The sequence below is a fragment of the Stegostoma tigrinum genome, chromosome 6, assembly GCF_030684315.1.
Source record: "Stegostoma tigrinum isolate sSteTig4 chromosome 6, sSteTig4.hap1, whole genome shotgun sequence".
Lineage (NCBI taxonomy): Eukaryota > Metazoa > Chordata > Chondrichthyes > Orectolobiformes > Stegostomatidae > Stegostoma > Stegostoma tigrinum.
In genome coordinates, this window is record NC_081359.1 from 28574167 (window position 1) to 28646255 (window position 72089).

General features: G+C 39.8%; 1 protein-coding gene across 1 annotated transcript; it reads right to left on the minus strand.

Moving 5' to 3' along the window:
- Positions 1-4109: 4109 nt before the first annotated feature.
- Positions 4110-36793, minus strand: LOC125453266 (endothelin receptor type B-like). Its single transcript, XM_048532591.2, has 7 exons — positions 36013-36793; positions 19444-19556; positions 19120-19324; positions 13825-13974; positions 11386-11519; positions 9110-9218; positions 4110-4395 (listed from the first exon to the last, which is right to left on the minus strand). Exons 1-7 carry the CDS (start codon positions 36409-36411, stop codon positions 4243-4245), a joined length of 1263 nt encoding a protein of 420 aa, XP_048388548.1. The 5' UTR covers positions 36412-36793; the 3' UTR covers positions 4110-4242.
- Positions 36794-72089: the final 35296 nt, after the last annotated feature.

The following is a 72089-nucleotide window of genomic DNA, read 5'->3' on the forward strand; positions in this document are numbered from 1 at the left end:
CATGGGGAGGCAGGGTATTACAAGTCATACAATCACAGGATCCCTAAAGTGTGGAAATAAGCCACTTGACCCATCGAGGATCCCACCCAAACCCAGGGCCCCCACACTGTCCCCATAAGCCTATGTTACCATAGATAATCCATACAGCCCGCACATGCCTGGACACTATGAGATAATTTGGCACCACCAATCCATCCAACCTGCATGCCTTTGGACGTGGAAAGAAACCAGAGCAGCTGGTGGAAACACACACAGGTACAGCAGATTCCATACAGCCACCCAAGGCAAGAATTCAACCAGAGTTCCTGGCGCTATGACGCAGCACTGCAAAACACCGAGCCACAGTACTGCCCAGTGCATCCCACCAATCATTTCGTTCATCAAGAATCTATCCATCCCTGCTTGAAAATTTTTCAATTACCCAGCCTTCCCATGACATGGGAAAGAAAGTGTTAAGGAATCATACCCATCTGTGACAAAGAAACCTTTGTTGCCCCTTTATAAATAGGAGAACGCTTAGATTTACATTGCTTGTTCTAGTCTCTCTCAACAGATATGATCTTTACTTGTACCGTCCATACCCCTTACAATAAACAACATTCCATTTGCCTTCCAAATCACTTGCTGTACCTGTATATGAACAAATAGCATTTAAAGAAAACTGGGGAATTAGAATTAATGACGACAGAGGTATATAATATGATGTTTATAACTGAGGTGTTTTGGTTTTGACAGAACTAGAAGATTAATCTTATCTTGATATGATGTTTTCAGGAGGGGTAGAAACAGGAAAACATTACTTTTGGGAATATAACTAATAATTAAAAGATTATATCATGCTGCTATAAAGTAACATTTTAGGATAGCAAATCCTTATGGGTACATTTATGCATCAGGATGAAATATGGAAGAGATGAAGGAAAGGGAAGCATGTACATACAGTTTAGGAAAAATGCGATATGACCAGTTATGGGTGACTTAAACCATTACAAGTCAGTGCAGGACTAAGTTGAATAAAATGATGAAAATGTAAAATATTCTTTTGAATGTCCTAAATTGGAATGCTTTTGGTTTAACAAAGGGAATAGCTTGATTTCCTTTCTGGAAAGCACAGTGGGCTAGAATAAAATCATCAAAATCTTAGTGGACCATAAGCTGTTTTCACATTGGAGAGAGTTAACTGATGGTGGTCTAACCTCAGGATCAGCATGCCTCAGGTTAAGGAAGAGGTTGATAAAATAGTCCTTCATGGTAACCTCAGAAATTGAATCCACTCTGTTTGCATTACTCTATACTGCAAACTAACCATGCAGCCAACTAAGCTAATTGAGGCCCTGAAGTGGAATTAATGATTAATAAACATGACAATTGCAAAAAGCTACAACAAAACTGTTGAAATTCATGTGAAAATTATAAAGATAACAAATAGTGGTTGGTGAAAACACAACTCAGTGAAATAAGGTGTGATCCATGCAGCATTAACCAGAATGAAATGTAAAAAGCATAAGATATCAGCTGTAGACCATCTTGAATTAGAAAATGTATAAAATAAGGTATTGGTGAGAGCAAGAACTGCAGATGCTGGAGTCAGACAATACAGTGTGGAGTTGGAGGAGCACAGCAGATCAGGCTGCATCAGAGGAACACAAAGTAGCCATTTCGGGTCAGGACCCTTCATCTGGGCTTGGGAGGAGGAAGGGAGCTGGGAACTAAATAGAGGGAGAAGGGGTGGGGCTGGGGGAAGGTGGGTGGGATGGCAATATGTGGATGCAGGTCGGGAGTAGTGGGGATCGGTCAGTGGGAAGATTGGGGCAGATAGGTTGGAGAGAAGATGAACAGGTTGTGTCAGGTCAAGGAGGTGGGGATGAGAGAGAGGGTTGGACATGAAATGAGGCCAATTTCAAAATCTTCTCACCCCTGCCCACTCTAATATTCTGAAATCCACAATATAACTATGAGTATTTTCTTTAAAGAAGATGGAAAAGAGCTGACAGGTGGCCAAAAAAAGTACCGTCTTCTCAAAAATATAAAAAAAGTAGTTGGAGATGTTATAAACAATCATGCTTGATGAGAAAGGTTGATGTAGTAGGGATACTAAACAACTTATTTCGTGTTAGATTTTTACAAATGGTAGTGCGATTCTATTCGAGGAGGACATGGAACAATCCTTCAAAATAATTCTGGAAAGGTATTATTACTGACAGTGGGGCAGTTACAGTCTGATAGCTTTCACCAGTGATGCAGAAGGAAGTCCAAAAGAAAGCAATAGAATCTTTTGCTGTAATTTTCTAATGTTCCTTAGTTTTAAAAATTATGCTGACAGAAGCGACTCTTATTATCTGCTCACATAATGCTAATAAACCTGCTGCGTGTTACTAGCATTTTGCATTTCCGGTTCTTAAATTATTAATGATAATCATTCACATTGCAGTTTTGAAATTTATTTCCAATGTAGTTTTAAGTTTTTGTAGCAGTTTATATGGTGGACAATCAAATAAAAATTGATACTTTGTTGTTGGTTAAATCTTCTCACTGAAGAAATTAGTTTCAAATTTAAGGCAAAAATAATAAATCACAATTTATTTTGTATGAAACATTCACATTTGTATTGTATTAAAGGCATTAGGAAGAAAACACAATGCTTTACAATAAAATGAATATACGAAATACACAGAAGAGAAAAATAAGCATAAAATGTCACTTTCAGAATGATAACGCTATTGTCACATTTTCACATGTGGGACGATTATTCGCTTCAATTACATTTCTGGCATATAAGAGTAGCAGAAATAATTGCTGGAATAAGGAAACTGTAGTCAGGACAATTTATATTTAGAAATGCACTAGATCTAACTTAATTCAAGAAAGTTGGTGTCATATAAACAATATATACAAGAAATTCAGAAAGAACTTAATTCTCATCAATGATGTAATAACGCTGAATCCAGCTATGCATTAATTAAATGTTAAATAATTGTGTACTTTGAAATGATTCTTTAAAAATATACATTTGCTATTTTAACAAAATAATACTGAAAACCTTGCTGTCAAATGCATTTTTAAAAATGGACAGGAAAGATGTGACTTAATTTGCTGAAAATCTGGTGTATTTGATGAAAATGAAGCTTTAAGCACTTATGTTTAGAGCCATGATGGTAAAAGATAAGTCCTAATAGTTGTAAGTCCGAACATAACCAGGTAATTTTTGCTGTATGGAATTGACAGAAGGCAGATAGTGGGGTCGGGGGTGGGTGGTATGGTGGGTAGACAAGTTTCCTTGATGCTAGTTGTAGTGAAATTTTAAACATCTTTTCTGTTGCTGCATTCACAATTTTCCTCCAAAGAGCAAAGCAAGAAGAAATTTCCATCCTAGCTCTTCATTCAATGAGAGAATATTCATTGAGGAACAGCAATGCAAATTGTATCAGTTTAACAAGGTCAACTTCAGCACATCAAAACCCTCGTGACAGAATGTTGCAGAGGATCAATGTTTTTGTTATGGGGTTCGAAGCATGTGTGACTATTCACAGCTCAGTTGTATTTTTTAAATAATGTGACTTAAGTGCTTTACTTATGCAAGTAATTGCTGTGTGTCTACAGGTATCACATGCCATTATGATGTTGATGCAACATCCAATGATAGTGTAATAGAATATCTTTACCATGTATGCAGCTATATGAGTAAAATGCCATTATGAATAAAATGCAATTAAAGTGAAAAGGGCAATGGGTCCGGCCCAAAATCCATTTTATGACCATTGCTCATGAAAGGTTAAGAGACTATGTCCTATTTAACTTACCGATACCCACATATTATCAAATAATATATGATACTTGAAAGCTGGTTATCTTATCTTGCTACTCAGGCTCATTAATCTGTAATAAATTTTGCAAATGATTAAGAGTTCGGGATGATATGGTGACCCAAAAGTGCAGAGTTAGGCCATTCAAGTGCCTTAACAATGGTTTTCCCTATCAGCTGGTCTGTCTTCATTTCCTTCCATCCTTTACTCTTTAGGCTACAAAGAATGCTTAATGGCTGTGTGAGTTTTTAAGATGGGTGTTTCGTTACATGATGTATTTATCTCAAATAGACTGTAGTGTCTGCCCTTTCTTTGGGAAAGCTCTATGATTTTCAGTTTGGATTTTTGTCATTTGTGATAACAATCAGATCTTTTTGCACAGTATTTGGCACTACCAGCATTCTTTCTGGAAATGGATGTGTGGAACACGGCCTCTGTTTTAGGATGAACTGTATTTATTACTGGAACGTGAATTACTGTGGTCTAGCCCCTGGTCGATACCATTTGACTTCCATTTGATGCAGGACTGCTTTTCATCCAAGGGCAACACGTGCATCATTGTCTTCCTCTGGAACCAGCAGCAAAGGCAGGACTGTATATAACAAAGAAAGCTTTATAACTCCCATTCTGGTAAGCAAAAGAGAAAGTCTAGAACAGCTTAGTTAACATCAGTTCACTAATGTTCTTCAAAGATGGACACAATGAAACAAACCCACAAGAAACTATATGCAAACCACTTTGAGACAATTGGAGAAACATCACAAATTTACGATGGGGGCACTTTATATTTTTTTTCAGTTACCTATTACTTTTCTCTCTTTCTGTTATTTTTGTGTGTATTGCCTCGGTCCTAGGCTGTACCTGGAAAGCAGGCAGCAATATGTGTGAGACAACAAAGTGTGGAGCTGGATGAACACAGCACGCCAAGCAGCATCTTAGGAGCACAAAAGCAGACATTTAGAGTTATCTGTGTGGCTTTTTCTAAGGCTATTCCTTCATATGTAAATATCACAGCTTTCTAGGGTATACCGCCACTTATTTCCTTCTGTAACTCACTGGGAAAGCCTAGCTGTACATCCTGTGCCTCTGTCCTCTCACCCAGGCCTATCAGTGACTTCAATTAGTTTGCTATGTCAGAAATGTTGCGCATTAATCTATGTGTGTAAATGGACTATAAAATACTCTGTTGATCAAAAGTAATAATGTTGCAAACTCAGGTCAGCAACTACACCTATAATACTTCAATTGGCTGTCAATTTTCATTGTTAAGTCACATAAGTGAATCATTAATGCACAGGAAGCCATTTGAACAATTGGGCCTATGTCAACATTTTGATAATCATTCTACTTCCTTGCTTTCCCCCCACCCCAACACCCTGCAAGAGCAGTTATTGTTCTTAAAATTTCAGTTAAATTTCATTCTTATAATTCTGTTTAAGTCCCCAGACAGAGTTTATCATTATTGACACATTTGATTAATGTGGTTAAGTTGACTACTGGATGAGACACAAAAGCATCTATTTAAGTCTCTATAATTAACTGTATACTATTTTAATATTAAATATAGTTAATGCTAATGAAATTATTCGGAGCTAAGGCAATAGAATTATGACACACAATTTTCATTTTCTTTATGAGAAGCATTTTATTCTCAATTTGTCATAAGTATTTTTACTTTGTGGAAATAAGTTACAAATCTATTGCAGCATAAGATTGGAACTCAAGCAGGTTAAATAAATTAGTCAAGTCACCATATATTTCAGCACCAGTGTTCCAGAAAATACAGACTCCCTGCAGTATGTAACTAAAAGCATGCATGCACAGTTATGAATGTTGCATTTAGGTCTGCGGCTCGCTGAAGACTCAAGTTTGACATTTTAATCACTTTTAAGTTATTTAAAATCTGCTATTGTTTCAAAAGGAAATGAGTAGAATCCTTTTTTTTAAACAGAAGTCCACATTATGTTTGCCTGAAAGTAAGTCGCTTGCTTCGATGGAAATATAAGGCACTGTCAAGTTTCTATGTACCTTGAAGGACTAGTAATGCCCTCCATAAATGTTTGCAGCTTATTTATTCTGTTTAGGGGCACTAATATTGTGACCAAGTTCTGTGCTATCCTTGCTCACTGTTCCACACATGGCTACTCTAGGAACCATGATTTATTGAGGTATAGTCGAAGCAAATTATTGCAGAAGCTGGAATCTGTGCTGAAAACAACAAATGCTGGAAATCACAACTGGTCAGGCAACATCTTTGGAGAGAGAACAAGTGAATGTTTCAAGTCTAGATGATTCTTCATCAAAGTGGTTATTGAGGTGGATGATCAGGGTGGCTGAGATTGTAAACTGGAACTTTATCCTGGTCTTTTGTTTCTGAGCATTTTACCATACAATACATAAAAAAATGTTATATAAAATGTTTTGAGTATGCTTTACTAATTTAATTTAAAAAATAAAAATGCTGTATTACAATACTGCTATTTATTTTCAGGCTGCATCATTTACATTACTGGCATTGAAAACTTCAGAGTGATCATTAAGCAATTTGTACATTATACACTGAGGTGTGACTTTCTAAATAATGATATCTAATGAGATGATTCAGGTAGAACGTTTCTCATCAGCTTAGTGAAAAATACACATTGTCAGACCACGTGACATGGATTATTTTCCCTGAAGTGGGTTATTGAAATAAAAAAAACAACTGTAATGAGTAATTACATTTAGTATCATTAACTTGCAATGAAATGTTTGCTAGTAAAGCAATAAGAAGTGCTTTACAGACCCACCTAATAAGATGGAACTTAGTCTAACATTGGCAACACAAAACCTATACATGAGATTGTACCGTCATTTGTTTAGAGCAAAAACTATTTGTGAATTAGCTGAAAGAGTCCACATTGCATTGTTCTGCCTGCTGGGCAGATTTGTCAATAAAACCCTTCTTCCTTCACCGTCTCTTATTCTCTTTTGGACATTATCTGCCATAAGAGCAAGTTACTAAAGTTCAGCCTTTACCGGCATTTGAAATTGTAACTCATTGCTCAAAAAAAAAGTGACTGCTTTTACTTTGGAAAACAGCTCAACCATTAGAAATGATGGTAGCATCCAGACTCTTAAAGTCTTGGAATTATTATAGTTGTGATCATTGTGCGTTGGCACCAGACCCACCAATAGGAAAACTGTATGTTACATTTGCAATAATGCATAAATGGGTTCCTTTGTAACACAGAGAAACTAAGTCTGCAGGAATCAATTTATAATAGCCTCAAAAACTTTTTGTCAAGCAGGGGCACTGGACAAAATTTTAGTCTCCCACACAACATGCATGCAGGCATTGTGTTAGATTGTCAAATGAAGCAACAGCCATGAATGCCAAATTGTTACTTCATTCTATCCCTCTGCGGCTTCTAGCCAGTAGTCCATTTGGACTTTTGAAAGTTCCATCCAAATCAAGTTGTTTTCTTAAGATATTCAAAGAGGAGGCAGGAGAAAAAGGTGATCTTCCATTATGCATGCGATGGTTGCACTGGATTCTGTGTACTTTAGGAAACCTCTTGATTTTCCATGCTTTAGCAGCTATAGCTAAGTTATTCTCTACATTTTCCTGTATTTCTGTATTTTTCTCTATTTAAATCCTCATTTTTATGTTCGACTCCCTTCACACATCTGCAAGCCCCTCTATCCCGACTGTTCTCCTGGATGTCCATACTCATTCAAATCTGGCCTCTTGAACACTCCAAAGCTCCAACTTGTGATGGCTGTTTCCTAAGCTGTCTCCTCTGTAATTTCTGACCCAACCTCTTGGCTCCCATCTTTGATCAAATTTTAGGTTTTTGTTATCGTGGGTAACCAATTCAATTAAGTACACAGGCCCTTTCAAATGTTTTTTTTGTTGCAGTAACTCATGGATGGTAACTTAAAGAGTTGGTTTGTGTTTGGCTTGTGTGGCTGGGCAGCTTACAGAGGACAATGATCATCAGTCCCCATATCACTCATCCAGATGCCCAGCGTCAAGTTCTGTTTGATATTACTTCAGAAATTTTACTGTATTAACAGCACTGGATACATGCAGATTGTTGTTGATGAATGGCCCTCTTTCCAGAGGAGACTGTGCCAACCATTATGCTGTGAGGATCTTTGGAAATAGCAAAACATATCATGTTAAGCTTCATGTGATCCTGCACTAGAGAAACACTAGTGATTAAGGGAGAGTGTTGCTGACTAAGTCTCAGTACAGGTGCTGGCATATCTTGTTGCCAATGGCTGCAATATTATGGCCATCCAGACTCTTGACTATGGTACGTCCAGATACAGATTCCTTTTCTGTAAGCATATCTGCAGCTATGATCCAGTTGACATCTTGAACTTGCAGGGATAGTAAGAGTCAGCTCGTCCTAAAATTTGGTTGCCTCTTTTGGTGGTCATGTTTCAATACTGCTTACAAGTGTGGAACCTGAAGTGGCAGAGAGGGCCAACCTCCTCATAAGCATTTCATCTGCAATCACTTCTAACTTCAAATGATATGAATTAGTGGCTTCACTTGTTGTTCAACTGCCTACAGATCTGGTTGAATTTCAGTTCCTTTTTCTTAGCTTTTCCCTGTTGCAGCTTGCACTCATATTTACAGCTTTGACAGATGCCCATGATGCTTTGCAATGTTTAACAGGTGGCTCTCTGAAAACCTGTTGAAATTATGTCCACTTCTCATTTTGTGGCATTGCCCTACTATTGTCACGTCGTTTTGCACGTCACTGACACAATATCTCTCTCTCTCTCTCTGTCTCTCCCTCTGTCTCTCTCTCTGCATTCCTTTCAGCCCTAGACTTATATGAATCAGTGTCTGGTGTTGTGAATAAATTATTTTAGTGACTTTAGCCCAGTGAATGGAATGCTCCTTGCACATGGTCTTTCAGATGGAATCTGCGCCAGCTCTGCATTGAGATTTGGAGATTGATATAAGCCCTTTGATGGATTATGGCACAAAAGACAGCCATTCAGCATGTCAAGACAATGCTGAGTCTCTGCGCATTTGTCACAACTGCCATAAAAAGTCCAGACATCCTTATATGATGTATAATTTATTATTTGAATTATTAATTTTAAAATATATGGTTATTTAAAAATATATGAATCATAAGTATATTTTTGATTAGATAATAGTCAGATAAATCCAAAAACGATTAACACTTAAAGTTCTTTCATTAAATGTATACTTTTATCATGAAGCTTCAACTTTAGGAGCAGCTCTGAATCAAACAATAAATGTTTTAGGATGAAGATCTTCAAAACAATTATGCTGCTACCTGAAAGCAGTTCTTGAATCTCTTGCTGACAAAGTAGAGTGCGATCGGATTGATGCAGGAATTGAGGGAAGCCATATTAATGCCAATGTAGTTCATCACTAGGAGAAAACTGGATGCCAAAACAAGAACATTAGAAGTGGCTATTTAGGGATTTAAAGTATTGTGTTACATATGTAAGTATACATTAAAGAATTTCTAAGGTTAATCTTTCCAGCTACTTGGATGAGTGCACCTATAACAACATGCAAGAAGCTTAGCACCATCCAGGTTAAAGTAATGTCTTCAGCAACGCCCTATCCATGGCTTTAAAGAATGATTCCCTCCACCTCGGACAGTGGCAACAGCATGTACCATCTCTAACATGCATTGTAGCTAATTCTGAAGTCCCTCAGTAGCACCTTCCTTGACTTTACACAAATAGAAGGACAAGAACGACAATTGCTAGTTTTCCTTCCAAACTTGGAATAATATAATGGCTCTTTCACTGTTGCTAGGTCAAAATCCTGGAACTCTCTTTCTAATTGCTAGCTAGGGACTATCAGATGGACTGTAATGGGTCAAGAAGGAAGTTTAGCACCACCTTTTAGAACAAATGAGCTAGGAAAAGGAGTAAGCAATTCAGCTTTTCGAGCCTGCGCCAACCCCAATAAATGCAATCATGACTGAGCTCTACTTGACTTCAGCTATATTTCCCAGCCCCCTCTCCATAACCCTTCAACCCATTACTAATTAAAACTTTGTAATCTCCTCCTCTAATTGACTCAATTTCGCAGCAGCGCCTGCAGCCCGGATAATGAATTCCACAGATTTGCACCCCTTTGAGAGCAGTAATTTGTCCTCACCTTCATTTCCAATCTGCTACCACTTAGCCTAAAACTATGAGCCGATGTTATCAACACCCTTTATCATCTTATATACATCAATTAGTTCTCCTGTCATTCTTCTAGACTCTAGACAGCATAGGCCTAAATTGCTCATAACACAAACCCCTCATCCCTGGGATCAATCTCATGAACCTCCTTTGAATTGCCTCCAATCCCTCTTCAAATAAAGGGCCCAAAACAGAATGGAATACTCTAGGTGCAATATCAGCAATGCTTTGTGCTGTTGCAGATACACTTCCCTCCTTTTACACTCTATTCCTTTAGCAACAAATGCCAAACTTCCAAGTGCCTTCCTCATTACCGATTGAACCTGCATACTAGTTTCCTGAGGCTCATGCATGAAGATACCCAGATCCCTCTGCACCAAAGCACTCTGAAGTTTCTCTCCATTTAGATTATAAGTTACCTTTCTATTCTAGTCAAAATGTGCAATGTCATACTTAGCCATGTTAAACTCTATCTGCTAAATTTTGACCTATTTACCCAGCCATCTCCATTTCATTTGTAAATTTCTTATTTCTTTGTTGCAACTTACTTTCCCACCCACTTTACTGTCGTCTGCAAATCTGCCTAAAGTACATTCTGTTCCAAGATCTAACTCATTGATAACAATTATAAATAGATGGCGCCCAAGGACTGAACCCTGTGGCACCTCTTAAGTCACATCTTGCCAGCACGCGAAAGATATTTCTCTCCCAACTCTCAGTTTTCAGTTGCTCCTTCATCAAATCATCTGTTGAAGATAAAACATTACCCCAACCAGGGGTAAATTCAACTGCAATTAGGGATGGGCAAGAAATACTGACTGTGTCAGTGACACACAAATCCATGAAAGAATTTTTAAAAAGTTTTACGTGTTACAAGTGCTTTTGTGATTGAAAACATGCAATTTTTAAAACTTCTAATGTTTTCATTTCTGGCAATGTTGATCTTCAACATGAAAACAAAATTTAATTCATTCCTTTGTCATAATGAGAATTGATATTACAACATGTAAGACATTTATACATTGGTTATTGTTATTTATCCAATCTGAAAAATAGATATAATAATTCGTAATTATAAAACGTTAGATATAGCTCATAAATCTTTGGCAAAAAAAACTACATAGCAAGCCAAATTATTCTTTATAAAATTTGCAACTGGATCCAACATAGTCATGCCTTTTTTTCTGCATATAACATTTGATGTGTTTTAAGTTGTCATTTGCAAATGAAATGAAGCCTAAAATGCTAAATTTTCATATAGGTTAAAAATATAAAATCTCACACTATCCTCATTCTCAATCAGAAAACAAGCTTTAACAGGAGTTGGTAGCTTTCTCTCTGGTATATGTTACGCTTACTGCCCTCTTATGGTAATCTGACATCCTCACTTTCCATTAATTCTTACCTCAGTAGCTCGCATCTGTTGGGATCATTTTCATCATAGAATATCTTCATTAAAATTCTACTGAGATGAAGTGGAAGCCAACAGAGAGCAAAAACAAGCACCAGGCAGAATACAGTCTTTGCTACCTCACGACGCTGCAAGTGAACAATCAGACTGTTAATTATACTATTGAGCCTTTGTTTAAAAGAGCTTCAAGATCACAACCAACAAAACTCTGAGGGCACTATACTATTCTAATGATAAACCTTGTTTGAATGCAGTTCAATAAACCATTTCTGCTACAGGAATACAGTGAGGCACATTCAATAATTTAGCATATCACTCTGAGTACTATGATTGATTGCATACAACCCATCAAAACTGTAGCTGCACCACAGAATTGATTTTAGCAGTTTCTGTTTTCATGTAAATATTGTTTTCACTACCTTCAACAATGAGTTTATGCAATGGTAAAGATGGAAGGAGGCATCTTTAAAATTTTTTATCATAACTTCATATTTGGCAAAATGGACAGATAGATGGCAATACAATTCAATGCATTAAACTGTGACATGTTATAGTCTAGGAGGAAAGGAATTATGAAAGGATTATGCTCTAAATAGTAACATTTTAATTTGGGTGGGTAAAAGTGGAAACGCTGATATTAATAAAAACATAAGATGCATGGAATTCTGGAACAAACAGTTAAGGACCATAAATAAAAATCATATAAATGTTGATTTTTATGCAAATTCTCACTGTCTGCATTTTCTATAAAGTTCTGGGTACCTGTTAGCAGAGGTTTCTAACAGCTAGTTTAAGGAAACATCAAAAATATGGTAAGAAATAATGAGTTCTACATTTGTGGAAAGGCTCAAAACAGTGCAATGAGTTTCACTGTAACAAATAGGTAGAGATAAAATTAAAATTTTCAAAATGGCAGAAGATTTTTGAGATGGTTATTCAATAAAGATTGTTGGCAACGGTTAATGAATTAGCAATGATGAGACACAACAGAAGACAGGAAGAACAAAAAGGAAAATTTAAAGAATTGTTTTCAAAATGGAATTAGTAAACATGTCCTTTAGTCATATTGAGTCAATTAAAACGCAATTGCAAAGAAAGGATAGAAAAACAGGTGGAGAAAGAATAGGGAAATGGAATTACAAAAGATAACTCCAGTTAAAGATCTGATGTAAGAATGACAAGATGAACTATACACTTCTGTTGAGATCCAAACTTATGCAAGATCAGGTATGGCAGGTGTAAGTTTGTGAAGCAATTGTATTTTGCTTATTCAAAACTGCATGTACATTGTTGAATGATTATCAGCTAAATCTTGATTTGGAGATTAATTTACTAACTCTTAATTAACTTCAATTCACCTGGAACATTATTTTGTGAACAAGTTGTATTTTGCCATCATTTTGCAATATTGAGATAGTCATTTTTTTTAGCTGAATAAAACAAAATTATATTTACACCTTCTAAATGAACAATCAGTTTATGTCTGTACCGTGAAGCAACAATCAGAAAACATTGTAAACTTGTCCTGGATATCTAACCACGAACGACGGAATTGAACTGTAACTGAAAGATTAAGTGCAATCTAAAAGTTGATCTTTTAAGGTAAAGCACGTGATTTTATTAATTCACTATTTATTGTTGTATTACTACAAGTACATAGATTAGAATATCAGTACAGACGATTGCTCCAGGAAACAGTTTTACATTAAAGCAAGTGTAAATTATTATTTTCATAATTTTCAAGAATAAATTGATGGGAGTAGATTCTCATTACAGCTTCAGGATCTTGCCAGTGGGAGCAAATAGAGAGGCTGAGTCAGCACTTACAGGCAGGGTGTACAACAGATTGATTTTCATGGAGGCGGCCTTCGCATTCAACATTCTATTAAGTATGCTTGACAGGTCTTTAGTCAGGACGTGCCTTTAATCAGAGGGTCAACTGAGAGAAATGCATGTGGCTGTTGCAGCTCAGAAAATGTAAGGGTATTTGGCTGAGTTCTGAATAAGCCTTCTGTAACTATCAAGTTGTAGAGTGTGGCTCGAACTCTAAAGTCTGGCTCAGGGGCAGGGATACTACCCATTGCAACAGAAGACCTCCCGTTGAGAGGAACTGAAGGAAATAAAATGAAATTAAATTAAATGCTGATAGACATTCTTTTGAAAATGGACGTCCCGAAATTCTGAGAGAGTTTTGCTGAAATCCCAAAGTGACTCCAGCTCAATCCCAGTGAAGGCTCAAATTAATTTAAAAGTAGTACTAACCATATAAGTGGGGAAAAGGCTTAAGTCAACCTAAGAATATAAAGCAATAATATTTAGTCGGCAACATGTTATTGAAGCTGACCATTGGTTCGGTTTAAGCTATTTACATATGAAAATAAATTGTTCTGTTGAATATTTTTTAAAAATGAAAATTAATATTAAGATACTTACTTGTTTCAGATGGTCATTCAGAGCGATCTGCATCCCACTTTTCTTTCTTAGCATCTCACAAGTCATTAAAGAGTAAAACAGAGCTGTGCATGCGAGAGGCATACAGAAATAAAAAGCAAACAGCCACCAGTCTTTTGCTATCTTGTAGAACTGAAAATAGTCATATAAAAAAAACACATTAAAGCAATGAAAGACAATCTCATTAAAAGAATCATTACTGCCACAGTCCTGATTCAATCCTATCAACACAAAATATTTTACACACAGCACAATGAACATTTGAACAATACAAATGATTGCACCAAACAATCCAGAAATCTAGATTTGCCTAGGGCTGCCAACTTTCGACATTATACAGTGGGAATCCTCCATTTTGACTACAAAATATGGGAAACCCTTCACTGGAGCAACACAGCATAGCATCGCTGCTATTGCTGAAAAATAAGAGCCTTTTAAACAAGGAAAATAATGATATTGAATAAACATAGCATCAAAATTAATATAACCAGGAAGATACAACTTCAGAAATGGCACAAATAAATCACAGAATTGGACATCTTAAAGTATCATCCTTAAGATACATAACATTTTCTAAACTAGATATTAAATCAGAAGCTGAATAAATAAATACACTTTTATGTAGAATTAGAATACAGTTGTTGTTGTTATTCCTTGCCAAGTGATTAGAGAAGCAACACATACATTTGAAGAAATATAAAATCTTTGGTAATTACTTTAATCACAGAACAAATAAAAAATCTTGAAAAAACAATATAGCACAAAAGAGTTAAGCATTTGGGGAATCAACAGATGATTTAATTAAAGAAAGTAACAGATTCGCTGTGAAATGTGACCACAGTGACTTAAAGTCAGAATTCATAACAGACAGAATTATTGTAGGAACTGATACGACTTCATCAGATTTATTATAGTTAAAGAGAAAGTTAGTGAATGAAGGGCAACTTCAGAAGGAACACAGATCAAACATGGGAGAAATTCTGTCTTAACCGAGAATGCCAACAGAGTCTTTTCTTAAGTCATAAAACCATGATGGAAATATATGAGAAATAATGCTGTGATTTTGACAGACATAGCACGGTAAAAGATTGTTATCAGCACTGTGGAGCAGCGACGTTTCAAAGGCACAGATACAGGCCATCAGGCCACAGTTAGCTCAAACAGATCCAGTGGGGGAGGGGGATGTAGAGTGGAAACTAGGAATGACACATAAGCCATTGTATCGTATCAAATAATGGATGAACCATAAGTTCAGTGGGTTGGACATGAAAACATCTTGAACACCAACAGGTCCTTGCAATTATGGAAAACATACTGGTGTATGATGAATAATTATTCATTCTGGCTTCACTTCAGAAACGTGCTCTCGGGAAGCTGTACCAAGAACATTGTACAATTATGCACAAAAACAATGCCCTTATAGAGTTAGAGACAGGGGCTTGGGCAGTTTGGTAGAACGGATAGACCTCAAGATTCAGGTAAGTAATTCTTTGAAGTTTACATTATATACAGATAGGGTGGTTAGAAGGGATTTCCCATGCCTGCTTTCCTTGCATAAACCTTTGAGTATAGGAGTTAGGATGTTATGTTGAGCTTGTGCAGGATGTTGCTGAAGACTTTTCAGGGGTATTGTATCCAGTCTGGTCGCTCTGTACAGGAAGAATATTACTTAGCTGGAGAGGATTCAGAAAAGATTTACCAGGATGTTGCTGGGAATGGAGGCTTTGAGTTAAAAGGAGAGGCTGGGGATTTCAAGAAAAGGGGGAATATTTATCAGTTGAGAGGAAATTGATTTAAAAAAGACATGAGGAGCAATTTTTGGTTTGAGAATGGTTCCTGTGAGGAATGAACTTCCAGAGGAGATGGTGGATGTGGGTGCAGTTAGAATGTTTAAAAAACATTTAGATAAGTACATGAATAATAAATATTTGGAGGGATATGGGCCAAGCCCAGGCATGGGGGACTAGTTCAGTTTGGGGTTATGGTTGGCATGGACTGGTTGGACTGAGGGGTCTGTTTCTGTGTTATATGGCTCTATGACTCTATGGCATTTGGATATCAGGATATAGTCAATGGCTTAGTCAATGGTTTGATAGCCTTGGATCTCGAAGGACTTTGAAGGTATCATAGCTGATTGTGAAAGCCTGATTAAACTGGTTTGGCAGAAATGTTACCGTCACTTTCAACACTGAAGACAACTCAGACTGCAAGAATCAGCTAAGTTCGTTGTGAAGCATAAGTAACAAAATAGGCATTTTCTGAAGAAGGGTCCGGACCCGAAACATCAGCTTTCCCGCTCCTCTGATGCTGTCTGGCCTGCTGTGTTCATCCAGCTCTACACCTTGTTATCTCAAACTCCAGCATCGGCAGTTCCTACTATCTCGAAATAGCCAATAAGTAGTACACTTCTATTGATGCAATCAACAAAGTAAGAGCTGAAGTGTGCAATACAGGTGAATGAGTAACTGCGGCAGGTTCAAGTCTGATATTAGATGTTGAGAGGACTTAGAAGAGACAAGTTCAAACGGAATGTTGGGCTTCCTTATTTTCCCAGGAACTGTGCCCCGGGAACAGAGATAGAGGTCATTGCAAGCAAGGAGCAATTCTCAAATAACAGAAATTTGGAAGCGAACATGTTCGTTTTATTCATAATGTAATCACTGAGAATGAATGAGAGTCTAAACCAATCAACACATTCAAGTAAAGAGTCTACATTGTTCAACACAAAACTACAGGCAGCTAAGAATTAAAATCTGTTGATAAAGATTGAAGATGTGGTATGTACAATTCTATGGAAGCCACAACTCAGAAAGGATAACCAATGGCTAATGATTCAAAATACTGCAAAAAAGAAATCTCCTGTTTTATCAATGATGATGTTCCCAATTAAGGAAACCCAAATTAAAGGTCCTCCTTGGTTAAAGTGGCCTGTTGATATCAGACTGTCAGGAAAAGGATCAAAGACAACAGTCTTCCACCTAGCAAATTACCAGCCCACCAGTCTATAGAGAATATAATCAAGAAAAATCATGAAACTCACAGATCACTTGAATTTGTGAAGTCAGACTTGGGGAGGAGATTGGATAGTAATGAATGAAGCATAGACATGAATACATCAATGCGCTTGAGTGGAGATATTGTATACAAGCCTCAAAGGATTAATACAGACCAGTACCATTTGCATAACACACCATGATGATATCATATGGACTTGACGGCAGAACAGCTTAGGATCTTGGTGGAGTATAACCTGGTTTCCAGACACCCCTTCAAAGTGTCTGTAATAATGTCTATCATATCAACATAACCTGTAATTATTTGCTGACATGGAATAAAGTAGATTTTGTCAACTTCCAGGGCCTCTTCTAGTTAGACCTCAGTGTGATTTTCCTCTACTGCAATAAACTATGCAGACCCTGTAGATCCTTATGCTTAAAGATGATGGTAGCAGCAGATCTATCACACTGTGGGGTGCAGACTTAATTTAGCTGCACATACAAGTCAAATGACCTTCATCTGTGTTGAACCATTCTGTGTCACTGTGATTCAATGAGAAACACAACTATTTAAAAGAAAATGAAGAACATTGTAATTGTCTGTGGGCTGGAATTTATACTCACCCACCAATGGGTTGAAAAGTGACTGGGGCAAATTTTCACTGTCATTTGCCCACTCATGAATTTTCCGCAATTTAATGGGAACACTTGACAGCCAGCAAGGGCCTTATTCTGCTGTCACCAATATCTGTACTGCGGCTCCAAGCAGGAGGGCCAGCAGCTTTAGTTCTGTGTTAATGGGGTGGGGATCAGCTACCTCCTTTGAGAACCCCATGGACCAACTGGAGGATGTACCACATCCCCATCTCTCCAAGTTGAACCCCCACATTTAGACCTCCACTCTACCTTTTGAACACAGCCTCCCCAGTCCTGTCTCCAGGGCAGGCCCCCAGTGAGATACCAGAGGTACCTGGGCTACTTAGTTCCTTGATGTCCTGGCAGTAGCAGTAGCTAGCTTTCACTAGTGCCAGTGAAATTACAGAACTACAGCTAAGTGGCTTGGTCAGCAGCAATCTAAGATAGCAATTCTTCCTCAGATAAGGCAGATGTATCAGCTTAAAGCTATTAATACTGCTCCCAGTATTAAATTGCTGCAGGGTAGTCATTCAGATGGTGGGACGGTTCCCCTCTTTTTTTTAGCGGGAGGTTGGTTGGACTGGTAGTGGGATCAGGGCCATTGTAGCCTTTTAGAATCAGCCCTATCCATTGTCTTGCTGCACTCTGTAAATTTATCCCTGGAGATCCAGGTCAACCGTGGAAAATTGCCAATTCTACCATCCATACTGTAAACATGCTGGCTGTATTTGTTAAATTTGCTGGGACTGCAGGAGTGCCTTTTGTTACTCTTGAAAAAATGTTAGCAATGGAGAGAGAGCAACCCTCTTGAACATCCCTGCAATCAATGAACATTTCTAATGCGTGAATTTCTAACGAGTGAATTCCATTTTTGGTAATACATGATCTGACAGAACTGGGAAAAATATTCACTTTTCGGAGTCTGCAGTCAACATGAAACATTCTTAGGTTAATTATTGCATAAAATAAAAGCAGACAACTTACAATGCAGAACAGAGTTGGTATTTTTCACCACAAATTTTCTAACTATCTTATTTCAAATTGTAGTAGTTGTGCACAAATCTTTTCGAACTTTGGCTGCATTCATACTATGGGGTCATGGTAACAAAGAATGACTCTTCATTGTACAAATCAGTTCTATATTCAAACTAAAGTGAAAAAGGTGTTAATAATAGACCTTATCTCAGTGTACCCTCTGATTGTGAATTATGTTTGACGGGGGAATGCAATTCTGCAGAGAATGCGTCATCATCTTAGAAATATTTCTGAACATTGATAGTACTTTAAATATACAGAGAGGAAATGAAGCTCCAAATGCTGATACATGTGGTGAGTATATAAGCATGTGAATGATAAAAAGAATTTTGAGAGATCTTTCTCTCGAGTGCAATTCTATCTTAAACAGTCAGTTCTACTCAAACACCGAATCCAAGAAACTGTTGTCTATTAAAATTCTGTGATTTTATTAAAGCATTTAATGTAATATTCTGTTTGGTTAATTTTATGAATTAGTTAATTTGCAGTAATTTACTCTGGTATTGTCACTTTGCTACATGGTTGTAGACTAAACTAGTTGTACTCTGTCCAAATCTGATCAGAAAAGTGTATTGCTTAATACATAAATAAAAATGATGGATCCACATACCTGCATAAATGGACTTTTTTGAACAGGATGGAGCAAGCAGACACTGAATTTCTTTCCTCTGTAGTCTGTATTTACCAGATCAAAGGCTATAGTCTCAGGAACTGCCAGAATAATTGACACAACCCAAATGAGAATAATTTCAATCACAGTCCACATAGGAACTCTGATTCCTTGAATACGGCTCCAGGATGCCACAGCTCGATACCTGAGATTGGGTTAATGCATTAGAGAAAAAAAGACATTATGCATTGAAATGCCTTTCAATAAAAAGCAGCGAGAGAGGTAGGACAGAGAAAAATATGTTTGATTGCTGTGTTAAATTACCTGTCTATACTGAGTGCACAGAGACTCAGAACAGTGATTCCAACAGATGCCTTTTGCATAAACGGCATTAGTTTGCATATTTCCACCCCAAACGGCCAGTCTTCAGCATGGAGCTGAAAAGAAAAGGATTAACTACAAATTAGTTTCCGAGATGAACACTTTTTAAAAAGTGACTTCATCAATACAGTCCCGAAATGCTGAAAGTGCAGTGGTACCAATTTCCCAGACTTCTGCGTCTGCGGGAGGCTATCCACTTTTGTTTCTTCTTTAACTTTTCTACTTTTTCTATTCCAATAGCATCATTAAAAGGTACTGGATCTGCACACCAGGCTCTTGGACTATGATCCAAACAAATGAATTCAAATCTGGTCAAATGAATAATTTTGGAAGACAAAGCTATCAATAGTAGTGACTATGTAACTATTCGATTGTAAAGCAAAACCATCTGATTGATTAACGTCCTTTAAAGAAGGACAATTTCCATCCTTGAGAGATAGTAGGAACTGCCGATGCAGTTTTTCTGAAGAAGGGTCCAGACACAAAACATCAGCTTTCCTGCTCCCCTGATGCTGTTTGGCCTGCTGTGTTCATCCAGCTCTACAACTTGTTATCTCAATTTCCATCCTTACCTGACATATATGTGACTTCAGCAATATGACTAAATCAATTCTCTCTATGAACATCTAATAAATTACCCAGTGGTACTTAAGAAGACAGTACCTTACTCCTGTCTCAAGGACTAACAGACCTCAGCAATAATTGCTGGATTAGCCGGTAATGAACATATATGACAAATGAATAAAAGTTATTCTCGAAATTTGCAATTCTTTCTTTTTTCTTTAGTGATGACTCTAACTTATACTTTGTAAATACTGTTTGCCCTTTAGTCTGTCAATTCAGAAGCTGCTCTCTGTACAAGACCAGATGTTGCGGGTCAACAGCTGACACTGACTGGAGGACTTAGAACAAAATAATCCAATCACATTCTAACTGCATTCCAGGGATGTGGGCATAGCTGGTTGGGCTATCATATGTTGCCCATCGTTAATTGCCCTGAAAAACGTGATGATGAGCTTCCTTCTTAAGTAGTTGAAGTCTTTGAGTGTTGGTTCTCCTGCAGTCTATATGAAAAGGATTTTCAGCATTCTGTCCCAGTTATAGTGAGGGAATGGTCGTGTAATTTCAAATCAAGATGGTGCATGGATTAGGAGGGAACTTGCAAGTGTTGGTGTTCTCATAAGCATCTATTGCCATTGGCTGTCTGGGTGGCAAAGAGAGACATTGAACAGTGCTTTCAGAGGATGATTTACATCTTCTAGATGGTACTTGTTGTTGCCATTGTGCTTCACTGATGAAAGGAGTGAATGTTGAAGGTGGGGGAAAGAGTACCAGTCAGGTGGGATGCTCTTGTTCTGGATGATGTCAAGCTTCTTAAGTGTTGCAATAGCTGCAAGCATCCAGGTAAGTGGGAACATTCCTAACATGAACCTTGTCGACAGTGGACAGGTTTTTGGAAGAACAGGGGATGAGATACTCACCATAGAATTCCTTACCTAGGGCCTGTTTTTGTGCCATTGTATTCACATGGCTACTCCAATTCAGTTCCTATTCAATGTTGACCCCAAGGATGTTGATTGTGAGGGGTTCAACAAATGGTACTGCTGTTGAATAATAAGGAGCAATGCTTGGATTCTGATTGTCCTAGATTCTAAGACTGCTAGTGAACAAGTAATGGAAAGTTGGAAAGATCGTTGAATCCTACTCTTGGGACAACAGCCAAACTTGGCGGTTTTACAATAGGTACTAATTGAAAACACAGTGTAGCTTAGTTTAACTCCATCTTTAGCTTAGTGGCATAATGTCTATGAATAGACAGGCATCCCATACAATTCTATACTTTGCTACATTCTTTAGGAATATACCAACTTTAATAGTGTAACAGCAGTGCAATAGTGTTCAAAACTGTCACCAAGTTATCCCCAAAGCTGTCCCTGGGCTGAAGAAGAGCTAAAAATCAGCACTTCAAATTGTTCTGACCACCACCAGTAGCAGACCTATAATTATCAACGCTTCACACTAATATTACACAACTCAAAGTGCATTCTTAAGGAAACACTCAAATTTGCTTCGAAATGCAGCTGCATATACAACAATGTATAAAGTTTCCCCTTCCGTAAATTAAAGCCTGTTTAGTGCCTTAAGTTAGTGCCTTGTATAAAGAGAAATTTCATGGGAATGCATAAGTATGATTGAAGTCATACTGTTATGATTCCACCCCCAACTCTGTAAATGCATGGCTGGATGGTTTTAATTTTTTACAATTCAAGTAGGCATAGTATGGCAAATTCAGTAAGGCACTGCACCTGGCTCAAAAAGCTCAAATAATCAATCTGACGCCTTCAACACCCACCCACTGCCATCTGGCAACATTCTCCCACTGGAGTTGACACAATATTAAATTTCACATACAATGTCATGTTATTTCAGCAAATTCATGGAAATGATCCTTCAACTTATTTTCATCTGTAAGTGACGCACTATCCCTAACCCATTCCCATGAAGAAAGGCAACTTAATCTAGCACTGCTCCTTTGGGAATTAAAACAGAAGTTGCTGGAAAAGCTCAGCAGGTCTGACAACATATGTGAAGGGATAAACAGAGTTAACATTTCGGGACTGGTGACCTTCCTCAGAACTTCTCCTTCGGGATTTGTTTAATTTCTGCAAAATAATTCTTTACATAAAGGGTGAAAGCTGTTTCAGGCGTTTGTGTGCAATTGGTGAGTGATTAAGGAGCTTGTCTACTTTGACCTGAACAAAATAGCAAAGCTGAATCAATGGATGTGGAGCAGGAGCCTCTTAACAGTAAATAGTAAGATGCAGTTGGATTCCGCTAGGGGGAGGCAATAGTGTGTTGGTAACCGCAGGCTCATATTCTGGGAATGTGGATTCAAATTCCACCTGGGCATCCCATTGATTGTCATAAAAAACCATCTGGTTCACTATTGTCTTTTAGTAAAGGAAATCCTTAACAGGTCTGGCTTACATGTGACTCCAGACTCTTAACTGCCAGGTGGGGAATAAATGCTGGCCTAATCAGCAAGACCTAATTAAATAAGGGAGGATAAGCAGTTTTTAAAAGTATTCATGTGATCTGAGAACTACATATAATAATCACAGTGCTGAGACCTCCAGCCACCAGAGAAACATGGAGGAAGGGATAATGTAGTTAGATTCAGGAAAGATATGACAATAACAGGGTTATTGGTGGTGGGTGGCTTTAATTTGCTCCATATTGATGCGGACTCTCTTAGTGTTGGAGATTTAGATGGGAAACAATTTGTTAGGTGCATTCAGGACAGTAATTTGAAACAGTATCTGGATAGTCCAACAAGGGAGGGGGGGTGTCATACTGCATCTGGCATTGGGAAATGAGTTCAGCCAGGTGATCAGAGCTTAAGTGATGAAGCATTTTGTGAATGGTGACCTAATCCGTAAGTTTTTGGATACTTATGGATCAGGACAAGAGTGGATCTCAGATGAAGGTGTTAACCTGGGAGAAGGCCAACTATAACTGAATCAAACAACAATTAAAGAGAGTGTGGATTGTGAGTAGCTGTTTGAGGGTAAATCCACATCTGGCATATGGTAGTCTGTTAAAGACTAATTGATTATAATGTATGACAGGCATGTTGTATGGTGTGTTAGGTTTTATTGGTAGAGGGATTGAGTTCCGGAGCCGCGATGTCACGCTGCAACTGTACAAAACGCTAGTGCGGCCTCACTTGGAATATTGCATGCCGTTCTGGTTGCCCCATTACAGGAAGGATGTGGAAGCATTGGAAAATGTGCAGAGGAGATTTACCAGGATGTTGCCTGGTCTGGAGCAAAGGCCTTATGAAGAGAGGCTGAGGGATTTGGGTCTGTTCTCATTGGAGAGAAGAAGGCTAAGAGGGGATTTAATAGAGACATACAAGATAATCAGAGGATTAGATAGGGTGGACAGTGAGAGTCTTTTTCCGAGGATGATGACGTCAGCTTGTATGAGAGGGCAGAGCTACAAATTGAGGGGTGATAGATTTAAGATAGATGTCAGAGGCAGGTTCTTTACTCAGAGAGTGGTAAGGGAGTGGAACGCCCTGTCTGCCAATTTAGTTAACTTAGCCACATTAGGGGCATTTAAACAGTCCTTGGATAAGCAGATGGATGATGATGGGATAGTGTAGGGAGATGGGCTTAGATTAGTTCACAGGGCGGCGCAACATTGAGGGCCGAAGGGCCTGTTCTGTGCTGTATTGTTCCATGTTCCATGTTATTCCATGTCCAAATGTCAAATAACATTCAGCGAGATGCATCGTACAGCTCTAATGCTTTGTCCTGTCAAGACGACAACAGGAACAATGAAAAACATTTACATTATTTCGACATAAAATGCATTGAACATTATTCTTTTCAATTAGTATAATTTAGTGCTGATTGCTGCTATTGTTTATAGCTTTCATTTTTCCAAAGACTGGAGTGTCAAAGTCAACAACAGTGAGCAGAAAGAGAAAAGGAAAAATCAAACCCATTTAAAGTGATCAGTAGAAGAAGGATGTTAAGATGTTTGAATGCAATCAGCACGTGTGGTGTTTCAAACGGTGAAATGCACAACGAAATTCAAAGCAAGGTCATATTGACTAGAGGCATAAAAATTTGGCACAGAAACCATAGCTATCCACCAACATCCTTATTCTACACACCACAACTTTCTAAAGCTACTCCATTAGTAAATTAGTAAAAAATGAGTCAAATTGTCTAGGGATTAGTCTTAGCTAGCAGGAGAAAAGAAATTGCATTTATATGGCATGTCATCACATTTTGAGCACATCCTCCACTAGCAGGTTAGCATTGAAAGTGGTCATGGTTATGCAGATATATGCAACTTACATTCATATAATGCCTTTAATCTAATAAAACATCCCGAGGCGCTTCACAGGAATATTGTCAGTCTACATGAAGAGACAGTCGGGGCAGATGACAAATCATGGTCAAAAAGACAAGTTTGACACAGTGTCTTAAAGAAGGACATCCAATTAGAGCAATTTTTGGAAAAGCTCAGCAGGTCTGGAAGCATCTGTGGACAGAAATCAGAGTTAAAGTTTCAGGTCGAGTTTTAAGGAAGGGTCACAGATGCTGCCGGGCCTGCTGAGCTTTTCCAGCAATTTCTGTTTTTGTTTCTGATTTACAGCATTTGTAGTTCTTTCAGTTTTTATTTGTCTTCCAATTAGAGAGGTGGTGACAGAAGACCTCAGAGCTTGAGGCCAAGGTAACTGAAGGTAAAACCTCCAATGGTGAAGTCATTATTAGGAATATACAAGATGTCAGAATTAGAGGAGCACAGGCACCTCAGAGGGTTGTGGAGTTGGAGGAGGTTGCAGAGATAGAGAGAGGCCAAAGCTTTGGAGGGATTTAAAAACCAGGATGACAATTTTAAAATAAAGATGTTATTTGACTGGAAGCCAAGTGAATCAGCAAATATATGGGTGGCACAGTGCTGCCTCACAATGCCAGGGACTCGGGTTTGACCCTACCCTCGGGTGACTGTATGGAGTTTGCATGTTCTCCCCATGTCTGCTTGGGTTTGCTCTGGTTTCTTCCCACAGTCCAACAATTTGCGAGTTTGGTGGATTGGCAATGCTAAACTGCCCATAATGTCCAGGGATGTGCAGGCTAGATGGATAAGCTATGGGAAATGTAGGGTTGTAGGGTAGAAATGTGGGTCGAGGTAGGATGGTCATTGGAGTGTCAATATGGGCTGAATGGCCTCCTTCCATATTGTAGGGATTCCATGATAAAGAGAAATGGGACTTGTTGAGAGGTAAGACACAGGCAGCAAAGTTTTATATGGCCTCAATTTTAAGGAGGATAGAATGTGGGAGATTTGCCAGGAGAGTATTGGCATAGATAAGTCTAAAGGAAACTAAGGAAACATTAAGCCTTCAGCAACAGATGAGCTGAGGCAGTGATAGTGTCCAGCAAGCAGAGATTAAAAATAGGCAGTCTTACTGATGCCAGGAATGAGGCTGGGGACTCAGATGGGACACCAAACTTTATTTAAAGAATGCCTTAATCTCGGACTGCTGCCAAGGACTGGGGTGGAACCTATATCTGGGGAATTAAGTTTGAAGTGTAGACTGAAAACAATGGTTTCCGTCTTCCGATTACATAATTGGAGAGCATTACTGCTGATCCAGTATTGGCTGTCAGAGAAGCACTGATATTTTAGCAACTGTGGGCAAGCTGAGAGAGATGTTGGTAAGGTAGAGCTAGGTCATCAGTGTTCAAATTTAAAAAAAAGTTTTCTTTCAAATGATGTCACCAAGGGGCATCCCATGGATGAGAACTAAGAAGAGGGAATGGATAAATCCATTAGGACGGCAGAGTTGAAGGTGCAGGAGCAGAAAAAGTCATTGCAAGTGGTTTTCTGCCTGTAGTTAAACAGAAGAGAATGGAGCTAGCTGAGACCAGTCCCACCCAGTTGAATGAAGGAGGAGAGACATCAGAGGAGGATGGTGTGGTCAACCATGTCAAGGGTTGTAGACAGGTCAAAAAGGATGATGGTGGCAAGTTTACCTTTGTTACAGTTACTTAGGCTGACATTTCTGATTTTGATAAGAACCAGTTCAAAGCTGTGACAGGGGCAGACTGCTGAGTGTAGGCTTCAAACATGGAGTTTTGAGAGAACTATGAATGGACCTAAGAGGTGACCACACACCCAAGGAGTTTAGGGATGAAAAGGAGGTTGGAGGAGGGGTATTAATTTGCAAGGTCAAAGGTGTTTAGGAATAAAAGGGAAATACTGCAGATACTAAAAACCTGAATGAAAGCAGAAAATGCTGGAGAAACTTAGCAAGTAACTAAGAACTCAACGGTTATGCCAGCATCTATAGGGAGAGAAACAGAGTTAACTCTTGAAGAGACATATTGGAATCAAAACGTTAACTCTGTTTCTCTCTCTACAGATGCTGGCATAATCATTGAGTTCTCTAGCATCTTTTTTTTTATTTTAAGAGGATCTAAGAGTTTTTGTTCAGGAAAAAAGAGGTAATTCATTAAATCATAGAACCTCTTTAGTGCAGGTGGAGTCCATTTGGCCCTTCAAGTCTGCACTGACCCTCTGAAGAGCATCCCACCCATTCCCACCTCCACCCTATTCCCACAACCCTGCATTTCTGATGGCTAATCCACCTAGCCTGAAAATCCCTGGACACTAAGGGGCAATTTAGCATGCCCAATCCATCTAAACTGCACATCTTTGGATTTAAAATGGATTAAAATATATTTAAAAGAGAAAGGAATAACAGTGAAGAGAGAGACCTATTACAATGTAAGTTAACATGGAAATCAAGGGAATAAGATATTAGCTCACGGACAAGATGAGCACTGAGAGGTGATAGGGTGAGGTGCTACAGAAGCTGAAGAAAGATACAAGTTCAGCACTAGGTCAAGGCGATATATTAAAGGAAACTTGGCTAGATGGGCTAGTGGAAGAGAAGGATACAATTGATTGAAGAGGCAAGTAATTGGATTGTCTCAAACGTAATGGCAAAAAAATCCATGAGCTCCTCATATTTATTGTTGGAGGCGAGGGTGAAGGAAACAGGAGAGAACAAAAGTATGCACACAAGGCCTCACAAGCAGAAAATAAATGAAGAGGCAGTCTACGTCTGGTAACATTGTTAGAGGAAGGAATATTTGTCAAGATAGGGAGAACTTCTTGCTTGTCAAATAGTCAAAGAGGATCTTTTATATCCACGTGAGCAGACAAGTAAGGCTTTTGTTTACCAACTCTTTTCAGTTCACTGAAAACGAAAGGCTATGTATAACAATCTGCCATTGTTAGTATTAAAAGCTCAAATCTACTGTTTCTGCCAGGTTACATGTAAAATTAGAGCTGCTTGCTCAGGTACATTTGTTGCAGATTACAGTTTGTCTTCTCGAATTTTAATAATCCATTTTTTGCCAAACATTTAGGCGCATTTTGTCAATCTAAATCAGTAAGTCAGCGAATGTGATGTCTTGGCTCCTATCTTTGGTTACAATTCTTGATTTGTTTCAACAGGTGAGAAAAATGTTCTCATTCTTTTCTGCTGAAATACAGTAAATTGTGATACATATAGTATATGCTCATGGCAAACACCCAAATGGCTGGTTAATTAGATGATACTTGTGTGGGAAATTCTAGATGTGCATTATCTCGGTCATAAAACAGCTTGTAGCAGTTTTTTCTGATATAGTCAAGTGCAAAATTTAGTGGGTGCCTTGTCCAACATTACAAAATATGAATTAATTGGTTAATTTCTGTTAATTTTGTAAGACAGAAGGAGTTAGATTCTTCTCCACAGATTTTAACAACTAATCAAAGTGACAAATGGGCAAATATGTGTTTTAATGCAATATCAAAGCAGAAAGAATTTTTAACAAGTCACAATAGTAATATCATAGCTGTCAAAGTTAAATGATTTACATACATTAAATCAGGAGCATTCTGTGGATCCACTCTGACAGAGAGTTCCACAGAATGGGGAACACCCATTACTCTAATGAAAGCAGCATTAACTGTAAATCTACAAAACTGCAGACTATGAGCTCAGGGAAGGTGTAGGACTGCCAATCCTCTAGGATTCTCCTGGAATCCCCTGGAATGAAAGGTTAACCTCCCAGAAACTGCTGGAAGCAAACAAGGAGAAAAATCGAAGGGGTGTTCACAAAATGGTTTTGTTTTCATTGGCTGGGCACTTGGAGGTGGGAGGTCATGTAAAGAAATCTCGAGGATTAGGAGCAACCAAATAAAACTGGCAGACCTTAGCAAGCATTCAGCTCCTGGGAAGGATTACAGAGACAGGAGCTAAGTGAAATCCAATTACACTTTAGAGACGGCTTATAAATTCCAGAAGATCTGATTATAAAAATGGTGTGAAAAGTGTAATAAACCCTGAGACATCCTTCGCTCCACTGGCTCCCATGTTACTGGTTTAATCCAGTTGTGGATTGTGCAAATACTGTCTCAGCAGCAGTTTTAGTAAGGCCTGACTGATCCACATTGTTGGCTTTGTGCACCGTGTAAAGGAGATACTCCATGACCTTTACTTTTAGGTATGCCACATTGATAATCAAAGGAGACAAAGGGTTTGGCAATATGTCACAATGCAGCTGACCCATGCTCAAGCATAGACACCAAATGTAGCTGATGAAAGACATTCTTGATTTCAAATGGATCATTATGAAAAGACAAAAATATTGTAAAATTGAAGTAGAAAACAGTTCAGGATATTAAACTGAATTTTGTTCATGTCCCCGCATATATGCTGGTTAAAATTGAAATTAATGGCCTGAGGAAAATATGTTTGCATAATGCAATTAAGAACCATACAGTGAATGTGGAACATTATAACCATATGCCCATGATTTTTGTCCTTGGCAGATAGTCATCTTGACAGTATAGAAAGAATCCAGCCTGTTCAAAATGGCCACCCTGTTACTGGGATATAAAGCAGAGTGGGACATTGATGTCTGCCACCGAAAGTTGTTATTGCATTCAGTAAGTCAAAAATCACAATAACACCAGGCTGTAGTCCAACAGGTTTATTTGAAATCACATGCTTTCGAAGCGTAGCCCCTTCATCAGGTGACTCACACCTGATGAAAGTGCTACGATCCAAAAGCTTGTGATTTCCTTTAAATCTGTTGAACTATAACCTGGTGCCATGTATTTCTGGCTTTGTCCACCCCTGTCTAACACCGACAATTTCACATCACGGCATTCAGTAAGCATCATCTCAAATCATTACTTGTCAAACTGGAGACATACCAAGAAGGTAAAATTGTTGTTCCAGTTCTAACCTTTTCTAACAGTTTTCTAAAGAAGGATCCAGACCTGAAGTGTCAGCTTTCCTGCTCCTCTGATGTTGCCTGGCCTGCTGTATTCCTCCAACACTACACCTTGCTATCTCTAACTCCATGTTGCTTCTTTGAATCTAGTTCCAGATTTTTAAAAATTGTGAATGTAAAGATAAATGGACTAAGCTTTTTTAATACTAAGTTGATACAACATATTCAATGCCTTTTATCGATTAAACATATGAATACCAGCTATAATCTAATTATTCCAGAGGTCTTGCGTTATCAATATAATATTCCTTAAGTATTTTCTGTATGATCCATCAACTATGTGGCAACCAAAATTCCAACAACTCTCATTGCACTGATCTCTCGTGGCAACAGAAAATGAACATTGTGATGGTAATAAGACAAATCACACAAAGACAGTATTCTCTTGAGAAAGAAAATCTGATACCACATAATAGATTTAAGACAAAGATGTGATGTCCAGTGTTGATTGTTGGTATTAAATGCTCCAGAGATGTATGATTTTATTTCCTCATTCTTGATCAAATCATTGACTTGACATAAGACAGATGCAATATGTTAACTAATTCTACCACTTACATGCAAACCAGGCTACATTTGTCACAGATAATTTACTGCTTGGGTTTTCTATCAACTTTTAAGCTGTTAGAGCTGATAAACATGATGCATATCAGACACAGCACATCATTCACAGTAGCGCTTAAGTTTTGAGATGAAGAGCGTTTGCTGCAGAAATCATACAGTGTAGACCACATACCTGGTTATGTTCATTATTCAAGGTTTTTGAGAAGATTCATTATCTTTAGTACTGGCTCATGGTCTTACTGGCCTGAAGGGTTGTTATAAAGTTAAGATAGAGTGAGGTCTTGAAATATTCTGCATTCTAAGATTTTAGTTTACAGCTGTGGTAGCTTTACTCCACTCTAAGATCACAGCCATGGGATGGCTCAGACAAAGTGGAGAGTGATTCAGCTGCTATATCATGTGTTTTATTCTATGTGATATGTTCACAGCGACAGTTAATACAGCAGAAACTTAAAATTATTGACAAGTGATTCACATCCAATGTTTCCTAAAACTTTTTTTGTTATTAATTACACATTTTTACCTCTACTTCCCACTTTGATTTAATGGAGTATCTGTTCTCTTCATCAATGAGAGGAAAAAAAAACTTGGCAATGTTTTCCTGCAGTGAAACTTGGCAATTTAACCTAATACCCACTCTCCGTGTGAATTCTAAAAGTAAAATATTACAGATTTTCAAGTCCGTCAACGCTGATTAAGTTTATTATTTTCGGCATATAAATTTAAGAAAACTTTTTTTTAAATGAGTATGAGTCTATTGGACAATTATGCAGCATTAATGATCACAATTTGCATGATTTTTCAGAGCTGTAAATCGTCAAGTTTTAGAACTTTGTCCAACTGGACTGGTTACATGTTAGTCAGATACATTTCCAGCTATTGTCTGAAAGGTTCCAGAGTTGGGAATGTAATGTTATTTTAGTTGTTGCACTACAAATGCTATGTCAGTGGTGGCACAGTCGTTCTAACCTCCATCTCCTACTCCAGGACTCCAAAACAAAAATTAAAGCTGGCATTTCAGTGCAGCACAACCCTTCAGGCCAGTAAGACCACAACGAGTGCTGCACTCAGATGAAACATCAAATCAAGCCTCTGGCTACAGTATCGAGTCGATACCTTGTATCTGGGTCAACATTTATCCTTCAATTGGCATCTCAAAAAAAGATTATTCATTTCACATTGCTGTTTTGGGACTCTGGTGTGGTCAAAATCAGTTGCCAAGTTGCCTACATTACAACAGTGACGACATTTAAAAAGTATTTAATCGACTATGAAGTGTTTTGGTATAGCCAGTTGTAAATGGAAGCTACTATATAAGTACAACTTTTATTATATTGAAAGCTACATTATCTCTTTGCACTCAGGCCATTTATTAGTTCACTGTCCACTTCATGCAAGAAAACAAACAGCCGGTGTCTGTTCAGCATCTGGATTAAGGAAAGGTAAAGATTCCAATGAAAAGAGAACAAATGCAGAACTTTATTGAGAACTTCAAGGGCATATTTTCAACTGGCTGCTCTCTAATAGAAAACTTCAAAGCGATTAAACATGAGTCAATTTGAGCAGACACTGCTCATACAGAATATTGATTTATTTTTCTCTATTTCGTCTCTCTGCTGTCCACAAATCATTTTGCCCATAGAACCATCTCTAACTCCCACTAAACTCTTGACCACCAGCTCCTCTTGTGGCCACTACAGTAACTTACACTGTAGATAACTCCCTCTCCTTAAGACACTGCCTCCCTTCCTCTGAAATCCATCAGCAAAACCTAATCAAAGAAGCCCACTTTCAACATGTTTCAACATGTAATCCTCCTTGCCCTCTTGAACTCTGTTGCAGACTTTTACGTGGTAAAAGCTCACAACCTTTGTCTAACAGGTTTATACACAGAGAGTGATAGGGCCTTGGAATGTGCTGCCAGGCAGACCATAGGAGCCAATATGACAGCAACATGTACAGGCAGGGAATAGAGAGATACAGACCATGCGCAGGCAGATGGGATTAAGTTTAGGATAGGTTCATGGTTGGCACAGACAAGGAGGGTCGATGGGCCTGTCTCTGTGCTACACTGCTGTGTTCTATATACTGCTGCATCTGATGCATTAGCCTTGACTTTTGTCTTCACAGATTTCTGCACTCCCAAAGCTCTGGTGCCTGTTAGCCATTCTTCAAGTTTGTTTGCCCTCTCCTGAAGGATGCAACAAACTTGTAATTAATTTATTAAGTTTAAATCCCATCAAAGTCTTGGTCCTTCCTAACCCTCTAATCTCATGCTATGTTATAACCTTTTCTAACAAAGTGTAATTTTCTCTGACCATTTCACCTCTCAGATCTTACCTTTCTCTGTTTCTTTAAAAGTTGAATTCAACCCAATCCAGTGACAAAACATGTGGTTATCGCTTCTAATCTTCCCTTTCATGAATCTATGTGTGGAGGACCTTTTCTGTTATCTATATTAAAAGGTGCTACATAAATAACATCAACTGAATGAGGTAAAGTGCTGCTTTTAGGATTTTCTATCCAAAACACTAGTAACATTATTGAAATATAAAGCTGCATTTTGCTTGTTAAGAACTTTTAAGTAGTGATTATTAGCAAATTACATGCAATGGTGGGGAAAAGAGATAATGGAAATGACTGCTAATCTTGATGTCCTACCTGCTTGGCAATCATGAAGATTTCAAAGTATATTTATAGCTATAAACTTGTTAGAGCAGGAAGGTGGGATTTTCAGCAATCCTCGTAAATTAATGCACCTTCATAACAAAAGTGGAGGAAGTGAACATGTGAAGAATTTAAATGGATTCCACTTTACAGAGCATGTAAGTTCAAATCTGCCCTCAGCTACATTTGTCAATTGTTTAGACTGCATTGCTAAAAGCTAATACACATAAATATTCAGAAATGCTCTGCAAGCAATCTGTTAGTATGATTCTTACTGGTAGTCAGTAAGAGCTGTACTTCTTGTTTACAGGGCAGAGGTAGAGTAAAATGGTAAAGCATCAGAAGAAACATGAAATAAAAATAAATGCTGACAGCATGAAAGAGTAGTTACAAGAACAATAACTGATTTGGGAGAAATATCAATATACATCGGGTCAGGCACAACTATCTAATCTTGTTCTGCCGGCAAGTTTAATGTTTCTACTCATGTTCACCAGATAGTTTCACATTACTATCTCAGTTTGGAAGTTGTCCTCTGGTCAAGATGAGTAAGCAAGTTGTCATAACATACTACCATCTTCAGTTCCATATCAGATTCTAGGCACTGCCACACTGTGCCGCAGTTATACTAACTGGCACATTAAGGAGACAAGATCTTGGTATCTGCTGCTGAGCACCTGTGGTTGACTCCTGATTAAAATGATTACATTTAGGGTGAGTCCAGTCATGGTGATCCCATCATTCTGAGAACATCAAATGATGTGTTTGTGGGGAAGATGAGTCATGTACAAGTTTGGAATGCAGACAAAGAACAAATAGGCCAACTTTAAAATATAGGTGAACAACAGTATCAGGGATGATGACAAATGGTTATCAGATATATATAGAGATGAACGTTGAGGACAAGTAATTTTTGGTACCACACTTGCATTTTAAAAGTCGTGACCATGCTTTTTCAAGCTGTGAGGGAGCAAATATAAAAAATGAAGAAAAGCAAATGTGAATTCAGAAATTATTATACTATTTAAGTTATACATCAACATTTTTCCTTATAGTTTGCGCATGGCAGAAGTTCAGGTATTTATTAGAATGCTCTACAATCTGCAAACCTGAACAAGCATTTTTAATATGAGTGATTGTTAACTTTTTATTGAAATGAAGCTGGAATTTCCTACAAAATCTCACGGTATCATCACCCTTATATGATAACTGGACGCATTAACATAAACAATTTTTAAAGTACACAATGCAAAATATATTATCTTAATATTCAAACTATTTCATACATTCATAATTCACAACATTGATATTTGTTAGTTTAAAAGTTTATAATGTTTAAGCTGAAGGTTTTTCTCACCCTCATGAAAAGTACACAAACACATCTCATTTGCAAGAGCTAATAAAATTGAAATTTGGAAGCATCTCTAACAAAGTTTTGCAGCAAATAAATTCTGCCAATAATAAACTATGCCCTTGCTGGGTGCTAAAATTGATGTAACTTATTTTAAATTTTACACAGTTTTAAAGCAGGAAATGCTTTACATTGCTATCAAGTTTAAAGGCCGTTGACATAGTGACACACTGAAAAGAGCAGTACACATTCTTTTCTGACTTCTTGGACATTGCAATGACCATGCAGTGGAAATGTGCTACCTGGATAAACAGAATTTTCACAATTTCAATTTAGCAGTCTCAATTTTTTTAAAAAAAACTATACTGTCACAACTAGGCATTGATGCCAGTACATCAATGTTTGGTGCATGAAAATAAATTAAAAAGATCATTTTCAATGCTGTTATGCGATATTTCTACAGTCCATGCTAGATTGGCTGATTAGAAGTTCCATATAGCTAACATTTCATTACCTGCTTGTCATCAATACCTTAGCTCTAATGAAGAGAAGTCTAGAAAGTAAACTAAATTTGCATCTATAAAGTAGTGCTGTGGGATTCAATTATCTGAATGTGCTATTCTGATATTTTGTTGCAATACAATATAAAATACAGTTGACAACACCTGAGATATAATGTAGGCTGTGCTGACTGCAAATCAAACTTTGTGCATTGTGTAAGAACTCTACTGTACACAGATTTTGGTCCAGGTTTTCCTGTGGGAGGGCATCTAACAGTACGTGCCACTAGTCAGATAGTTAAAATAACAGGAGCTAATCTGAGACCAATAAGAACAGAAAAGCAAAATCTCTTTTATCGATCAGATTGCAGGATTGTGAAATAAACACAACGGCCAGAAGGACGCACAAACTAAACTAGTTAGAATCGAAAGCAAAGTAGGTGCCACAGCAGATACAGAGAGCCGGATAAAGATTGGAGTAAGAGAGAGAGAGAGGTCGGAAAGGGAGAAAAAGAAAATCAGTGTTTGCATTTTGTTCTAATCAACCTGTTCAGCGATTTATCATGCAACTTCAGAGCAGGTGGGGCTTGGACTCACGCCTCCTGGCTCAGACACGATCACTCGACCACAAGAAACTCCCTACTTTTTAATAATGTTTAAAATCTCAGACTGCAATTAAAACCTGTAATAGTTCATTTTCGCCTGTAGAAAGGTTGACCAGCAATATTAACCCTTCCCCTTTTAATAGGAGACTTAGAGAGGAATGGACCGTACTTCAGTTTCGGTGTACAGTTTAGTTGCTTTCTACTAAACAAATGCGGACACTTCTCCCCGTTCAATGGTGCTACTTTTTTTTCACGAAGCTAGTTGCGAAACGGGTCAGAGTGGATAGCAGCGTTACAATATCCAAAGCTCACTTCCTACCTGTCTTTAACTAAAGTTGCTGCAGCATGTACTTGTAAACAACACCGTGCGGTTTGCCTCATCATTTACCTCGATAGTAGAATCGGTCCACTATTTCTACATTTTTTTTCACTCGCTCTGATAAGGCAATGAGGGGGTTGTGCATTCGTTAAATAGATTAAATACAAAACGTCTGGCAAATCCAATAGAATTTTTTTTTGTCTGAGGCTGTGTGCAAAACCCAAGAGGTGAATTGGTTTTCCGGACAAGTCGTGTACGCTTAGGTTTTGTTTCGTCGAGGCAGTGTTTCACCCTCCACAGAGTTACACAGACATCCTAAAACCTATTTGCACGTGGAATCAAGTAGCAGCTTCACTGTACCTTAAAGCTCCGTGAATCAGTTTAATTGCAGTTCCCAGATCCTAATTGCAGACTTCCTAGTTTAAGTGTAGAGGATGCGCTGATCGAAATAAAAGGCGGAAAAGTTTACAAGTGAAAGAGAAGAGCTCCCCTTGTCCCCTAGGGCAGCTATCCCCTCATAAGATGCAAAACACAAGCCTCTGCACCATTTCTGTTTCCTCTTCCACACCAATACACAGGGTGAGAAGTCTCCGTCCCCACACCCCGGAGTGTCTCCTCCCCTGAGCCCTACCTTATAGACGGTGATGGGGATATCGATGATAATGTGTAGCAAATCCCCGAGAGCCAGGCTGGCAATGAGGATGTTGGGTCCATTCCTCATGTACTTGTTTTTGTAGATAATTCTCAGCAGGGTGGAGTTGCCGATGATCCCCACCACGAACACTAGGCAAGAGACGAGGGTGTTGATATATTTGAAGGTGCCCTTAATCTCGGTCCTCTGCGTGCACAGGGGCCGGTTCTCCGAACCGTTACCGTTCCGATTCCAGCCGCTGGCGTTCGCTATCTCCCGGCCCGCCGGTTTGTGGGCAGTGGGCGCCGGTTGAGGCGTGGTCTGACCCTGCACCGTGTGTACAGAGGTCTCCCCCAGGGTGAGGAGTATCAGAAAGACCAGAGCTCCTGAAGCGACCATCCTGAATCTCCCCAACAATCTTCTCCCCACCCCCCCCCAGAACCAAGGCAGTCAGTGGGAACCGAGAGGTCTACAACTTAGAAACTATAAAGGAGGAGGGGCTGTGATGGGGGTGGGGAGCAAAAAGATAGAAGATAGTTCAACCAATTCTACTTGGTCCTCCCGTGTAGGACCAGAGGCTCTAATCTATCAAACCCAGTCCAAGTTCGGTCTCTCTCTGATAAACTTGACTGGGTTTTAAAAGGGGGGAGTGATATCCAGAAGGCGTTAACTTTTCTGCCCGTAGACATAACGAGGGAGGCCCCTCAGGTCGAGTGTATTTTGAATCACAGGATTTTTTAAAAACATGTTAATGAAAAATATTTTTCTTACACCCTGTGCGCCCCCCGACCATTACCGTGCACTGAACACTTTACGCCTTGCTTAATCTTCACCTTATTGTTGACAAGTCCGTTCATCCTTCCTCTGCCTACCCCTCCTCTACGTCCAAATAAACTAAAAAAGTCCCCCACACCCCTCCTGTTCATTTTCTCCAGTGTCCACGGCGGGATTTGGATGACAACTTTTCATTCGCACTGAGATTCTGAGGATTGTGTTTCTCGCTGCAGCACAGATCCCCAGTTCTCTCTCCCTCTCTCTCTCACACACACACAGGTTAGAGCCGGGGCACCCTGAACATTTTAAGTTTCGCTCCCTCTCTGTCGACCCGCGGTAAGAAATGATTCCCCGGGCACTAGTCCCATCCTCCAGCCCATACCTCTCCCCCAAGACCCGACATTACAAAATCTGAGATCTCAGATCCAAGTGATATATTTGCAATGCTTCTCTCCAAGGGGATTTTTTATTTCAACCACCTTCTCCCAAGGAGAGATCCCGACAAAGATATCATCCGGATACAAAATTAAATTTGGAGATCACAGAGGCAACATCTATGGACAGTGACCATCTAACGGTTCCAGTCTGAATAATTCTTCACTAAATCCCCCGACCTGTCCCTTGTTTCGTGCTTTCGCCACTGTCATATCAACACCTATGGTTTTTGGAGTTTGAGTCGCATTTTTTCGCACCAAATTCAGCATTCTTTCCGTTTCCAACTGAGAATTTGTGCCTAGCTGCTTAAATTGTGTAAAGTGAAGTGAAAATATAAGCTAAACCCGGAATCTGGGGAAAATCGATCAATTTAAACACACAGCAAACCTGGCAAATTCAAGCAAAGCACTTAGTGTTGGAAATCTGAAATAAAAACAGAAAGTGCAGGAGAAACTCAACAGCATTGGTAGAGAGAGAAACAGTTAACATTTCGTATCGAAGATAATAAAATGTGAGGCTGGATGAACACAGCAAGCCCAGCAGCATCTCAGGAGCACAAAAGCTGACGATTTCGGCCGAGACCCTTCACCAGAGAGGGGGATGGAGCGTGGGAACTGGAATAAATAGGGAGAGAGGGGGAGGCGGACCGAAGATGGAGAGAAAAGAAGATAGGTGGAGAGGAGAGTGTAGGTGGAGAGGTAGGGAGGGGATAGGTCAGTCCAGGGAAGACGGACAGGTCAAGGAGGTGGGATGAGGTTAGTAGGTAGGAGATGGAGGTGTGGCTTGGGGTGGGAGAAAGGGATGGGTGAGAGGAAGAACAGGTTAGGGAGGCAGAGACAGGTTGGACTTGTTTTGGGATGCAGTGGGTGGAGGGGAAGAGCTGGGCTGGTTGTGTGGTGCAGTGGGGGGGAGGGGACGAACTGGGCTGGTTTTGGGATGCGGTGGGGGAAGGGGAGATTTTGAAGCTGGTGAAGTCCACATTGATACCATTGGGCTGCAGGGTTCCCAAGCAGAATATGAGTTGCTGTTCCTGCAACCTTCAGGTGGCATCATTGTGGCACTGCAGGAGGCCCATGATGGACATTTCATCTAAAGAATGGGAGGGGGAGTGGAAATGGTTTGCGACTGGGAGGTGCAGTTGTTTATTGCGAACTGAGCGGAGGTGTTCTGCAAAGCGGTCCCCAAGCCTCCGCTTGGTTTCCCCAATTCTCTTGTAATTCTTGCAACTCTCTTGTAATCTCTTCAGCCTTGGACTTCACCAGCTTCAAAATCTCCCCTTCCCTCACCGCATCCCAAAACCAGCCCAGTTCGTCCCCTCCCCCCACTGCACCACACAACCAGCCCATCTCTTCCCCTCCACCCACTGCATCCCAAAACAAGTCCAACCTGTCTCTGCCTCCCTAACCTGTTCTTCCTCTCACCCAACCCTTCCTCCCACCCCAAGCCGCACCTCCATCTCCTACCTACTAACCTCATCCCACCTCCTTGACCTGTCCATCTCCCCTGGACTGACCTATCCCCTCCCTACCTCCCCACCTATACTCTTCTCTCCACCTATCTTCTTTTCTCTCCATCTTCGGTCCGCCTCCCTCTCTCTCCCTATTTATTCCAGAACCCTCACCCTATCCCCCTCTCTGATGAAGGGTCTAGGCCGGAAACGTCAGCTTTTGTGCTCCTGAGATGCTGCTTGGCCTGCTGTGTTCATCCAGCCTCACATTTTATTATCTTGGATTCTCCAGCATCTGCAGTTCCCATTATCACTGATGCAACATTTCGTATCGAGTTTGCTTCTTCCATTTGATAGTGAATAAATTGATCCGGCTTTAAACTTAGGCTGCAGAAAATAGGAAGCGCTGGTTAATTATTTCCAATCAACCCTCTCATTTTATCATTGCATGTCAGATCCTCCCAGCTTAATCACCATTCCCATTTTTTTTTTTCTGGCGAGATCTTGGCGGTGTGGAAAGAGGGTCTCAATTACTCGGAGAAATGATATCTCCACAGTGCCCTGGCCACCTTTCAACCAACTTGATAAAACAAAAACCTATAAGACTGTCAAGTTGTTTATCACGTTGCCCTTTATGGGATCCTGCTGCACTAAAAAAAATGAATGTACGTTTAAGTGCAGCACATTAGCTGTTCAGCACTTAGAGGCTGTGGCGCTGAAAAACTCATTCTTGTCTCTTATTTCCACAGAATCCCTACAGTGTAGAAGCAGGCTATTCGGCCCATGGAGTCCACACCGACCCTCTGAAGAGCATCTCATCCAGACCTACACCCCTGCCCCACCTGAGTTTCTATGGTTTATCCACCTAATCTGTATATTTTTGGATTGTAGGGAGAAACCGGAGCACCGAGAGGAAACCGACACAGACGTAGCGAATATGTCCAAACTCCGCAGAGACTGTCGTCCTAGGGTGGATACTGAGCCCTGGCGCTCAGCACTCCACCGCCCTTGACATTTCCTTCTGATATTTCAGCGTTAAGGAGTACAGCCACATTGTAAACTTTCTTTTCTCCTCACAAATCTTTAATTGTGATGCCCCTCACAAAATTCAAATTCAAGTTTGAATTTTTCAAATCCAGGTCTGGACACCCGAACTCTAATCACTGTCACAATTCACATCCCTCCCATCCATGACCTGAATGATCTGTCCTTGCTGGTCTGTCACACTTTGCATGCATCCTCCTCCAACTCCTGTCCTCCACAAAACAGCTGAATGTGACTGTTGCTCCTGAGTACCACATTCACTGGCCCAGTCATGGAGAAAAACCCTCCTGGAGTAGTTTTTACCTGAGTCGCAAACTGTTAGCTCTCGAACCTCGTGGTTTTTACGGTAGAGATAGGGTTTACTCATTGAACTAGCATGAATATTTAGATAGATCCTTTGTAACTGAAAACACAGGAGTCATGTGCTTCCATTCTGCTCACAGGTTCCAACCAGTACAGCAAAGAGCATGCTACTATGTAACATAACCACTAACTGGGGGTCGATTAGATCAGTTGGCTGGTTTTCGACTTAGTGTGGCATCAACAGTGTGAGTTTAATTCCTTCTCGACCTTAGGTGAGGCAACCCTCAGGTTAAATCACCACCAGACATCTCCATCCACTGAGAAAACAGCCTTATGGTTCTCTGGGACTACATCTACTTTACTACTTGCTTCAATTTGTTGAAAAGCCAAAAGTAACCAAAAACTTTGCTTGAGCTTGTCCAAGGATCTGAAGAGTGCATATTAAAACACTGTGCTCCTTATATATTTTACTTTCATGTTCTCCACGGTGTCGGGTTTCATTTGAACACTGGATAAGCCATAATTTCTTTTGGATCCCCTGAATACTCCACTCCCTCAGCGCTGATTCAATCTCCTCCCTATCTTCTCTCTTCAGTTGAAACAATTTGAAACTTTGGTTTGCCATTTGTTCCTAAGCTGTGTTTTCAAATTCCATATCTTCACCTTCCCGATGAATGGCAATATCTGTCTACATAACCTCTCTGACTGTGCTTCTGTTGATGTTTGCAAGTAACAAAGGCACTGTCTCAGCAACATCGACAACTCCAATGCTTTTCTGACTAATGTCTCATCCTCCACCCGATAGTAATTTGACTTATTCAGATCTGAACACACATCAAGCCCCATTTCTCCTACCATCAATATTTTCTGCATATGTGTCCGATTAAGTGGCTATGCAGAAATGTTGAAGGTATCATTCAGCACAACAAACATTCCTTTAAAATTGCATCTGAATGTGTTCATGAAATGATCTCAAACAGGTAATATAACGCAGCAAACATGCAGCATGCAATAAGAAAGAACATTGCCCATCAGTGCTCATCAGAACACTGCTCACATTGACTTCTTAGCCAACAATGCCCTACTTTTAAGAGTTTCTTCCTTTTACTCAAATCTTTCAAAGATTACTAACTTTATCTTACAATGCAACAAGAACACTGCATTCCTCAAACTCAACACTCTTGTCCATTTGCCACTCCCTTTGCTCCACCATTGGTAGATGTGTCTTCAGTTACCTAGGCCTTAAGCTCAAGAATTTGCTCTCTAAATCTTTTCGTCTGTCAATCCTTGTTTAAGGTGCTCTTTAGAAGGTAATTTCTTGATGAAACTCCTAGTCGCCTGCTCTAATCTCCTGTTCTTTGCCAGATCATTGTTTTTTTGAAGTGTCATGGGCCATTTTTCTACATTTATAAATACAAGTTATTATTATTGTTGAACAAAGCAGATTGTGTTTCAAGGTGGACAATCCATCGAAACACTATGCTGGCCAGAAGATCTGCGCTGGTGATTTGTTTTCTAATTCACTTGATTCTTGATCTTCTGAAGGCTTCTCTGCTTGTTACTTCCTCTCTTTTATCACCCTCATCATTCACCTCCTGGGGCAATTTACACAATATTTACTCTTGTATATGGGGCAGGAGTAGGCTACTCAGATCCTCAAACCTGTTTTGCTCGTAAGTAAGGCCGTAGCTGACCTAGCTGAAACCTCAAATTCACATTCCTATTTACCTCCAATAAACCTGCTTGCTATAATCTGTTCACTTTTGTCTTAAAACTATTCAAAGGCCCTGCCACCATTACCTTTTCAGGAAGAGAATTTCAAAGATACATGACTCTTTGAGACAGTGTTTTGTCCAATCTCTGTTTTAAATGGGTGACCTCTTATTTTTAAACTGTGGCTCCCTAGTTATAGATTCTTTCATAAGAGGAATCATCCTCTCCATATCTATCCTGTTGAGGCTGCTCACGATCTTACATGTTATATCCTCTGTTTGTCAAGCATTTGTTTTTGATTGGAGACAAAAAAAACTGTAGATGCTGGAATCCAAGGTAGACAAACAGGAGGTTGGAAAAACACAGCAGGCCGGGCAGCATCTGGAGGAAAGGAGCAGTCAATGTTTCAGGTAACTGTTACCTGAAAGATGTTACTAATAGTCATCATGTTAAAAAGAACAAGGAGATGTGAAGGAGGACACACACATGGATACATCAAATAAATGAATAACCTAGGATAGTTAAATGGGATCAGGTAATGGGAGGCACATGGAAGGGAATCAAAAACAACTGGTAGACAAACAGGTGGCTGGAAGAACACAGCAAAGCCAGGCAGCATCTGGATGAAAGGAGAGGTCAACATTTCAGGTATTGCCCTTCTTCAGGACTGGATGAGCAGATAAAGAGGGATGGGGGGAAGGGGTAGAGGTGGGTGATTGGTGGACACTGGTGGTGGGTATGATCTGGTCAGTCAATGGGCAGGATCAATCCAATTGGTGGCTGGAAGGGAGGGTCAGAAGATGGAGAAAATCTCTTTGCTATCCCACCTTCTCCGACTCTGGTCTCCTGCAGACCTTCTCTCCCCACCTCAATCTGTCTTCCATCCCCAGTCAGTAGCCATGCCTTCAGCCATCTGGCTCTGAATTGTAAAATGAAACAAAGAACCGTGGATGCTGTAAATTTGAAACAAAAGTAGAAATTGCTGGAGAAACCTGGCAGAGAAACTGAAGACGTGTTACTGGACTTGAAATCTTAACTCTGCTTTATCGTTACAGAAGCTGTCGGACCTGCTGAGTTTCTCCAGCAATTTCTATTTTGGCTCTGAGCAGTCTTCCTTGAAACTCTTTACCTCATTCTTTTCCTTTTAAGGGACTCCTTATAGCTTATGTCTTTTCCAACTTTCAAGTTACCCCTTCTTTGAATCAGGACTTACTTTAATTACACTTCTGTAAAGTGGCTGGGACTTTTTTATTCACAATGCCACACAAATGCAAGCTGTTGTTGCAATTTAAGGCGATGTTGGATACTGGGGAACTAACAAGAGATTGAAAACAAACCAATGCAGTACTAACTTCTAGGAGATGACAACAGTAGCTGAGACACTACAAAACTATTCCATGTAATACAATACAATCAATTATAAGTGGCTCCACTATGAATTTAGCTGGTGACAGGCTTTGGAAAGTTAGCCACATATATGTAAACGTTTACCTATAGAATATTCAAATTGTGCTAATTGCTCTTGAGAGGCTATGTTGTTATTAAATATATGTAAAGCAGCAATAAAGGCCTATACATTGAATATTGTTCTGTGTTGATGGATACAGCTTAGGGATAAAACTGTTCTAAAAAAAAATTCTATTAGGCCTGTGATTTGGAAACTTTTGCTTCAAAAGGAAATGTTTATTTTGGCAAGAAAGTTCTTCGTATGAAAATTTGGCTTCAAAGTTTCATAAATTATTGCAAAATTCTGCAAGTTTTCTATTTGCTGACAGTTGCCTTGTTGTCCCCTCGCATCTCCTGCCACGGCCCACCCCCAACCCCAACATCTTAAACTTATTTGTTAGTAAGATCTGAGTAGTCTCACCTGTGATCCCAAGAAGTCCTCTGTGATCTATAAACCTGACCACTCAACACCTATACCAGCAGCTAATTAGCCTCCTAAGCCTCCATTTTAAACGACGGGAACCACATGCTCATTCAGAGCCAGAAGAGCACTGGTCCATATATGCCTAAAGACAAAAAGTGAACACGTAGCATCCAAACCTAAATCAGCCATTGGGTCCCTTTCCATGATAAAAGGCCTAATACTTGGTTGTTCCTCTCTACAAGATTGGTTTGCTGTTGGATAGTTTGCTGAACTCTCAAATACCAGGTCAATATCCAACATAATGGGTGTTTCTTACAGGGGCCAGCAAAACAAGGTGCATCTTGGACCCCATCATTCAGGTCTATGGCTTGTGTCCTATGATGCCAGAATATCTAGGCCCTATCTTAAAATCTGTGCAATGAGATCTTTTTCCTCAATAATAAGAGTGGGGCTGTGCCCCAATCTCTGTTGAGAAGACATCTGCTCCTGTTCCTCCCTCTGTTCATTCTCCTACACAACACAATCAGTGACACAGGATTTATTTTCCCCCTGCTATCAATTTAAACGTTTTTTCAATTGGATATATCTAAGCTGATGAATAGGTAACATAAATTCACTGGCAGAATTGTAAGTGTATTGTTGTTTCTATGGAGTTGGAGTTTTGATGGTCCTGGGAAGACAGAGCTAGAAAAAAGAAACCTGAAGAAATCCTGAATTAAAATGAAGAATACAGAGGCAACAAGAAAGCTTGAATGGTCCTACTAATGCTCCATGGTTAAGCATTTTATGCAGTTCCAGTGCTTCTGAAGGGTTATGCAACAGCTCCTCAGAAATAGTGTTAAATTGCATTGATCTGGAAACAACCTTGGGCTAATAACTGCTCGCTGGCATTTGGTTCTCAATTTCTTGCCGTCTCCAAGATATGGTGTTGTTAAATAGAGAAGGTGGGAAGGTCCATCATGGCCCATTGGAGCAGAGCCCTGTCACCATGGATTCAATGCATCTTCAGAATTACCAGCACTGAACATGCCTTTTGTCAGAGGAATAGGCTGGGAAAATATTTAGATGAACAATGACAGAAAACAAAAGGAAATGGTACATGGTATTTCTTAATTTGAATCTTAAATAAAGACATACTTAATTTTGCTTATATTCAGGTAGTTTCAGGAGAGGAAGTGATTCTTATAGAGTTGCTGGGTTCCACAGTGCAATGTGCAGACCTTCAGTGCAAATGCAATGTGAAACTAACTGTGTTCACTTCACAGAAAGTCAGTTTCATAAGACCAGAAGACCGAAAGTAGATCATTCAGTTCACTGGGATTCAATGAGATCATCAACTTTATTTTCCCGCCTTTTCCTATAACTTTTGATTCCCTCACTAATTAAATAAAGTCTATCTCAGCCATGAGTGTACTTATTCATTTTATTTTAAAATATGCTTTATTCAGAAAAATCACCAATAAGTATGAAGGTTCTAATTCAGTTCTGTACAGTTTTTGCAGAGAAAAGAAAACAAACAGAAGAATGGAGTTTTGGCATTTCACAGAGCTTCCATGCAGTTGCAAAAACAGAGCATTTTCTACTTATACAGAAAACTATTTATATTCATTTTGAGGCATCAAGAGTGTCTGACAATTGAACAGATTCTCATTGTACTTTGGCAGAAAGACTTCAGACGGTGGTCTTTCCCTGCTGTGCCTTGGCAGCAGCTGCCTCAATCTGCTTTATGTCCTCCAGCATGTAGACCAAGACCTTGGAACGTGACAGTCTGCAATACTCAGTCGAGGTAAACTCTTTACTCTGAAAGACCAACATATTTTAAGCCGGCCAAAGAGCATCTTTCATCAAATTAATAGTCTTTCAGGTGGTCACTGTTGATCTTGGATTCTGTCCCAGGGAAAATCCATAAAGCACAAAATCTTGTGTCACCGAGCAGCTTGGGACTAACCACGATAAAAAAATACACTACATTTCTCTCCGGACATTCTTTGCAATGGAACATTCCAGAAGGAGACGAGTGACGGTCTCTTCACCGGTGCAGCCACTTTGAAGGCAGTGCATGGTGGCGGAGAGAGTCTGGCCATACATAAGAATCTCACAGGCTCTCATGGTCAACCAAGGTACATCGTGTAGCTTGTTGGAAAGTTCTGGTGATGAGGCATTCTGTCAAAGAACCATGAGACATGATCCAGCCTCCCCTTTTCACACAGGGTATTGAGGTGGCTACATGCCAATCACAGCTGATGGACTTGTGATCAAAAGTTTTTTTCTTTTTAAAGTTTTCTATGAAGGGAGGGTGATAGGGAACAGTCCAACGACTAGGAGACCAGAAACATCAAGGCCAAGCCCATCCTATGCAATACTGGAGGCAGGCAGAACCTCAGTACATACAGGTTTTTAGTGTTTACTCACTGAGGGTCTATGCACAGCTTGGTGCAGTTACACATGAAGGTAGCCATCAGGATGAAGGTGGAATTGGGTACATTCTTTTTTCCTCCCTTTATCTCGGATGATTCAGCCTCAACAGCCCTTAATGGCAAAGAACTGCACAGACATTTTAGTCTCTGAGAGATGAATTCCTTCTCATCTCTGTCTTAAATATGTGACCCTTTATTTTGAGATTAAGCCCTCTTGTCCTCAAGTCTCACAGAAGGGAAAACAATCTTTCAACAGTTACTCTGTCAAGGCACGTATTCTGTTTGGGAACCCTGCAGCCCAATGGTATCAATTTGGGCTTCACAAGCTTCAAAATCTCCTCTTCCCCCATTGTATCCCAAAACCAGCCCAGCTCATCCCCACCTCCCTAACCTGTTCTTCCTCTCACCTATCCCTTCCTCCCACCCCAAGCCGCACCTCCATTTCCTACCTACTAACCTCATCCCGACTCCTTGACCTGTCTGTCCTCCCTGGACTGACCTCCCTACTTCCCCACCTATACTCTCCTCTCCACCTAACTTCTCCTCTATCCATCTTCGCTCCCCCTGTCTCCCTGTTTATTTCAGAACCGTCTCCCCATCCCCCTCTCTGATGAAGGGTCTAGGCCCGAAACGTCAGCTTTTGTGCTCCTGAGATGCTGCTTGACCTGCTGTGTTCATTCAGCTTCACACTTCATTATCTTGGATTCTCCAGCATCTGCAGTTCCCATTATCTCAAGGCATTTAAGAATCTTGTTTTTCCCTCAACACAATTGAATGTCCATGTATCCAAATTTTCACAGGCTGATAGCTCAATTTGTTCAGGGGCCCACTGCTTCCTTACCACTCTGGAGGACAACCAGTTCAGGGACCACTTTGCTACTGTCTCTGATAGCACGCATATTATAGAATCTCCTTTGTTAATACATATTTGGTGATAATTTGCCTCAGTATGGCAGATTTCAAAGTGTACATATTCCTTATCAAAGTCCAATAGATTAAATGCACATTCCAAATAGTAATAAAACAGGATTCAAAGGACCTTTGGAATTACTGAAAGCTGGTTCCTTGATACCTACTGCTCTTCCATACAGTTGGAGCCACTAATTATGCAATATTTTTGCAACCTATACAACTCCAAATTCAACCAAGACACAATTACTAAATTACAGTGAAAATAGTTTATTATTTTTCTGAATCCTGAGGCATCGCATTTACAACATGCAACTTTGCCATTATCTGGCAAGACGTCAACCACAATTTGAGGCCCAGATGGGGTTCCCAAGTCTCCAGCACTGATTGCATTGTTCAAGAAAGGAATGATCCAAGTTAGGTTATCATGACACATTCTGGGTTAATATCTGAGAAGACACTTGCACTTTTCAAGTTTTGGTTGGACATGGCTTCTGTTTATACTGATCCAGATTGCAACAATAAATCTAATAAAGGCAGAAAACTGAATGAATGCCCATTTTGAGATCGTCATGTTTCCCAGCTGCTTGATTACTGGATTATGTTTCTCTATGATCAGTCTGACAACTTACAAAACACAGTCAACTTTTGACTTGTCATTTCTGTCCTTACTGGCCCAAACAAAGTTGCTAGTTCTTTTATCCCACTCTTTATGCTGTTTGCTGCTATGTTGTACGTATATCTCAGAACAGATTTCAGAAGTAATTTCCCTGTGATGGAACCATAAAAACCCCTCTGTTTATATCATCTAACTGGTAGGTGGAAAGATAATGGACAGGAATACATAGGGTTGAGGAGCCAAAATTCCTCTTGTTAAAATTCCGTCAGTCTCTGACCAGCAAGGCAACAGCAGAAAATTCAGAAAATGATTGTAGTTTGATTGGGTCATGAGTTTCTTCATTGAAACAGAAGCAATATCTGCCCCCTTTTAGGCAGCAAGAGGTTACAGCCTGGGATTTCCGAAACTTTTACTTCAGGTGGACGTGAACATTCATTGGAAGGCAATGTACTCAGTGTCATATGAAGCGTACAGGCCTCTGTATTGGATTGGACCCCAACAATGTGAACTGGACCCCTGTTTTTGGCAGAGGGTGACTTTCTCATTAACATAGGGATCTGAGAAATGCATGCCTGGAGTCAGGAGCAACTTCTTCCCAAAGTTAGGCAATTGCTTGAGTTGCCAGCTGCCATGTTCATGTAGCCATCAATGAAGCCCCAAAGAAGGACACAGGCCCAATCTTCACATATTAATGAGATACAGTCCCATTAACTTTACATACTCTAGCAGGATCAATGCTGGAGCACACCAAAAGACATGATCGCTCCATAAGTGTCAGCATCATACCCACAGGTGTTCAGCTTCTGAGTTGTTATATTTACTGTTAGCCATACTGCAAATTCAAGCAAACTATATCTAATTATGAGACTCTTGGGTCTAATTCATTTATAGTGTTACCTTATAATGTTGTCTACATTAATTCTAAATTGCCACAGACGGTAGCATTTTAAAGGAACGTCACTATGAAACTATATGCAACAGTTTTGCTCTGTAGGCTGTAAATTGCATATGTTATACATTTTTACCTCACGTTCCAGATCACTCAATGGAAAACAATTTTACACAGCAAATTTTCTGGAACAATTTAAATAACCTTTTTCTAAACTAACCTGTTTCTAAATTTAAGCATGCCTCCACTTCATATTAATAGGTTGGGTCCACTAAACTACTGGCTTGATTGTAATTTGAGCGATTTCAACGTGATTCAGTTACAATACATCACTTTTTGTTTTGTTCTGATGTGCAATACTTTACGTTTGCCTGTATTAACTTTCATTTGTCATTGTGTTGCCAACATCTTGTCTATCTCAAGAGGCTTGAGGGATCTTGTTCAGCACTTCCTTCTCTAATCAGACATGACATGACAGAATTTCATTGTGGAGGTGAGGAGTGCGAGACAGGAAAATGTTCTGAAACTTAGCCGATCCATTAGCTTTAAAAGCACCCCTAACATATCTCTTTTACATCCCTGGGAGGTGGGGGAGGGCTTGATCCAGGAGGCTGCTGCCTCTCAGGCAGGTCTGAGGTGGCAGCAGAAGTGATGGGTTTGCCAGGCTGACAGGTTAGAATTATCTCAGATTCTCCAGCATCTGCAGTTCCTACTATCTCTGACGGGTTAGAATGGCTCTTTCTGGCAACTGGGAAAATGGCCCACTTTTAACATTGAATATCAGGACCTCAACCGTCACCCGTCTCCTCTTACCCATTTAACATTACACTCTGTGCCCCTCAGTAGGGCTGTGGCTAAGATCTGAACATCATGGGAGAAGGTTTTGCAGGAGGGATCATCAAAAACAAATAATAGATCGGATTCATCAAGATCTGAATATCACCGGTCGCTGTGCTGGAAAGATTAAGGACATACCTGGGCAATGTTCCACATTGTTGTGTAGATGCCGCATTGTACTGAAACAACTGGTGGAGGTGAGGTAATGTAGAAGAGGGGCAACACTCATTTCAATTGTGGCGGCATGGCAAATGGAACTCATGACTGGTCACCAGGCCCATGGTCCATATCAGAGCACTGAACAAGAAGGGCTTTAAAATTGGGCACTTTTTCTTTATTTATTTTTCTGCCTTCATATTCTATGTTTTGGCTTATTTTGCTGTGTTTTAAGATGATGCTGGACAGTGGCAGCACAATATATTTTTTGCTGTACTTTTGCAACGAGATCAATGTGACAATAAATAAATAAATCAAATCAAATCATATTCTCTATGCCTCCAATATCTCCTTGTACCTGCTTCTCCCTCCAAGCCCCCACATCCCCTTAATACCTCCATATTTCTCTCCATGTTACCCTGATTCTCTGTGCCCCCTCTCCCCCACTGTCCCCATACATCCGCTATAGCCAATCACTCATTGCCTTAAGGAAGACCCTTCAAAGCATTCAACATTGACAGAGCTCATGCACCTCACTGAAATGGAGATTTATGAAACAATATGCTTCTGGCAATCTCATACAGCTGTTAATTAAACTGACTGAAAGAAAACAATGCAATAAAGCTTAAATCCCCTCTAGTGATCAATCTGTCATAAAGCAAACACCTATTTCATCAAAGGCAGATAGTCATTAAGTAACCACTTAAAACTGGCTCTTTTATTCTCATCACCATGGGTATGGTTTGAATGTCGTGGATGATTACAACGCTCAGATCCATACATACTGGTAGACTTGTTGGATCGTTTGTAGCAACTAGGGTGAAGATTTTAGGAATCCAAGATGAACTTACATATTCACACTACAGTGCGTTTACGTCACTGCATGGAGTTGATGATTGATTATATGCTGAGAGATGGTTCATTGTATATTGAATTATGGGACACAACTTTAATGAGGTACATGTCTTTTAGGATGTGTCATGGCAAATTGTTGGCATTAGTGCCTGTACCAATGTGGACTTTCAGGGCATGTGGACTTGCCTTTTTGGGGTAGGATGGTGTTGTTGGGCAGAAAAGCTCTTGCTCATCCTATAGCATCAACACGGTACCTTAAAGATATAAAAGACTTAGCTACCTTCCAAAGGTTTCTTTCTGCGTTGTTGGCCATTTACTTAGTTGGTATTTCCGATTGTGTTTTGATGAATTTCCACGCTTGCAGCATTATGATGTTGTTGGTCACCTCTTTGGTGACTTGGATCTTGTTCTGGGATCTGGGGCAGGCTTTTAGAGCATAGAAATGTGCAGCACAGGAATGGGCGCTTTGGCCCATGATGATGTGCCGAACACGATGCCAAATTAAACAAATCCCTCTGCCTGCCCTTGATCCATATTCCTCCTATCTTGCATATTCATGTTCCTATGTAAAAGTCCTTTAAATGCCCCTATCATATCTGCTTCCACCATTACTCCAAGCAGCGTGTTCCAGACTCCTACCGCTCTCAATGCAAAAAACCTGCCCCTCACATCTCCTTTGAACTTACCACTGCACCCCCCCCCCCCCCCCCCCAACCCCTGCCACCCACATACACACACACCAACTTAATGCATGCCCCCGGTATTAGACTTTTCAACTCTGGGAAAAAAGATTCTGACTGTCAACCATATCTATGCATCTCATAGTTTTATGGACTTCTTTCATGTCTCCCCTCAGGCTCCATTGCTTCAGAGGAAACAACTCAAGTTTTTCTAACCTTTTCTATAGCTAAAGCTCTTCTGCATTCTCTCCAAAGCCTCCACATCTTTCCCGTAATGTGGTGACCAGAATTGAATTCAGGAGTCTAAGTGTGGCCTAAAGAAAGTCTTATAAAGCTGCAACATGACAGCCTGACTCTTGTACTCTGTTCCCTGACCAATAAAGGCAAGCATTCTATCTACTTATGTGGCCACTTCCAGGGAGCTATGGACATGAGCCCTAAGATCCCTCTGTACATCAATGCTGTTCAGAGTCCTGCCATTAGCTGTATACTTTTCATTAACATTTGATCTCCCAAAATGTAGCAATGAGAACTTACCTGGATTAAACTCCATCTGCCATTTCTCTGCCCATTTCTGCAACTGATCTGTATCCTGCTGTATACTTTGGTAAACTTCTACACTATCCACAACTCCACCAATCTTTGTATCATCTGAAAATTTATTAACCCATCCATCAGCATTTTCATCCAAGTTATTTATATGTATTCCAAAGAGCAGAGGTCCCAGTATGGATCTCTGCAGAACTTCACTAGTCATGGACCTCCAGCATGAAAAACACCCTTCTACCACTACCCTCTACCTTCTATGGGCAAACCAATTCTGAATCCAAGCGGCCAAGTTACCATGGATCCCATGCTTCCTAATCTTTTCGATGAGCCTACCACAAGGGACCTTGTTGAAAGCCTTACTAAAATACATATAGATAACATCCACTGCTCTTCCTCATTGATCACCCTCATCAATCAAGATTAATTAGTTCAATCGAGTTTGTAAGACCGGACGTGCCCCGCACAAAACTGTGTTGATTGCCCCTAATTGGGCCATTTTCCAAATGGGCATAAACCCTATCCCTAAGAATTGTCTTCAATAGTTTACCACCACTGATTTGAGACTCACTGGTCTATGGCTTCCTGGACAATCACTTTTTTCCTTCTTGAACATAAAAGTAAAATTAGCCACTCACTAATCCTCTGGGAACTCTCCAGTGGCTAGCAAGGCCCTTGCAATCTCCGCTCTGCTCTTGCTGCTCTCAATTACCAGGGGGTAGATACCATTGGGCCCTGGGATCTTAACCACCTTAACTGCTCTTCGAGAGACCCAACACCACTTCTTTCTTGATCTCAAAATGCTATAGTATATTAGCATGTTGCATACAAATCTTGTTATCCCCCATGTCCATCTCCTAGGTCAATTCTGATACAAAGTACTCATTGGGATCTCACCAACGTCCTGTGCTTCCAAGCACAAGTTTCCTCCTTTATCCTTGAGTGGTCCTACCTTTTCCCTAGCTATCCTTTTATTTTTAATGTATGCATAGATTGCCTTGGGTTATTTCACAATCTCTTCTTGCTCTCCTAATTCCCTGCTTGAGTTCGTTCCTGTTTTCTTTATATTCTTCACAGGCCCTGTAAATTTTCACTTCCTAAGCCTTACATTTTCTTCTTTTTCTCTTTGGACTAAATTCATAACCTCCCTCATTACCCAAGGTTCCCTTACCTTGCTATCCTTGTCGTTCCTCCTTACTGGAACATACTGATCCTGAACTCTCATCAACAAGACTTTTCTAAAAAATCCCATATGTTAAATAAGAGCCGAGCAACATCCCTTCCCAGTTGATAATCCCTGGCTCCTTCCTAATTCTGACATAATTTGATCTTCCCTAATTTAGTGCTGTCCCGCAAGTTCCTGGCTTAACCTTATTCATAGTTATCTTAAAACTTTAGGGGTTGTGATCACTGTTTCCAAAATGCTCTTCACTTAGGGTCAGTCATGTGACCAGGCTCATTAGCCAAAATAAGGTCCAGTATGGCCCCTCCTCTAGTTGGACTATCTATGTACTCATTCAAGAAACGCTCTTGGATGCACTTAACAAATTCTGCCCTATCTAAGCCTCTTGCTGTAAGTGAGTCCTAGTCAATCCTGGGAAGCCACCCCTAAAGTTACCTACTATGACAACACCATTTTAATGCATCTTTCCGTAATCTGCCTAAATATTTGTTCCTCAATGTCTGCGTGGCTGTTCGGGGGCCGAAAATATAATCCTATCAGAGGAATTGCACCCATCTTATTATTGAGCTCTCCCCATATTGCCTCAGTGGATGAGCCCTTCAGTATGTTCTCTCTGAGACCAAATATGACATTCTCCCTGATTAGTGATGCAAGTTCTCCACCTCTTTTACTTTCTTCTCGCTTGTCTAGAATAATGAAACCTTGGAATGTTGAGTAGAAGTACTGTCCCACTTTCAACAAAGTCTCTGTAATAGCCACAACATCACAGTCCCATGTTCTGATCCAGGCTCTAACCTCATCTGCCTTACAATTTGCATTAAAAAAAGCACACTTTGATCTATTAGCACTGTTGTTTTCATTTACCTGTCTCTGCCTGTCCTTCCGTTCCCACTTACTAGTTCTAACGTCTATGTTCCCCTCAATCCCTCCACTTTCTGACCCACTGCTCTGGTTCCCAGCCCCCTGCCACTCTGGTTATAATACTCCAGAGTAGCACTAGTGAACTGCCTTACAAGGATATTGGTTCCCTGCCAGTTTAGGTGCAACCCATCCTTCTTGTACAGATCAGAAGAGGTCCCAATGATCCAAGAACCTGAAACCCCACTTCCTGCACCAGGCCCTTAGCCACACATTCATTTATCCTATCTTTCTACTCCTTGCCTCATTGACATATGGCACTGGTGGTAATCCAGTGATTAGAACCCTCGAAGTCCTGCCTTTCAATTTTTTCCTAACTCCCTGTACTGATTCTGCAGGACGTCATCCCTCCTTCCTTCTACCTAAGTCATTGATACCAAGGCGCATAATGACCTCTAGTTGCTCACTCTCCCCGTAAGAATTTCAAACCAGTTTTTTTCTGCCTATGCGTGTCCAAAATCCTTTGCAGATGCTTTGCAGATGTAAAAATTGCTGGGACAACCGACAACCTCCTTCAATAAACTTCTGTTATCTTTCTCACATCTAACACAGATGATCTACTCATGGGACATCACATGGAGGTGGCTGTGTCTGAAGTCCTGAACCTCATAGTTCAAGGGCCCATGACATATGAGGCTATCTGTAGTCAAATAGTCATTTGCTTGTGAGAAAGGAACAATGACTGCTTATTGCAACTTCGTTCATTTTTGGAAAATCTCAAGATGTTGTTCATCAATGACATGGGTTCAAATTAATCAAGTCCAACTAAAAGATGCCAAAGCATACATTTGAAGAGACCAAGTGAAGTTATGTTTATAAAACTGAAGGTCATTTACAATAATATGTCATCTGTGCAGAAAGGTGCTCTTGATAAGTTTCATTTTTCTTCTCTTTTTCACTGTGTCAAAGTGCAGTCCAGACTTTTGTAGCTGGGGTAGAGGGACCTTGCTCTGGATTTGACTCCTGTTGGCTTGGAAGTTTCGGGCAGTCATTTCTAGGGATGTTTGGGCCTGCAGGATTCAAGCTCTTCAACAGTGTCCAGTCCAGATGCATGTAAACTTTCCCTGGCTTGAACTTCTGCAGTTGCAAAATGCTGCAGATTTTGAACATTTTAGGAGGGGGGGGTGAGGGTGGACCAGGCACTTCTACAGCATCCTGAGAAACAGATTCTGGTGGTCCTGTGTGCAGCTATACCTCCCAGTGGGTGCCTTCTGGTAGCATATTGTTTCCCTGACAGGAAGAGATCCTTGGAGTGAGGTGAAGACTCTCATCATCTTTGGGTCTTGCCTCTCCCTGGAGACAGATAGATGTGCGCTTCTTGGTGCCAACGCAGACATGATGTGTAAGTGGACTCTTCTATCCTTTGATTCAGCTTACAGATTGCCTCTGACAAACCTGCCTGAAGTTGCTGTACTTGTCTGCGTCATCAATGGCCTCAATGTCTGCCTGGGACCCCACAGGTACCTGGTTCCAGCACTACTCTGAGGGACAGAGACCTGGGGTGCTTCATTCACAACCTGACGTGAATATGTGTCAATGAAGTGCTCACCAGACTGTGCTTACATGACTAACGTAGATAAATTTCCCACCAAGGTGGCAGTCTCTCAGCTGGTAGAAAGTGCAGGAGAATTCCTCCTAGGTGCATCCTCCGGAGGTTCAGTGGTTCCTTCCTCAGAGATGGAAGGAGAGCTGAGAATCTCCAGAGCTGGCCTTTTTGGGGTGGTGTTTCACCACATGCTGCCAGTGCTTGCATAAGAGCAGATACAGATTAGTTGCATGACGAATGAGATGAGGAGAAATGGGATTGAGATGAGGAATTTCTTCAATTACACAGTGGTGAACATGTGGAATTCACCACCACAGAAACCAGCTGAGGCTGAAACATTGAATGCTCTTGCAGAGGAGTTAAATATAGTTCTTAGGGCTAATGGGATTGAAGGGTATGGGGACAGAATGGGAACAGGGCGCCCATTTGGACAATCAGCTGTGATCGTTTTGAATGGTGAAACAAACTCAAAGGGTTGAAGAACTACACCCCTAACTTTTCTATGTTTCTATGTAAGAGGGATAAAGGGGGATAAAGTCTTGTGTGGTTTAAAAAAAGTCAACATTGTTGGTAAGGAAGAGCAATGCTGCACATAACAATGAAGTTGACTGATTTGGAAGTCAATTCATGTTTCCCTATCCCCTCAACGAGTGGTTGTGCTTTCCTCTGGCACATTATTTTTTCCTCACAATGAAGGGTTTGATGCCCACTAACCACTGGCAGGACTTGAACCCCTATATTGGCTGCCAGCCCACTTTTTTCAGTAATGAAATAAAGAGATGGATTACGTTTTATGAAAGTGGCTAGAAGTGCAATTAGTGGTGATGCAGGAGAAGTACAAGTGATAAGGTGTGTAGATAGGAAGTGCAGAGGGCAAGAAGGATTGATTGTTTGGAAGGATGGGCTAGCTGAATGCACTTGAGTGGATACACTGCAAGCAATAGGCAGAATTTTTATCCATGAGCCTTTACCGAGATACAAGTGCAATGAAAGTGTTAGAGTGAGTGGAATTATCCATGCGTACACGAGGTAGCAGAGAGTAGATTGTGCATTTTTTCTTGCAGAGCAACAAAGATCATTGAATTTTTTTCTACACTGCTGGGCATTTCTTTTAACTTGTACATTACACTGACCCAGGCCGCTAAAATGGCCAAGCTGTTTGCGTCTGGCAGAATGCCACTTACAACAGTCACTGAAGAGAGTGCAGCCCTCCTATCCCACTCCCTGACCACCAGCAATTTCGGTCCCCAACCACAAAAGAGCAAGCTAACTTGACTTTCTTGGCCACAACCTTGGTAATAACAATGGGGTAGAGGCTTAGTAATAATGATGGGATAATGTGAGCAGTAGCTGACTTGCAGCAATTGAGGTGATGCGAAGCTGAGCTTTAAGTATGGCACCAGTGGCACGAACACTGACAGGTTCCACCTCTCTAGCCATCCAATTCTACAGGAGGAGTGCCAAAGAACTCAGTTGCATAAGTAATGAGGTAAAGGACAGAAGACTGCGTGAAAAAATTTGTGCCAAGCCTTGGTGGACTGGGCATCACAAATCTCATGCAAGAAAACGCTTTAACTGAAGGTGGGAAATTTCTGCTGATAATTAAGAGATAGTTCATGATAAAAAATGCTGTACAAAATCCCATCAAAAGCTTAAAGAAAATTCAACAACTGCGCAATACTAATGATTTTCAGTGACAAGGCATAATTTACATGCTAATGGAAGCACAGTGGTTCAGTGGTTAGCCCTGCTGCCTTACTTACAGCCCCAGGGACCCAGGTTCAATTCCACCCTCAAGTGATTGTGTAGAATTTGCATATTTTCCCTGTATCCTTTTGTGTTTCTCTTTGGGTACTCCAGTTTCCTTCCAGAGTCCAAAAATATGCAGATTAGGTGGATTGGCGATGCTAAATTTCCCATAGAGTCCAGGGATATGCAAGGTGGGTGGATTGGCCAAGGAAAATGCAGGATTACAGGGATAGGGTAGGGTGTGGTTCTGTGTGGAATGCTCTTCAGAGGGTCATTGTGGATTTAATGGGCTGAATGGCCTGCTTCCACTCTGTAGAGATTCTATGAACAACCTATTTGAATGATCAATGCTACTTAACCTTGCAAAGCTTATAATTTCTTTCTACAAATAGTCTAATAAATGGATTGCATTGTATTTGCATATAAAATTTCAATAACCCCTGAAATACTACAATAACTCTTGTCTTAGTAATCAATAAATGGTATACAGATAAGTTGAAGGAAGCAATAAAATAAAATAGAAGATAATTTGAAAATTAACAATAATATATTTTTCTACATACATATATCACTTTTAGTCAATTTTTGAAAATTGTAGTAAGTCACGTTTTTGTTGTAATCTTTTCATTTGTAGCTATATTACACATTAACTAAGATAGCCCCTGTGAGATTTGCTCGTTTTTTTGTTGTCCTGTCCTTATTTGGAGAACAAGCATTCATGATTGTGATTTCTCTAGTGTTTTCAAAATAGTTTATGACACTGAACTCGATATACTATTCAGAGTGAAGAACAAGGTTCATCTTATTTAAGCTGAATACTGCAATTGATTTGTAAGAATTCCCAAGGCTAAAGATCTTTGTAACTGCCAACAAGCCTGATTACCGGAAGATGGATTGTGTGAAGTAAAGTGAAATACTGGAACCAACCCTTTTCAAACAATAGATCTGCATCTACAATCCTGAAGACAGCTGTTTAGCAATACACAATGCTTGGCTTTGTACCAGTTACAACAGCAGCAACAACGCTCATGCATTCTGAGCCATTAGCGTAGGGGAAAAAAGACCCAAGGGGCACAGCACAGAAGTGTGAAAAAAGCTGTGGCCCAGATTTTCTGATGGCTGGATATTTATTTCTGTAGCGTTGATGAGAGTTGTTCATGGGGACCCCATGGAATCCTAACATAGCAGGCTCCAAAGGAGTTGCCTGGGAATTAATTCCCTTCCACCTGGAATCTCCTGACAGTATTGATTTAAATTTGGTGAAAAATTTAGGAAAGACAAGCTTCCGGAGCTTCACTCCTTCAGTTGTTATTGAGAGAGGTAGTATCAGACAGAGAATTTATAAGTAAAAGATCAAATGGTCATCCCACTGATCATCTTTTACTTACAAATTCTGTGTCCGATAGTACCTCTCTCACAAACACCTGGAGGAGGAGCAAAATTCCAAAAGCTTGTGTTTTCAAATAAACCTGTTGGACTATAACCTGATGTCACGTGATTTCTGACTTTGTCCACCCCAGTCAAACACCAGCACGTCCACATTGTGGTTGGATTTGAACTAGCACACTTATGACCTAGGGTTTGGATATTTGGCTTACTGTTCCTGTGATATTACAGTATGCCACAGTGGTAGGTATTATAAGACTGACGGAGGGGCAATACTATACATGGGTTCATAAACAAGGGTCAATTAACTGTTGGGTCTGTTTGCCAGTATAAACCAGCTAAGACAGAAATGTTCGTGAATAGAAGCTTATACAACATAGGATACAGGCAGCAGAACTTGGATTTTATAAAGAGTGAATAAGATTAGATGTTTCATTATCGAACTGATGGGATTCCAACCATAAATAACTGGAGTTTGGAAGAATGCAATGTGATCTCCTTAAAACATATAAAACTTTGAAGGGGTTTGACAGAATGAAAGCTGAGAGGATGTCTGTGGGGGAAACCTGGAACAAAGGGCTATAATTTCAAAGTAAGTTCTCTCCCATTTAAGATGGAGATGAGGAAGAACTTCCTTTCTCAATGGACCAATTGTGATTGGAATTTTCTTCCCTAGAAAGTAGAGGAGGTTGGTTTTTTGAAAATTCTGCACGGTCAAGGACTCAGATTTTTGATTGACAAGAAATTGAAGGTTTATGAAGGACAGGGAGGAAAGTGGAGTTCGGGACACTATTAGATTAACAATGATCTTTTTGAATGGCAGGGCAAACTCAAAAAGGCAAATGGCTTACACGTTGTTTTATTTTTTCCATTCTTACGTTTTTAGTACAAATGCTTAGATTTATTCGGCTCTGCCATGTTTTGCATAATGATTTCAAATGCATCTGCAGCTATATATGCAACAATGCTTCAAGGTAAAAGAAAATTCATTTTCTGGTGAGGGCATTCAAGCAGACAATCATTTTCAGAATCTTCCATCAAGCATATTTCAAAAAGTGCTGAAAGCAGATGCAGGAAGATATCTAAACCTAAATTTCCAGATGACAGGTCCACTGTATCAGGAGCACTGATTTTGTATTCTATCTAATATTTATTAATTCCAATGGAGACTGGAATTGGCCAGGTATAAATCAAACATTGCACTGAACTCCATCAGTTTCCCAATTTGCAGGATATGGTAAAACTACCCCCTCTGGGCAGGATGTAAAAATCCGGCATTGTCAGTCGCCCGGTTTACTTCGCTCTTTATCTCAAGTCACTCCATCTGATTAATTTATGCTTAATTCATGGTCCAGTTATGATGTGGCTGACCTTCAGTTGTTTCAAAGGCACAGGCAGGGCAATTACCGCTGGGAGGTTCTCATGTCCCTGGTGGTGCCACAGGATAGGTGGGACCTTCCTGTAAGCATAACCGACAAGAAGGTGGTGCAGAAACTAAATAAATCTGGAACAAAAGAGCCTTGGGCAGTGAAGTCTTTAATATGTTGGGTCATATAAAATGCAGTTTGACAGTTTTGCTTGAGGACATTGTTCATGGCAATGTACAGACTTAAATCTGATTTACTTACCTACTAAGAAGAAGTATTATCTGTGTAGCAGCATTTCTTCTCCATGTATATTTCGCATTTGAATGCGTCTATATAGCCCCTACCCCGAAATACCAAGATGTGCATGGTAACAATGGCAACGGTACTTCAGTTATCTCTTTACCTCTTTGCATGCTAAATAACAATTTCCATTCCTGGCCATACCTAAGCATAGCCCACAATGTTGTGTAATGAGAAGGGTAGGCATGAGAAGGCTTGATTGTCCTCTTGTAGTTTTCTTCACACATGTTCCCAAGGTTGAGGATGTAATAATAGAAGACAACATGAAGGAGCAGACAACACAATTATGGGAGACAAATGCACAGCAGAAGTTGCAACTTTTCTCAGAAGTTGTCTCAGAGCAGATCAGCTGTTTCTTTCTGAGAATTCTGCTTTGATTCTTTGGTTACAGTTGTTGAGTGGAATGAACTCTGTGGAAATTGATATGGTTTAAAGTGGGACTTGGGGCACCTATTTGGGCAAAAGATCCTGCCTTCAAGACATGCAGATCAGTTGAATAGTCTCCACAGTGTCCTGGGATAGTGGCTTGACCCCAGGTTAAAATGCTTTTCTTTTGTGTGATAAACCCATTTCCAGACATTTTATGAGATAATAGGAACTGCAGATGCTGAAGAATCCAAGATAACAAGGCGTGGAGGTGGATGAATACAGCAGGCCAGCAGCATATTAGGAGCAGGAAAGCTGACGTTTTGGGCCTAGACCCAAAATCAAACTTTACTGAGTTACCACTCCTAAATATATCTGGGAAATGTTCTGAAGTGAATTGTTTCTTTCTACAAATTAAGATTTTATGTGATGCTCTAGTTTATGAAAGAAAGTGTGCTCATCAAAATGCAAATGAGTTTCAGGGCAATCTTGGAGATGAAACCCATTTTCTGAAACTGATGCAACTTACACCAGAGCCATAAATACACCCAAAGCAGAAACTGTACCCCATTAATCTATTTAGATATCTGTTAACAGCTTGAACCTAACTATGGATAGTTGTAAATCATACGGCACATGATTATGTTGACAGCAAAAAAGGTAGCATCAAAGAGATGGCTTTAATGGAGCAAAGTTTTATCAGTTTCTAGGTTCCTTTTTGATTGCAAATGTTTATTCCAATTTGTATTATTCACTCCAGGTATATAAAAAATGATGAATTGAGTTTGTGCGAACCCCGTCCTTATTAGTTTTTTATTCTTGCCTTGCTCCAGCTGCTGGGTTTTATCATGTCCAAAGCTGACATCTCTTGTCTTGCTGAAGCATCAATAACACTGCTCCTTCCTTTCTTCAACTCTGCTGAAGATTACTCATGTTCTTTCAAGAATTTTGTTAATTCCAGGTTTGAAATAGCTTCCCAATGTCTCTTCAAATATATTTGTCACAAACGTTTACTCCTCGACAAGCTATAATAATGTAAGCTATACTCCCTATACTCTCAAATTGAATGTATTTTATTGTTCACTTCTCGACTTAGCAACTAATTTGAAAGCTACTGTGTATGTCAGAAACTGTTTACTCCAGGATATCCAATTATGCGTTCTATCTGGTCAATCACTGAAGACAAGTTTCCTGCCTGGATTATTTCCAATATCATTTCTTCCCAATATGATTACATATTTTCATTGCTTAAAACATTTGTATTTTGTAAAAACGTTAAGGCCCGATAGCCTGGATTACACAGAAATGGAAATCATTTCTCTGTCAGTTCCGATCAAATTCCTGAAAAGACCAAACAAATTAATATTTAACCTTCTTTATTTTCAACAATAAAAAGAATGACTCATTGCATTTGTATTTTGTAATAATCGTAGTTCTGCCATTTGTTGCTGTTGTTCTAGAGGGTTTTCCAAGGCTTTGTAGCTAAACTGGAGAATTCCTGCCTTTTATGTGTAAAATGGTTGGCTGCTTGTCTTCACGGTCAAAATGGAGGAGTCTAACCCTGCATTGCTGAAATACAGGATTTCTAAGGTTTATGTGGCTTCACTGTGTGAATCCTGATGTTTGCGGCTTCAATAAACAATTATCTCTTTACCCCACTTGTACTGAATGATTCCTCTTCCTCCTGACTGAATAAATTATTTCTGATTTTATTGTAGTTCTTATATAGGACCTCTTACATTTCCTGTGGCATGACTAAAGTCTCCAAACTTTTTTCTCTCATCAGACTAGGTCCAGTTTAGGTTCTAATCTGCTAAAAATGAACAATTTAATTACTTATTTTCTGAGGTCCCTAAATATGAAACACTATGTTAATATCTATTTTGTGGCTCCCTTGTTTCAATTTCTGTAGCCATGCCTCAAGCTGTCCTCACTATGATGACAATTCTCAACCCGAGCTGTAAGATTTCTCAAAATCTTGGTCATCACTTTGCTGTGTGTGGGGTTTGCTGATGACAAATAAACTGCCATGTTTTCAAAGCTATAACATAGCATGGTCATATTTGAGAAGTGCTTAATTGGTTGTAAAGCAATTTGAAACATCCTGTGATCATAGATAATGCAATAAGTCATTCTTTTTATTGTTGAAAATAAAGAAGGTTAAATGTTAATTTGTTTGGACTTTTCAGGAATTTGATCGGAACTGACAGAGAAATGATTTCCATTTCTGTGTAATCCAGGCTATCGGGTCTTAACGTTTTAACCACAGGCAGTTCTTTCAGGAGAAAAATTAGGAAACACTTCCACACGCAAAGAAGTGAACTGAACCTCACAACGCACTAGCTAACTCAATTAATAATTGAGAATCTATAAGTGATATATCTTTCTTGACTAAGGGTGAGCTTGAATTCTGCAATTCCCCATAGTTTTGGAGTACTTTGCCATGACATTTTTGCCAAGCAATACAATATTACAAAAGTCAGTGTAATATTTACCCTTGTGCACTTCCTTTAGTGACTCTTTCTCTGTGTTTTTGCCTGCCAAAATGCTCCTACACATTAGTCCTCCAGTAGTGGCTGCTGAAAGGCTACTGGCTTTCATGAGGAGAGATTGCAATTACCTTTGCAGGATGATATCTTGTGGCTTTTGGTACAGCGGGTCTTCTGTACCATCACAGCAAATGCTGTAATTGTCTAAGAAGCAACAGAAAGGGCACTTATAGATTGGGAGTGATGGGAACGTGAGTGTTGCGTAGGGAAATGGGAGCCATTGCTATCTACCTGTGGAAACACTGCAGTAATTGTGGTAATCTAACAGTGTACTTATAGTGTTAGTTCTATCAACTCAACAAAATAGGTGACACACATTTGCTGGCTAATTTCTCAGGGCAATGCACTGACCAAGAGTCCACAAATCTGCTTTAAAATTTTAAACAGATTTGGCAGTTAACTGTCATTCCCCATTAATTGGTGCATTCTCGATGCCAACACCTTTACTAATTAGAATCTACTTGCTAGCCAATCAGCATTCTGTTTTGATGGAGTATAAATTTTGTTTTCCCCTCTCTGATTTGGTATTCTTGTGATTGTCCTGATGAGTGCAGGACAAAAATCTTCCAGAAAATGCTTTTTTTCAGCAGTGCTTAGTACGAAATTGTAATCTCCAGTAAAAGATGTGGAGCAACTCCAGGACATAGGCGGCTCCTCATTATCAGCAATACGTCTGTCCTGGGCAAGTATTTTGAAATTTCCTTCCACTTCAAAGTTGTTGTTACTTCCCTTAAATAACTCAGCAACTCCCTTTCCTCTTGCTCACTGACATCCTCCTACATGGTCAGCAATATATCAAAATAAAACTCAAAAATCATCAAAAACTGCTGTAGAGCTGCTACTAATTTTGCTGACAGTTACACACCCAACAATTAGGCATTTTGTGTTTAGTAAGTCTTAACAAATCTGGAAAGCTATCCTGAAAACTCACTTTGCTCCCTCAATAAAGACAAATCTACACTTTATCCTTAAATATGTAAAATACTGTAGAACATGCAAATTGTTTTTTAAAAAGCTGTTCAAAGAATCACAGAGTTAACCTGGTGCAGAAAAGAGCTTTCGCCTTATCATGTCTGCAACTGTTCTATTATCTGGTCTGGCTCAGTTATCTGGTACTAATCTCCTGTCTATTCCCCATAGTCTTGCACAACACTACAATCCAAAAAAAAATTGAATACCCTTTTGAATGCCTTAATTTAACCTGGATCCACATTTGCTGTGCATTGCATATCCTATCAACTCACTGTATGATACCTTTTTCTCACATTATCCTTGCTTTGCTTGAGCATCACTTAAATCTATGCTCTCTTCCTTTTATTTCTTTCACAACCATAACTATGGTTCAGTTGCAAAATTACATTGGACTGAGAACTGGACCTCTGGCATTAGACACTTTGATGCAAGCCCCTCCAACATGACAGCGGTGCAACCATCTGGGAGGAAGCTTCTCAACTGTACGCATCGAAACTCACTATCTTAAGGATGGCAGGCAGCTTATTGAGGCTGGATGCCCAAACACAGGACACACAACAAAGTCGTGTTAGAGACCCTTGAGATGAGGCATTGCTCAAGCAGGCAGGCTGGTAATTGTGAAGATGTCTCAATTTAGAATGACAGAATCCCTGCAGTATAGAAACAGGCCATTCAACCCATCAAACCCATGCTGATCCTCCGAAGAGCATCTCATACAGATCCACCCTCCTACACTATTCCTGAAGCCCTACATTTCCCATTGTTAATCCATCTAGCCTGTACATCCCTGGAGACTATGTGCAATTTAGCGTGGTTAACTCACCTAAGCTGCACATCTTTGGACTGTGGGCGCACCCAGAGAAACTGATGCAGACGCAGGGAGAAGATGCAAACTCCATACAGACAGTTGTCTGAGGTCAGAATCTAACCTGGATACCTGCCACTGACAGGCAGCAATGCTAAAACTGAGCCACTGTGCCACCCCAATTGATTGCCCTTGGTTACTTGAATCAAAATTGTTCCATAAAGCGGCCTGATATCACCAGGTGGAGGTGAATACCTTATGCAGGAATACTAATGAAGGCTGTTACAAACATTCTGAACTGCAGTTCCGTTAATGCTCCAGTGAGCTTCTGGCTTCAATGATCTGATAACCATTGCCTAGAATTGATCATCATTGAACTGATGGCCACCATGCACAGAGTGAATGTTGCACTGGTTGCCTCCATTGTCTGAAGTGATCATCTGTCTCCATGGAGAATGCAGCAGAACTAACCCCTCACCCTATCCCTAGTGAAATCCCCCGAGAAGTGAAAACACATCAGGAAGACATCCCAACATGGTTCCTCCCTATTTCCTTGGGACCTCATCTCCATGGGATCAGGAAAAGAAAATCAGTCCATTGTTTTCAAAACTGTTGCAAGCTGCCATGTCAATTCATCTGCTTTTGGTTGACAAAGCAATATGCATCTATTTATTGGGGGAATTTTCTATGGCTTTCAAGGAGCATTAATTTACTGCATCAAAGAAGTGGTGTTTAAACCCTCAGCTGTAGTCAAGCAACAGCCAACCACAAACATTATTTTTAAACTGGTATAGCAGCAGTATAGACAATTGGAGATGCCCACAAGATTTTGAGTGAAATTTACTCTTTGCCTGCATTTTAAATTGCTGCCATTTAACAGAATTAGCAACAAGTGGATCTTAAGCCTGTCAACTGAAAAAGGACTCTTGGTCGAGGCAGATGTTGCAAAGTCATTTTTGTCCAGTTCCAAGCCAATTGTCATCCCTAGTTATCCTGGAGAGTTTATGATGGGCCATTCTTGTTGCACTGTTTCAACAATAACTGAATACTTTGTCACTGATGAGACAAAAGCCAACCACTTTCCTGAATAAAACATTCAGAGAGACAATAGCATTGGGGTTGTGGGGTGAGGATTGTCAGCCTGAAATGCATCAGCTGAGCCAAAATAATCTTCACCAAAGATCCATTATACAATCCAACCAACTTTAGGAGATGGCATTCCACTTTACCTTGGTCTTAGGTTGGAGCACAGTGGTTGTAGTGTCCATTTTTTATTAATGCACAGCCATAGTGTGTCAAGTTTTCTACAGTGCAACTGCTCAAATCCTGGATGGGTGCAGTTCCAACAATACTCAAGAAGCTTGACATGCCCAGAACAAAGCAACTGCTTAGTTGGCACCTTATACACCATTTTTGACATGAATTTCCTTCACTACCAATGTACAGTACCAGCAGCGTGTACCATCTACAAGATTCACTGCATTACTCAACATGAATTGACGATAGCACCTCCAAACCTATGATTTCTACTACATGGAAGGACAAGTGTCATAGATGCAGCGAACAACCACCTCTATATTGACTTCCAATTAACACATTTCCTTGACTTGGAAGTACATATTTTCCCTTCAGTGTCTCTGGGTTAAAACCTTGGAATTCCCCCCTTCCTAACTGCATGTAGATACACTCAATCTCCAAGGACGACACAGGTTCAAAAAGGCAGCTCACCACGACCATCCCCAGGGTAATGAGGGATAGGCAATAAATGTCGGCCCAGCTGGCAACACTTCACTCAGTTTGACCAAATTAAAATATGAGTTTGTAGACTTCTTTTGCACAAGTATGCTATTTCCACAAGCTGAGAAGTGTCTTATTTGCATCAAAAACTGTCTTAACTCCACCAAGGTGAGACTTACATCTTTCAAAAGTGTCCTGGCTCCAAATTGAAATGGGTCCCATACCTTTCCTGACTACCAATAAGAAATGCAATGAGAACAGACCTGCTCTTACATTGTCTAATCTCCACCTTCCAGGTTTCGCATTACAGTGGCTCTGTGAACCCTTTTCATTGGAGGCAGATCGTCACTTAAGTCTCCATTTATCTTCATGACTGTGTATGTAGCAACTACAGACCAGATCCAATCTTACTCTTGCAAAAATGAGAAGTGCTGCCATTGAGGGGAATTGGGGGAGATTGGAAATTCAGCATTTGTTCATCATTTTTCCCATGACAGAGACACCCACATCATGGCACAAATCTAGGCCTTTGAGTTTGAGAAAGAGAAGCTATAATTGTTCATTTTAACATTTTTTGCATGTCTACTTATGCAGTGAAAGCCATTCCAATCTTGCATTGCTTCAGAATATTGAGAAAAGATGTTTTGACAACCTGTGCACAATTTGTGGTGTTAAAAAAAATCAGGTTGATAAAAGAATTCAAATATGTACTTCTTAACCCTCACTTGTATATGGGAAGATACAATCTGTAAAACCTTTAGAGACATTTGTGAAGAGGTAAAGGACAATAATGTAATACATTATTTAAATATATTCAGACAATTTTGACTTACTTGTATTGTTTGCAAAATGGATAGGCAACATTTTGCGTTGACCCATAGTTGTCAAAGGTAGACCTGCAAATGGCCATAATGTATATTACTCACTTTGCTTCGAAGCTATTTATATATATGTAAATTGTAGTATTGTTTATTCTTAGATGTTGATTGTAATTTTGAAGTACAAGTAAGTGGAATGTGCAACATGTCAATGGTCCTTAAAGGAACTTATTCAAAGGGCACCATTTTTGCTGCTCTCAACAAACCAGATAACTACAACCACCATGACCTTTCCTCTTTGATTAATCTAATTGACTTCCCTTATGCATCTCCCCAATCTAACCTGTAGGAAGCAGACAATTTCCTGCCTTCCTATATTCAATGAATTCCAATTGAATATACCTTTGACATCCGTTGAGTGTAAACTTGACCTAATCTTTTTTTAGTTTGCAGATTTGAGAATTAATGGCTGAGCCAGCATCTATTCCTTATCTCTTCATTGTCCTTGAGAAGATGGTGGCGATCTGCCTTTGCAACTCCAGATTGTGTGGGGAATGGTGTAGCATTTTTGACCCATATAAGTGGTTTGCTACTCCATTTTAAGAGCCAATCACATTGCCGTGATCTTAGCATCACGTATCAGCCAAAGTGGATAAGGATGGCTGATTACCTTCCCTAAAAGATATTAATGAATCTAACGAGCAGCTTCTCTAGTGAGATCTGAGCTCATATTTCTGGATCATTGCTTCAAATCACTAGATTCCTTATGCAGTAATATAACTGCCATTATACTGCACCCATTTTCAGGACTCCTGATGTTAACTTTGGATGAGATGGGTCGGACTGAATAGTTAAAAAGTCCCTGATGATTTCTGTATTTGCATGTCATCTTCATTCACTACAGGAAGCTGGTTACTCCATTTTACACAGGAATTTTTTTGCCATTTAAAAGATGCATTGATTATCATTGTATCAAATCTACTGACTTCTGCAAAGAATAAAACTTTCCATTGACCTAATCTCAGTGGTGTATTTCAGTTCAGTCCTACTGTTCTCCTTTTCATCAAGAAGATTATGAATGCATGGAAAATACAATGACAACACTCTTTTACAATACATAAATTTGTCAGTACTGTATACTCCATTCCACATTCTGTGGGCGCTAATGTTTGTTTTTTTCATCTGTTTCCTGTATGTTATCCACATTCAATACAGGAAACTGCTCACTATTTTACACAGGAAATCTTTTCCATTTAAAAGGTGCATTAACTATCACTGTATGAAATCTACTGGCTTCTGCAAAGAATAAAACAAATGATTAAAATTGAAAAAAGCAAATGAGAACATGATTATTATTGTACTATTAATTTATCTTGAGACAGTCAAAGTTAAACATACTAACCAGTTTTACCCTACCTTGGATCCCAGTGTAGCAATGTTTCAGTTTCAGAACTTTGATCTTGGTTTTCAAATGTCTCTGTAGTCTTGGCTCTCCCTAACTTTGTAACCACCTTAAGTCTTATATTGTCTAAGGTTCTTCTGATGTACTCATTTAATTCTGACTTCTCACACACCCTTTGATTTTAATCACTCCAAATATGGGAACCATGACTTCAGCTGCCTTGCCCTGAAACTCTGGAATTCTCTTCCAAAACCTCCTTTTTCCTGTTTCCAATGGCCCATCATAATTTCTTATGAGCCTCACTTTCAAAAGAAGCAAAACTGGTATGAGGCATAAACCTTTACATACAACACTGTGATTAAAGATTGGAGGGTGTGGTAGAGACACGTTCAGTCAAGGCATCTAGAAGGAAATCTGAAGTTTAACTGAAATTGAACAATATGCGGGGTCACAGAGAGAAAGCAGGGGAAGAGCAGTATATCTGCTGTTATTTTGGAGAAGCAACACAGTCACGATGGGCCAAAGAGAAGGACAGACTGCCTGGGCTTCTGTAGTATATCAGTTGTGATTCTGACAAATCTTGTTTGTTAACATTTCTGTGAAGCACTGTAAGATACCTTATAATCTTTAAAGGTGCTGTATCATTGCAGGTTTTTGTTTCTAAGGTTCAGGCTATGTGGATAATGTTATGTTCATGCGCAGGATGGAGCATCTTAGAAGCTTAAGATTTCATGTAAAACAAAGCAAAATCTTTAGACATAAAATTTTGCTGGATTGTTTCAAAGGGAATGTGATCTTTAGCAAGTATTTAAAAATTTTAATTAGATCAATGCAGATTAAAGTATCTGGTGGTTCAGAACAGCGCAATCAATCAAAAGTGAGTTAGTCATTTCAGTCGCAGATTCCACAATTCTAAGAGTTTGTCCAACTTTGAGGAGTTGCGGACATAAAAGTGGAAGAATGCAAACTGAAAATTTCCCAGTGTTTTTTCCATCAAATGATTCATATTTTTAATGTAGTAAAGAAATCTTGAAAAATTGATTTTTTGTCAATATCAGTCCATTTATCACTGTAGGATATAGATTTCATGAATGACAAATCAAATTTAACATAGCTATTTATACGTTGAAAGTTAAAAGGATTTTGTCACTGGTTACATTTTGTTTGCTTGGCATGTTTGGCTGCTTGTTTTACTGAAAAAGTTGAAGGAAAATTGTTGTGAATCAATTTTGCCAAATGTTTAGTGCAATGCCAAATAAGATTTCTGTGCAATGTCTTACTGTGCGCTCATCGAATTCTTCTCATGAACTCAACATCACACTGAGTGCAATGGCTGCTCTTTTTTAAATATTTTCTTTAGTGATGCTTTTGTCGGTCTACTGTGTATACTTCAGTTAGTTATTTTGGCTTCTCTTTACGCATAGTGCTGGCCCTTGACTGCAAATCCAGGCAGTCTGTCCTTCTGTTTACCTTCCAGTTGATCTGTTTACTGAGTTTCCAGGTCTAATTAGGTCATTCGCCTTTAACCAGACAACTGAAAAATGTGCATTATATGAACCAGGAATCCAAATGTTGACTTATATTCTCATGTACTTGTAATGAATTGAGTTAACAAGTGCATTAATTCAAAAAGCAATTCTCTTTAACTCCTACGTGCGACAGTATTTTACATTCATCAGGTACTGTCACATGATAACTTTAATTAAGATCTCCTAGGATCATTTTGGATATAATTAAATGTGGTTTCAGGCTGAAGTGCTGATAGTTTTTGTTGCAATAGTTTGTGCAATAAGTGGTTTAGTATTAATTATGTTAGTTCAGGAAAAGAGCATTGTTAACATCTCCAGAACATTTTCACGTGGCTTTAGCAGCAAATCATGCTACATAAGACAAATGTGAACTTTTGCAACAGGATGTTAAACTGCAAGAATCATTTGGTCCAGCTAAGAGATGGTGTAACTATTGCAGATCTACACAGCAATTCTTCAAAAAGTACATATTGCTTAACAACTACACAAAGGGATAAAATCTCTGGGATTGTTTTTAGAGTCTAATCCATGCCTGTGGTGTGAATTCCCATTTGTCTTAGCTTTTTCAGGAAAGAAACTAGATACATTTAATTTATGATTATCAGGCTTACTGTCATCAGTACTTCACAATCAATTTTTGAACTATCTGTGCGCCTTCCATTAGGAGAACATTCTTGATTCCTTTATTTCCCAGAAAACTAGTTAATTTTACTCAGGCTGGATTGTTTTCTGTTGTTCAGCTGTTCAATTTAAATACATGACTAATTGCTCAGAATGCCCTATGTAGTCGATCCACGCAGAGAGAAATGCAACAGTCCCACATGCACACAGCAGTGCATGTGGCAGGATGAGTTTATGGAACTGCTAAAAGGAACAAACAGGATTCTTGGCTTTGTCACAGAAATCATTAGGTAAGGAGACAATAAGGGCTGCAGATGCTGGAAGATAGGGTAAATAAACATTGAGCTAGACAGATGCAGGAGAGCATCAAAGGAGCAGGCAAGTCAATGTTTTGGGCCGAAACCCTTCATCAGGAATGGGAGGGGGAGAGGAGCCCAGAAGAAAATAGGGAGGGCGGGGTTGCTGTGGAAGGGTAGGTGGGATGGTGATGGGTGGATGCAGTTAAGGGATAATAGCGATTGGTCAGTGGGAAGGGTGGAGCGGCTAGATAAGTAGGAAGATGGATGGGTTAGGGCAGGTCAGGGAAGTGGATCATGGGGAAAAGCTGCGGGTGGAGGGATTTTGAAGCTAGTGAAGTCAATATTCAGGCTCTTGGGCTGTGAGCTCCCAAGGCAAAATATGTGATGGCGTACGTCCTGTACATAAAAAGTAGGGCAAATCCAACCTGGCCAATTACCACTCTGACAGCCTACTCTTGACAATTCAGTAAAGTGATAAAGCCTGTCATCAACAGAGCTATCAAGCAGCAACTGATCAGCAATAGTGATGTCCAGTTTGGGTTGCGTGAGGGTCACTCAGCTCCTGATCTCATTACAGCCTTTGTTCAAACATGGACAAAAGAGCTGAATTCCAAAGATGAGGGTGACAGGCCTTGACATCAAGGCTGCATTTGACCAAGGATGACATCAATGACCCCGAGCAAAACTGGAATTATTGGGAATCAGGGGGCAAACTCTCTCCTGTTTGGACAGCAAATGATACCTGACAAATGGAAATGGTCATAGCTGTTAGAGGTCAGTCACCTCCGCTCAATAATATCTCTGCAAGAGTTCTTCAGGGCAATGTCCTTGGCCCAACCATCTTCATAAGCTTCACCAATGACCTTCCCTCCATTATAGGGTCAGAAGTGGGCTTGCTCACTGAGAATTGCACAGCATTCAGCACCTCAGATACTGAAAGAGTTCATGTTCCAGTGCAGCAAGATCTGAACAATATCCAGGCTTGTGCTGACAAGTGCCCAATTAAAGTTTGTGCCACAGGTGCCAGGCAATGACC

Coding starts and splice junctions, on each gene's coding strand:
- LOC125453266 (XM_048532591.2), bottom strand. CDS start 36,411: ATGGTCGCTTCAGGAGCTCTGGTCTTTCTGATACTCCTCACCCTGGGG. Junction 19,557..36,012: donor TCCCCATCACCGTCTATAAG/GTAGGGCTCAGG, acceptor TTTTCTTTTCAG/CTCCATGCTGAAGACTGGCC. Junction 19,325..19,443: donor TGTGCACTCAGTATAGACAG/GTAATTTAACAC, acceptor ACCCAATCTCAG/GTATCGAGCTGTGGCATCCT.